Source organism: Semicossyphus pulcher, unplaced genomic scaffold (assembly GCF_022749685.1).
Source record: "Semicossyphus pulcher isolate SPU_LCO1_2020_fin unplaced genomic scaffold, fSemPul1.0.p SCAF_23, whole genome shotgun sequence".
Classification (NCBI taxonomy): Eukaryota; Metazoa; Chordata; class Actinopteri; order Labriformes; family Labridae; genus Semicossyphus; species Semicossyphus pulcher.
The window spans coordinates 13,494,734-13,555,681 of record NW_027211697.1 but is presented as its reverse complement, the minus strand read 5'-3'; the positions used below and the strand labels follow the sequence as shown (position 1 = coordinate 13,555,681).

The following is a 60,948-nucleotide window of genomic DNA, read 5'->3' as shown; positions in this document are numbered from 1 at the left end:
ACATGAATGTTTCATGTTGTCCATGGTTCATGCCTGCATCAGAGCGCACCACAGCCTCCTGCACCTCTCTGGACGGTTATTTCTTTACTCTCATGACAGCAAGGTTGCCAATCTAAACGCCTCTGATATCACACAGGCCTCAATAAATTAGATTGTCGAAATTTAATGTGAAAATAATTAACAGCATATAGCTTCCGCCGTCAGGCGTTCAACTAAGCATTTTAAAAACGGCCGTGTTTCCGAGGACTTGAAAGGCATTGAAAATGGAAAAAGCTTCGCTTAATTATTTATTTTAGAAACATCCGCAATGTTTGGCACAGTGTGTGGCAATAATGTGGCTCCTGCCACCTTACAGTTGTTTCAGCAGTCAGCCTGAAGAGCCTTGAGAGCAGGAAAATGGTGACATTTGTTGTTAAAGCTTCTTATTTTAGGAGTGCAGCATCACGAGTAGAAAGGAGAAGGAAAAATACCGTTTTTCTTTGAAATGATGGTGTCATTGTTGTCGAGCGCTGTAGATTCAATTATTTTCTCATACGAATTCAATAGAATCATCCCTCTCTGCAACCATCATCTTCTCTCCGTCACCTGCGCGGCCATCCAGGAGCTGAGCAGGGGACACACGGACGGCGTCGTCAAAGACACGGGTACGACGGCCGCTCCTCCGCCGTCTAACACCCTCTCCTGATCTTGGTTCGGCTGGTCGAGGTGCAGCAGTGCCGAGAAAGACCCTCACCATCCCCGCCCCGAAAAGTCTACCTTGGTCGGCACTGATAAGCCCAAATGTCCTGGCAGAGCGTCCTTCCTCTCTCTCTCATTGGAGTAGGGTAGAGCGCTCCTCGCAGCCTCCTCTCTTCGTCCAGCGGCCCCAAGGGGAGGAGGAGAGGGACAGACGGACGGACGGATGGACGGATGTGCCAGTGAATGGATGGAGACAAAAATAAAAGGGAGGGGACAGACTATTTCTTTGGTGTCTGCCTATAAATCATATCGATCGCACCGCGCGAGAAATCGTTGTCTTTCAGTGAGTGAGAGCTATAATGAGAGCCTGACGGGTTCTGCAGCAGCAGCACATGACGCACGCAGCTCGTCCAACTTCCAGACGTATGTCACGGACAGAGGCTCCGTCTATCGCCTGGTTATTTTAAGGTGCCACAGGCTGTAGCACAGTAGGACCGGACCTTTCAAACTGTCCAACTCCACATACGTTCTAAATCATGCGTAAACAACATGTTGGCGTACAGGTGACATCAGAAACTGTGAGACTGTGTCTCTCATTTCTCTGCATCTCTGTATGAGTGTGTATTTCAAAACCTCGTAAGTAGCTTATTACAGCCAGATGCGCGTGCGTGTAACTGTGTGTATGGCAGAAAGGAGGGGTGTTGGCATCATGCAGCATGTGCAAAGATACAGCTGCAACCCAAGCTGACAATGACTGCGCGCACAAGGGCGCGTGAGAAGAGAAAATGCGCGTCAAAGTGCGCGCGCGAGTCTGTGTGTGTTTGTTAGGGAAGGTGGATGGGGGAGGCTATTCTTAGCAACAGACATTTGGAAATTAATGGACGAAGAGAGCTCTCTCCTCCCTCCCTCCCTTCCTCCCGAAACCGAGTCGAGGATCCTTTTCCCTGGCTCCCTCTCCATCTCCCCCTCCTCCTCCTCCTCTCCTCCTCCTGCTCCTCCTTCTCTTCCTCTCCACCAAAACACAGGTGCCTCTTAAAGGTGCGACCATATGTTTTACGCTAAAGCCCGGGCACAACAGAGATTTTCAATGACATAACACATCTGCCGTAAGGGCGAAGTGGATGCACAATACCGAGAGAAGAACTGCGGTCTTTTTCTTGTGACAACATTCCTTTAAAATACAATAGCTCTATTCGAGATGGCAAAGAGTTATGAGTATACTCATATTCATCCAGTGTCATGAGTCACAACTACATCGTGAGCAAAGTCCCGGAGAAGGGGAGAGGGAAGCTGTTTCCCATCAACGTAACATCACAGGACAACATTCTCTTCATCTATTATGAGACCTAATTGATTGACTCCAGAAATAGCCGCCTCTTTGAATGGGAAATGATTGTACAAATACAGATTTAAGGGTGACTGGGGGAATTAATTCACCTCACCAAGAGATTGAATCAGGAGAGAAGCCTGGCACGTGCGCACAGCAATCGATAACAGCACGACCTTAAACGTCTATCCGATATGTCAGAGAGGGATCGGTTTGCTTTGCGTTCACTTAAGAGAGACTTCCGGCTGTAAGAGGCGAGACTGACCCCAGCACAAGGGCATGCGAGAAAAACACTTTTAAATATAAAACCATGGATGGATGGATGGATGGATAGATGGATAGATATTCAACTCAATTTCTTGATCATGTGTGTCATCGTGCAGCTGCATGGAAAAGTGCCACTCTGCTAACCTTATTAGCACCAGTTCAGGACCATGGATAGCACCACGACATGACCACTTACAATTAAATCAGGTCCACGGACAGCGTCTCAACAAAACATATCAGCATATTGACATTACAATAAGCATCAAAACAGGGAGAAAAAAGTGCAGCAGGTCGAGGAACTTTATATTATGTGTAGTGCAGAGGATGGGAAACACGAAGGAGGAAGTTTTTGGGAAGATTCTGGAAAGGTTCAACACATGAAGGATTGTGTGGTTGAGAGGGAGGTTAAATTTGTCCCGAAATGTCAGTCTATGTTGACTGAACGTGGATACAACATTTGTCTTTGTCTATTCAACTTTGAATTTCACTAAAGTGGACAAAACTTTTTTATTTATCAGACTGAATATGTGAAATGCTCACTTACAAAAATGTGTGAATTCAACTTTAAACTGCTTTTGTTCCACTCCTCTCATGTGATTGTTTGGTTTTGCATGTCCGCCGAATGACATTTCTTTGACTAGCTTACTAAATTTAACAAATCAAAACTTGATTTTATAAAAAATAAGCCTTCCTGGCTTTTGAATGAATTCTGGAATAAGCGCTTTGAGTGGTTTAGAATTAAGTCAAACATCAAACGACAAGAGGAACACGTCCACATTAAAACCAAAGTCCAAGGACAGAGAGAACAACACACCAGGTTGAACCATCAGGGCGACTTTCCTAAAGAGGACAGGCAAACAAAATGATCAAATGACAGGGAGTGCAGCAAGAGAGACAAGTACAGTTTAAAGTTGAACCCAGCCAGTTTTTCAGGTGAGAAATACACATAGTAAATGACAAAATAATATTGTCCCAATTTAAACTTGACTCGACATAAAGAAATGTTGTCACACGTTCAGTCACATACAGGCTGTGCATTAGACATCATTGCAGCACGAATCGTTGTCGTTTCTTTACCTTCTGAAAAAACCTGCATGACTGACCTATCCAGTTCTTCCCTCCACACAGTGTTCCCAGCTCTGCTACACACTGATGAGCTTTGTTTTAATTTAGGATACACACACCTAAAATGTATTAAAAGCTAACAAATTATAAATCCTTAAAAAGGAGAAAAATGGTTTGCAAAAGAATGAACACTCTGCACGGTTGCACAGATCTTACTACAGATGTCTGACACTTACGGCGACTGTATTTAACACATCCTGAGACTCAGCAGTTTCTTACACATCGTGACTTCTCGACCGTCTCAGAAAATCTTTCAATGCCAGCCAACTAAAAGAAATTCATGATAAAGTGAACACGTGAAATTATGCTATTCTTCCTTTTAAAAATGTCTTCCTGAAATGGAACGCTTAACACACTTATGGAGGCTTAAAAAATTCACCGTGGGCAGGGATCCATCCTCATCTTTTCTTTCCTTCCTTCTTTTTCATTTTAATTTGAGGTGTTTTATTTTTGATTATCTTCACACTTCCTGGTCTGTAATGAATACTTGGACATTAATGGACAGTAATAACTGTGGACTTGGACAATGTGATCTGTGATAAATACGTACATAATATGATCTGTAATGTGTACACTGATAGCTCGATCTGTGATGAGTGGTCTGATAACCTGGACTGCGATGAGTACCTCAAGATAATACAAATATACAGTATCATAAAATCAGGCTGAACCAAAGATGAAGGCTTTCTTATTATTAGTTTATTTTATTTATATTGTTTGTACTGTGCCAAAAAATAAATAAATAAAAAATGTCTTCCTATTATAAAGTCTGTTATGTCTTGTGTGTGTGTGTGTGTGTGTGTGTGTGTGTCTAAGCCTGGGTGTGATGATCTGTGAAATTATCTGTTGCCCCTCAGAGCTGCAGCCTTCTGTCCAAACCTGCTTCTCCACACGGGCAGCACGAGGAGCACTGAAGAGGAGCAGCTCCGAGGCCACGCATGCATAAAACATTGTTACCTCACAGGAACACATACGCTGTCTCTATAGAGGACATAGAGATACATGATGAGACATGTATTTGTCTGAGAATAGTAATGCAGCATGATAGGCTATCTCTCTTCTACAGCAGCGTCTTTGACAAAGACTGAAACAACATTTTGTCTTTGAAACGGCGGCATATGAATTATAATAAATGGCCTGTATCTGAAAATACAAATTCATAATGGATACAAGCTGGGAAGAGGGGAGAGTTGTTCTTTTGGTATCTGCGACCATATAGCAACCCTGAATCCATCAAATTCCCCGTCTTTACTCTGTGTGATTCATTCTGGTTACTGTCCTCTTCGTGATAACATCGAGTCTAAAATCATACGGCAGAGGACGTAAAGGCTGTGGGCCGAGGGCATGTTTCAGGATTAACTTCAGGTAATGTTTCACATTCTGTTTGGATGCTGAGATCTATGAGGACGCAGCAGAAATGACCACATCTTCTACAATAAAGCGACTCAGCCCGACTGGATGGAGGAAGTAATTCAACTTTAAATGGCTTTAGTCAAAGGGGGATGATGCTCAGATGAACAATCCTAAATGTACTGAAAATCATTTGCTACCACACTGTAAGCACAAGTATGTTGGATTCACCTATATTTTATTCAGTATGAATAAATCACTTATCATGGCGTGCAATGCAAGTTTGTAATATGCTGTAAAGCCCTTCAGTCCGTCTCAAAGTGTGGGGATTGTTCTCTGTTGTTTGTCTTCCTCTGTCAGATGTTCTGATGGCGGGTAGCTGTGAGGCCGGAGCTCTGAGGCGAGGGCCTAAAAAGGAGTGTCGTGACTCAATGATTCATAAGGCTGAATAATTCAATGGCCGGATGCATGTAGAGCACTCCGCCCCTGCTGAACCCGGTGCTCCACAGACCCGATGCAAACGTACATGTAGACCACAGTGAGACACCGTACAAAACAACACGTGGTTAACAAGAACCAGCAGTAAACAGCATGTAGCATAGACTTTCCTATTGTCCTAGCATACATATTTACGAGGCAGGTGAAGATTTCAGTGTTCAGCCTCAGAAAAGTAGGTCACATGATGTTTTTAGTTCAGCTTTACATCCAGTTTTTCTCTTCAGTAAGGAGGGAGTGTGAAATATGGTTCATGGCCAACATGTAAGAGCTGCAATGATTAATCTATAGAAAACTGATTAATAGTCACGAGTTTTGGTGATTTTTTTCAGCTAATTTGTTAAACACGAGCTTCAGCTTCAGAAACATCAGGATCTGGTGCTTTTTGTCAATTCTTGTTTTGGGTTTTAAACTGTTTTTAAATTAAAGTCATTTGAAGACGTCACTTTGGGCTCTGGGAAATTGTGATGAGCATTGTTATTGTAGTTTGTTGCAGCCTAACATGCAATCAATGCTCCAAGCTCAGATCTCTAAAAGCAGCAGTCTAGGGACAGGCCAGGCAAACAATGAGAAGCAGGAAGAGAAGAGGAGGGGGCCATCTTATCATGAAGAAAGGGAGATTGTGCAGTGACACCTTTGGCTCCTCCTTATACGGGTGTTGGCTGTGGACGCGTGTGAGACTCACAGCAAAAACAGTTCTGTCTGATTTTCCATGACTTTATGATGGATTAAAGTCTTAGATTGTTCTATGGCGTTCTTGGTGCTTATTATTGTGAAGTAACAGCAGACAGGCTCCACGCATGTTCATCCAAACTGACCAGTGCCAAGTGTTTTTCTGCCTGTGTTCAGTCTAATTGCATGATTCAACAGAAGGCATTTGGATGCCTCCAGGACAAGCTGACCGATGACAACGCAGCGAATCGTAGAAGCTTTAAACGAGCGCACCAACTGGGAATTAGAATATGAACCCAAAACACTCATCATGGCTGGATGAGTGTATTGCTGCAGGCAGCAACATTGCATCCAACAATGAAATGGGCATCACATCAGTTGTGTGTGTGTGTTGGAGGAGGGGCTGGTGTGACTTAGTCTTATTGTGGATGCTCACTGACCGAGACCAACAGCCGGCTCACAGAAGGAGCACTAATAACGCTCGCAGTGGATGTACATGTTTTATGTATAGGTAAAAGCAAAATGTGTGTGAGAGAGTATGGTGGCGAGACAAAGGTGAATTGCACAGAGATAAACTCAAGTTTTCAGCCTGCTGATGTAAGCACTATGCATTTTTAAACACCTCGAATTTTTCACCTAGTCATAAGTAGGCTAACACAGCCGGTCCTGCACGAGCATCTGTTTCCAGATCTCCTCCTGGCTCCTCCACACTTATTCTCCTCATCGATCTGATGCATCGGTTTTAAGCTTTACAGATTTCCTAATGGGATAAAGGAGATACCTCACCTTCCTTCTTTATTGTAGTTTAGTAACGAAATGTTCTGCCTGTAAAAACAAAGCAGAAGAGGGAGCAGATGAGAGAGAGGGTGGTAACCTGTCCTTACTGGTAAATAGGCCAATGTGTTTTTCTGGGGGAATCTCTGGTGAGGATGAAGTCATCACTTTCTCTGTCTTCTCTCTTCCTGTTTTATTCATACTACAGTCCTTTTTTAGCCCTTCAGATATTTAAGATTCCTCGGCTTTCATTACAGGCCCACATATGATACACACAATAGAGACTACTGTATTTATTTCAGTTCTCATTTCATTCTGTTTCACTGGTTTCTATTTTTGTTTGTTTCTTGAATTACTTCTGGGCAGAAATATGTCTTTTTAATTATCTATTTCTTTCATACATATTTTTAAGTTTTAGTTTTAAAAAAAACATTTATCTAAACATAATTGTGGTGCTTGTCATCATAAATTCCCACACAAGGTGATGCATCAAGTATTTTATCCACCTGTATTCACACACCGCCTTCGACAAATAAGAAACATTATTCTCTTTATCTTTTACATTATAAAGATTTCACCAGATGTTGGCAAAGGTGAAGTGGACAATTGACCTGAGAGCATTTGTAATCACAAGTGTTGACCGCCCCCCAGTGGTTACAGTGAAGGCCTGCAATATCTGCATTCACTGTAGTTGTCACTTCCCTTCTCTTTGTGTGTTCATAAAGCTTTCAGTAAGCTACTGCATTCAGAATAACCAACAAATAATGGGCACTACATTATCGGGCAATAGTAGAATTAATGGTGACAGTAACTAAACATTTAGTCACTTAACACTAAATGATCATTATCATTTGAAACTACCAATATGAGACAATAAGTCTACAAGATCTTTACTACTCTTAACAAGTGTATGAAAGGGGTCGAATAAAAAAAGTTTGTTGGAAATCGGTTCTGTTTCACAGATTGTGCATTTTTGGGGAAGCTTTGAAATCATTGCTGTGCAAGATGCCCCAAATTCTTTATCGTTTCTGCAGTTAAAAAATGGCATAATAAGTAATTTAACAACAAATCTGTATGCGACCAGTGGATGGAGTTTGTCAACTTTATCTTTACGTCAGCAAACCCTTAAAAGTTAAAAGTTTTACTACACATCTTTATCCTCTCGTTATTGGTGCGTATACTGCTTGAAGACTACGCCTCCCACAATGCACCTCGTTTTCAACATGGCGTCTCACATCGCGGTGTAACTTCTGTCAACAAGACCAAAACACAGCTGAAGGAAAAGAGGACAGTGTAACGAAGCTGACTTCTATCACTTCAGACAGGAGGATGAAACTGCTGCTGACGGTGTTAAAACGAACCCACAAACCGGCTCTTTCCACCGGACACCGGCGGAGTCTGAGCGCCAGCAGCGGCCTCTTACCTCTCCGAGATGAGGCTCTAGTCGTCGGGTCAACCCGGGAGCTCGTGCAGAGACTCGGCTCACAGGTGGAGGTGAGGACAGGCTTCATCACTGAGGAGGAGGAGGGGGCCTTTCTGCGCGAGCTGGAGCCTGGCCTGAAGAAGAAACGTTATGAATACGACCATTGGGACGATGTAAGTCCTGCGGACAGAGGAGGGACAGTACACACTGTCTTTACTGAAGTATCAGTACAGATACAGCCTCAGTTTGGCTAGCCTGAGGACACACAGCTACTTGGTTTGGTTTAGTTAGATCTGGATTGAAAGTTAACATTAAGTTTAACACGGGACTTTAACAGCAGTCTCCTGGGTTGAAATGTTTGACCTTTTGGCTTTCCCAGCATTCAGCACTGTAGTACTGACCAATCACAGCACAGGAAGAAGTGATCATAGTTCTACTTTACTGTGATATGTGCCTCAACCTAACCAAACTATGAATGTTTCATAACCATTAAAGTAAAACCACATGTGTAAAAATAACACGTTCATGCAGAAAAGCATGTGAAACACATGTATTTTATGTGTGAGGCTTCACACCTCGCATGTGCAATTTTCATACATTTTTGACCAGTTTCGAAGATGGCAGAGGCCAGCGGCACACTCAGAGGGGGAATGAACAGGCTTTCCCTTGGCCCAGTTTGCACACACAAAAAAAAGCCAATCTCCCAGACAGGGAAACTCTGGAGATTGACGGCGGCTCAACCTGTTCTCCTCTGAGGTGTGTTAGTATTGCTGGCTTCTTCCCATCTAAGGGAGCCGGTCGACAGCAGCCCAATTTTTACTCTGTTTTCAAGGTCTATTTATAACCTTCCATTTCTGAACCATGTAGCAAACCAGTGTAGCATTGCTACTACTGATGATGTCACAGTTCATATATAAGGAGCTTCTTTGCAGACCTCACACACTTCAGAGAACAGGTTGAGTCGCAGACAATCTCCAGTTTCCCCCTCTGGGATTGGCATATTCTTTTCAGCTGTGCTTAACTTAACTTAGATATGAGTATCACAGATGTTGTTACTCACACGAGTAGTTCACATAAAGCACAACTTCGCCAGTTTGCAGCCTTCTCTCTAAGCCAGGGGTCTCCAACAGGTAGCTCAGCTAGAGAAAACATACTATTTCCACAGGGGGTGGGAAAGCAAGTTTTTATGCACAAATGTGAAGGACAAGAGTGTGTGCTTCATCTGTGGTACCAACGTTTCAGTCGACAACAGAATCAACATGGGGCAACACCAGTAATTACAGCGATGTAATGCAAGTAGCCCTCAGATGAAAAAAGGTTGGAGGATGCTGCTCGAAGCAATCCATAGATGTTACTTCTTGTCAGCACTATTCATCCCCCGTGGTTCCGTCCAAGATATGCAGCAATAACAATTTGTAACAAACATCAACTGTCACAAAGTCAGTTATTAAGCAAGAATCCACAACATGCATGCAACAGACTGAAAAATGTATTCTGAATACGATTTCACAAAACGTTGGAAGGCTAAAGCTGGAGAAAGATGCAACACACACAACACAAACTTAAACTGCCTAATAAGGCAGCTTGAGAAAATGTTGGCATGTAGATAAAGACTGCATGAAAGCACGAGTCTGCACCATTTCTTTTTAAGATCATGTGACGCTCACCTTGTGCTGTGTTCACTTCCTCACTTTCAGGCGATTCACGGGTACAGAGAGACTGAGCGAGCGAGGTGGGGGGCCGCGTGTGAGGAGGTCCTGAACCGCGTCCGATCCGTCGCATTTCCTGAGGGCAGTCCGCTCCTCGGGCCGGTGCACATTCTAGATCTGGACAAGAGCGGCTTCATCAAACCTCACGTCGACAGTGTCAAGGTAGGTTTCCTTCTTTCCTCTGTGAGTGCTCTCTTCTTTACACAGCTGCTTTTTGAGTCTTTGTATTTGTCTGCTTTGAATTGTTCAGTTCTGTGGCAGCACCATCGCCGGGCTGAGTCTTCTGTCGGACAGTATCATGCGCTTGGTGAAGGAGGATGCCACCAGTGAATGGCTGGACCTGCTGCTGCCCCGACGCTCCCTCTACATACTGAGGTTCGCTGTGTGCTGCACTTGGCTCTAAAATATATTTAGGTTTTCTTTCAATATGAACTATTTCTGCCACCGATTACCACACAGAGATGATTGTAACAATAAAAAATCATTTTTCAACCTGTAGTTTTTCACTGATCATGCTGTGGTTGTACTTTGGAGGATACTAAAGTCTAATTTTAAGAAGCGCAGTAATGTGACTTTTTCCTTTTCGCTTTACATTCTTTCAGGGACGAGGCCAGATATAAGTTCACTCACGAGATCCTGAAAGATGAAGAGTCTGTGTTTAATGGACAGAGAGTGCCCCGACTGCGCCGAATCTCCGTCATGTGTCGAAACCTTCCGAGCTAACTCCCACAGCTCGGACACTAAAGGAAGAAAACCTGTCTAAGACATGCATTGCTGCAGAGAGTCCCTGCACTGTGCTTCTGTGTTGTTGGCTCGCACCTGTCACAGTGAAGAGTACTGAGTCTTTAAAAGAAGAGGTTGGCAGTAAAATGTATCACAGTGCTGATGCTTTCAGGGATCATAATCCAGCTCGTTATTATCAACATTTTCACTGCAGCACCTTTAAAAAGGTTGCACAGGCTGCACCATCATAGCAGCAGGTTAAACAACATTTCGGTAAGCACTCACTTGGAGAATGTCGGCTTTAATTGTATAAAATACTTGTTTCATATGTGCTTTAACAAAAAAGGGCAGGAAGAGTCTTTGATTTAATGTATGACACTTTGGTGTGTTCGTGTACTTCTGTATAACAGAGACTTTATGTGCATAATTTCCAAATAATATTTAAGTGAACCTGACTGCATTAAACGCTCTGCTTGTTTTAACATGTCAAGTTGCATTGTGGGAATTTTTCTGATTTTGTATTTTATGAAAATAGGGAGGCGAGACATAATTACATTCAGGTTTAGTCTGAGATATACTGATACGTTATGACCGGCAGATGGTAGCAGCTCACCTTCTTTATGTATCGGCACAGAGATGCTGTAGGAGGTGTCAGAAGTGACCTCACACACCTAAACCCTGCTCATCAGTCTTAAGTGAAGGGGGAACAAGACGAAACAATCCCAGGATTACAGAAGATTGATGCACTTGTTAGACAGGAAGGTAAAGCCCAGGTTAGTCAAACACTCTGAGGGTGTCCACAGTCAGTTCAGCCCCCGAGCACAAAGGTAAGGAAGGTCATTTAAACCTAATAAGCTTTAAAGAGAGCTCCAATGTAATGTTCGAAGTTAGTAGTTTTATGTATTTATAAGCCTGCAGAGAGGAACAGAAGCATTTTAATCAGGAATCATTTCACTCTGTCGCCGTAAAGAGAAATAGAAGCAGGGTGCAGAGATGGAAGCGCGGGCCATGCGTGTCCTGGTGACTGGTGGGTCTGGGTTGGTGGGTAAAGCCATTGAACATGTGGTGCAGCAGGAAGGAGGCAAACTGGAGGGAGAGGAGTGGATCTTTCTCTCTTCTAAGGATGCTAATCTTATGTAAGTTGCTTCAGTCACATGTACACTGATGTGTTCGCCTTCATTCTGTCTCCTAGGCAGATATAAGTCTTGCAACGTTTAGTCCCAGAAATGTATGTAGGTTCCTCCTGTCCTAAAGTAATACTGAGCTTACTTTTTTATCATGGCGAAATGAACAGACGCCTTCCTCAGAACATTTTTAATATTTAAGTACAGTATGAGGCACATGTAAACGACTAATCAACATGCTGCTCTGCTTTGCAAGCTGACTTTCTGGGCTGAAATAAAGTCCCCGGGACTTGTTTGGAGTCTCTGGGGAAACTTCCTGAGGTGGCCGAGCAGAGAAATTCAAACAAGCACCCTAAAATGTCCTTTAACAACCCTGCATGTTTCCAACATATATCCAGCTTAACAAGTGTGGTGTTAAATCATGAACAGAGATGTGGGTCAGACCAGGGCTGTTTTTGAGAAGTATCGTCCCACGCATGTCGTCCACCTGGCTGCCAAAGTCGGAGGACTGTATCTGCACATGAGGGAGAACCTGCACTTTTTGGTGAGACTGTGCTGCATTTTACCTCAGCTATAAAAAATGTAACTGTAAACTTCAGCAGGGAGATTTATATTAACAGCACAGCAGAAGAGGGGTCTATATTGTCTTTTAACTGTAATGATCAGTCGGTGACAGTCTGACCTCTTCACAGAGGGACAACATCAAAATCAACGACAACGTCCTGCAAACAGCCCACGAGATGGCCGTCACCAAGGTCGTGTCCTGTCTGTCCAGTTGTATCTTCCCTGACAAAACCACATACCCCATAGATGAGACCATGGTGAGCTTCACTTTAGATATATCTTTTAAACCTTTTGATCATGAATGCTCTTTTGAAGCAACGTCGTGTCTATTTTCAGTTTGATTGTAAGGTTGTGTCACGTTTATTTTCAGGGGGATTTGTGCTTTTATCTGTTGGAAAGAAGTTTAAAAATGTGCTGGGTTGTATTAAGTAAATTATCAAGTGTTGTATTGCCCAAATTTCCAAGAGGGGCAATCACAATTCTTAATTCTTGCTCCGCTTAATGTGGCAAAATATTCAGCAAAATGGTTCAAATGTATTCTTACTTTGATTCCTCCGTCTCTTAGATACACAACGGATCCCCTCATGACTCCAACTTTGGATACTCTCATGCTAAAAGGATGATTGATGTTCAGAACAGGTGAGCAGCTGTGCACTGCAAACAGGGGTGTGGTGTGGAGGCATGAGTGAATCTGACATACAGCCATGCTAAACAAAGGGCTGTGGAGGCAGCACCTGATCAGGCAAATAGTCCACTCCTGTGACTGAGAACATCAGTAACTGCCTGTAATGCATCGAGCCTGTTTTTAAACCCGTTTGTTCCTCTTTGTGTGTGTGTGTGTGTGTGTGTGTGTGTGACAGGGCCTACTTCCAGCAGTACGGTCATCGTTACACAGCAGTCATCCCCACCAATGTGTTCGGCCCCTTCGACAACTTCAGCATAGAGAACGGTCATGTGCTGTCGGCCCTCATTAACAAGACGTACAAAGCCAAAAGTAATTAGCGCACACACGCAAATCCAACACACAAACCTCGAGCAGTGAGTGAGTGTGTTTTCTCGTGTCTCGTAGAGGAGGGAGCGGCTGTGACTGTGTGCGGCTCTGGAGCTCCTAGAAGACAGTTTGTGTATTCTCTGGTATGGTGCCTGCCTCGCTCTAACCTACAGTGCCCTTTGGACTTGTCTATATTTAACAGTGTCACAGCCTCAAACTCTGATACACTCATTTGGGCTTTTTACTGTTTGAATAACAAACAATCTGTTGGATACAGAAGTATTGTGTGTTTGTTCTCAGGACTTAGGCCGTCTAATCATTTGGGTCCTGAGAGGATATGAAGAAACTGACCCCATAATCCTCTCTGGTGAGAAGAGCTTTCTCTTTAGCGAGCATTATAATACACATCTGAGAGACTTTGTGATATACCAGTAACACAGTAACGACATGTACAGTCACTAATTTAGTGTTGATTTCTTTTCAGTGGGGGAGGAGGACGAGGTCTCGATCAAAGAGGCGGTGGACATGATCGCGGAGGCTCTGGACTTTAAAGGCGAAATACATGTATCCCTGCTACGTTCCCCGCTGATCCTACGTCAATAGACCATAAATACTGACATGTATATGCATGTGCTGTACATGGTTTTACTCCTGAGATGTTTCTATCTACCTGGGTTACACAGTGCATGCTGCAGATGAAAAGTTGCCAGCTTGGAAGCAGGACGTAATGTAATCTGATATTGCCATAATTATGTGTAATTTCAGTTTCCACAGCTAAAAACAAAAAGCCACTCGAGGGCTCTTTTGTCCACATAAGGGCCCGTGTCCACATAAGGGCCTGTGTCCACTAACGCCGTTTTTTGTGCAAAACCAATGCAGTTCCCTGTTTTCAGCGCTCAGCTTCATCAGCGCAAAAACGCCCTCACAGCGCTCTCTTTTTGAACACTGCTGTGCTCGTCAGTGTCACTTCTCCCTCACCGACCAATCAGAATCAAGAAGGGGCTATATCAACTTTGTCAACAACAATGGCGGAGGAGAAGCGGATTGTTTCGTTTTTTCGAGGGTACAGTTTCCAGGACACGATTCCTTTCATTGTTTTTTATGTTTTCTTTGTAAAATATTCTTGAATAAAAGCAAATATTAAGCGTTCAACAGACTCGATGACTACAGAGTGAAGTCAGTGGAAGTGCCGCCAGACAACTTTCGTAACCTAGCAACAGTAAGCGTTGGCGAGAAGCACTTTGAAATTGAGGTTGTGGGTGCTGCCTGCGCACAAAGCGGCGTTAGTGGACACAGGCCCTAAATGTCTTGTTTTTGTATCACTATAAATGACACTGTGCTGTAAAATCCCCTTGACCCCCAACACCAGTTTGACACCACCATGTCTGACGGCCAGATGAAGAAGACAGCCAGCAATGCTAAGCTAAGACGCTACCTCCCCGACTTCACCTTTACACCTCTGAAAGAAGGTCAGAGTTCAGTGTACTGAACAGTTTAGTGATGAATGAGTAACCTGCTGCTGCAGTTTCAGCTCTCCTCCTTTATCTCAACTCTGGAGCAGAAAAATGAAACACTTTTATCCAAACATGTTCTATTTATGGGATTTCACATTTATAACTTACGCACAAGTGTATTGAGGTACAATGATGTTGAGCCTCGAAGCGAGGCATGTCTGTGCTTCTCAACAAACAGATGAGAGATTAGAATGAATATTTGCATCCTCAGTCGGTCAAAGTGTTTTATCCTCCTTGTTTTTCTGTTCTTCTAGCTGTAAAGACGACCTGTGACTGGTTTACGGCCAACTACGACCACGCCCGGACATGAAGTGACTGAACACGGAGCTGCTAGAGAACACTGCTCTTTGGTTGAGGGATCTTGTAAGCCGTTTTCACTGTGCTACATTAAACAATTGTGTATTTTCAGTGTCACTTTTCTTTAAAGTCTTTGTCTCCTCCGTGAACGTTTGTGTAAAATGGTAAATGGACTTAAACAGCGCTTTTCTAGTCTTCTGACCACTCAAAGCTGCTTTTACACTACATGTGACATTCACTCATTCACACACTGATGGCAATGACCGAAGCGCTTTTATGCATTCATACCCGATGGCTACGCCACTTGTCACTTATAAGCCACCTCGTGTAACGGCGCTGCTGCTGTCACAGAAAATGTCTGCATTGATCTGATAAAGAAACGTGTCGCTCGCGCTGAACTCTCTCTACTTTTTCATGTGGGTGTCCATGTTATATGGACATAAGGAGAAGCTACGTTTATCTGGGATCATTTCTTGTGTTTTGGAATCGCAGAACAAAAAGTTATCACAACATCGCGCGGCCGTGGTTTGGGATAGTTTAAATCATTACAACAAACTGACGGACGGGATGAAAAGAGAAAACTTACCCAGCTACAGAGTTTACATTTTATTAGAAAAGTTTCTACCTAAGAAAAACAAGTGAAAGATTTTTTTTATTCATCAAGCTCTAAGTTAAACTGTTCACACATGGAGAGAAGCCAAACAGACACCGAGCATCCGAAAGCTTTCTGTTATTTCATGTGAGATCTCTGACGATGAGAAACAAACTCAAGATACTAAACAAAATACTTTTTGATAATTGCCACCTGGGCGGGCAGTTTCCACCTCTGATCCTGTGATCGTGACGTAAACAAAAGCTCTCTTCCAGGGGAAAAGTTATGGAAAAAAAACACCCAAAATTCAGTTTCATTTCCTGCTTCATCCCATCACTCGTTACTCAGTGAGGTAGAAGTGCATTTTGTCGTTGACATTCTTGCGCTCTGGATTGAGGCGCTTCAGGATCTGTGCCAGCACGTTCACAGTCTGCTCACTGCTCAAACCTGTACGCTTTGTCTGGAACTTCTTCAGCAGGTCTTTGGTGGTCATCGGTTTACGGATCAGGTAGCGCCGGACCGCTTCCTCAGTTAGCTGCACGTCACTGAAGAGCAGATGAATAGAAAACAAATGAATCCTGTTCACAAACACCCGGTCACACCGATTCTTTTTAGGCATTTAGAACACGTATTTGTATTCTGAGGTTGTGACATATTTTGCAGTTTCACAGTAAGTTAATATTTATAAGCACCTGGAGCTCGGAGTGGATTTTCCTGATGGGGGTTGAGGCGTACTCTTCCCAGAGGGAACAGGACTCTGACTGCTGGGCTCCATCTTCAGCCTTTTGGCAGCTGGTGAGTCGGTAGCAGGACCCGGAGTCTGCCTCTTACCTGTGGGACAGAGAGGGTCAGATGAAGAAGACAACTGAAGGAAGGGGTCACATTTACAAGTTTTACATAAACACATTAAAACATCGGTCAGAACTGTTGTTTGATAAGAACTTTGCATGGATACGTTCAGCTGTGTTGGGGTGTAATCACCTTGCTCCAGCTTGCTGGCAGCAGCTCGGAGTGTGTTGGAGGTTGTGGCAGAGTCGATGGACGGTGTCCCAGGGCGACTGCCAGTCCTGGAGCTGCCCGCGGAGCCACGCCCACCTCGTTTAGGAGGCGTGCGCTTCTTCTGCGAGAGGCAAAGAAGAAACTTTTGTGATGAAACACTACGACAACAAGTCCATTCACACATTCGCTCTAATCATTAGTGAGCCACATTATTATATCAGTAATAGTACAGTTGACAACTAATGACTGCATATCCTGTAAAATGTAAAACATATGCATTAATTATTAATTAATTAATTTAATTCAGCCACACAAACACATTAAGTACCATGAACAAAGCAGAGGCTGTCTCCCCTTCGATGTCACTGTCGTCTGAGCTGTCCGACTCCCCGCTGCTGTCTGCGACACACAAATACACACAACACTCATTAAGGAGGAAGGAGCATTCTCCTCGTTTCTTTAAAGATCTTGTTCTTGTATGTTTTTTTAAACTATGGAGGTCTATACCTTTTTTCTTCTTCTTCTCCGTTTGGACCGGGGTTTTCTTTCCTTCCTCTTCTTCTTCCTCCTCTTTCGTCTCCTCCTCATTCTGTTTCTCCTCCTCACTCTCTTCCTCACTTTCAGACGCCTCGTCGATGCCTACGAAAAGAGATGGGAAAGACAGTGATGTGTGTAATGAGGCCAAAACGGCAAAAATGTTGAAACGATAACATTCAGTGAGGTTTCTCCTTGTGCTTGTTGAAGAACATTCTTGGCAGACACACTCTAATGTAATGATCATAGATGAGTAATGTTGCACCTTTAGGGAGGTCCTCTCCTTTGCTGGGCTTTCCCTTTTCTGGCTCCTCATCTGAACTGTTTGTGGACAACAAAAGGACAGTGTAGTTAAAGAAGAAAGAACAACAAATACAAATAGTCGTTGTGTGCATCAACGCTGTGGATCTGACCTGCTTTCATCTGACATGTAATCCACCTCTAGACCCTCGTAGTCACCGTCGTCACTGTCCTCCAACGCCTCATGGTCGCTGCTCTTCTTCTTCTTCTTCTTTCCTTTTCCCTTCCCTGTGTCCTTCTTCTTCGGCTTGCTCTCTCCGTCTATACAATAACAAGGGTGGTGGGAAAAAGAAAATCCCATCATGACAGAAGATGACTAAGCAGTGCTCCATTTTTTTTATAAATCCCTGTGACGCACGGAGGGAAAACTTTTCCTCTCTGTCTCTTCCGTCCTGTTTCTGTCTCCTTACCGTCCCCCATGCTGCCGTCACTGTCGTCACTGCTCATCTCCAAGTCTTCTTCCAGGTCGTGTATGCGCAGTTCACCCCCTCTGCCACCCTTCTTCTTCTTCTTCCCAGACTTCTCGCCCTCATCTTCATCATCATCACCACGCTCCTGCTCCCGGAAACGTCTCTGAAGCATGATGCTGAAGTGATTCACGACCTTGTTCCTCCTGTAAAAAGAAGTAGGTTGCTGGTACTAAGTTTTGAAATCACAGATGGGTAAAGCGAACGCTCCTCTTTTTCTTCTGTTCACGACAAAAACAACTTCCTCCTCCTCTCTCACCTGCCCCACTCCTCCTCAGCCTCCTCTGCGGTGAGAGTTCGGTGCTTGGCCAGAGGTGTGAAGTTGTACCAGCCGTGGACGGGGAATGCCTCAAAAGCTCCATCAGGACACTGTGTGAAGATGTAGTAGGATGCATTTTCTGTGACACCGCCCTTCTTCTGACCTTTGAACCTGACAAAAACATGCACACACGCAGGGGGAGAGTGTAGCTGTATTAAAAAGGAAGGGATGATCCTAATCAGGCCTGCAGATGACAGAGATGATTTCACTAAAGAATAATAATAATAAGTGCTATATAAAACATGTCTGTGATGTATGAATTGGATCATATAGTTCAAAGACGGATGTATGGGTGAATATGAGAGTTAATCAGGGTACAGACGAGTGTCTCTCTCCCCACCTCTTGCCTGCCTTGCCGTTGACCTTGAGGATCCAGGGCTGGTCCTCCACTTTGAACTCCCGTGTCACAATACCAAACTTCTTCCTCCGTGCTTCCTCTCGCTGCTTTTTACCAAATTCACTGCCAGCCGCTCCTTCCTGCGTCTCTTCCTCCCCGTATATCCGCCGAGCACTCATGTCTCTTTCCATGCGAGCCTTGGAAAGGAGAGGTGAGGAGATTTTAAGAGACGTAGAACTGGCATCTAATCTTTGTTTTTCCTTTTAGGGGTGATCACATTGTTGGTTATATCTCTTTCAGTACAGATTTTTAATCTCTTCACTACAACATGAAGAGCAGCTCTAACTAACTTTCAACTAACTAACCTGTGTCCAGGTGGAACAGTTGACTCGGTCTCCACCATTAAAAGCCATGATGTTGTACTTCTTGCTGGTATTTCTAGGAGACAGACAAACAGAAAGTCAATCACACAGCAAAGCGGTGACCTGTCACAAGGCTTGTCCAGACTGTGGATATTTGCATGTCAGTGCGTGTTACTCACTTGGGGACTCGCACAGTGTACTCTGTGGCCGAGGAGCTGCTGCTCCCCTGCAGGACAAACACACAAAGAGAAGTTCCTTCAGATGACTTTCTCTGAACACTTTATTTATGTTCCCATTTATGTTTTAATTTGGAAGACATGCAGAACCAAACCACAGCCTCTTTTAAACTTCATCACAGTACTGTGCATAGAAATGAGTAAGGTCAATTATTAAACAATGCTGTGTGCATGATATGCATCGTGATATTATCGTTAGCCACATATCACATCGTGAGTTACCCTGCGATTCCCACCCCTAGTACACACGTAACATTCAACCAGCTAGCATAAACACACAGACAGAGCAACAATGATCTTTGTGTGTCTGCTTCTTTCTTGATTTTATAAATTATATATTTGTTTGTTTTCCCCCTTTTTGATGATTTGGCAAAATTCTATCGATTAAATTCATATGAAAATTAAATTGTGGGGTTTCTGGTTGAGAGTAAAAACTTACCAGGGAAGTCATGTTGGCCGTCTCTCTGGATTCAACAGTGCATCAACAGTGACTTCAGGCTGAAAAAAATGTTGCATTAATAAAAAGCTTCACAAGGTTAAAATAGTAAGTTTGCCGGAGGCTAATTCATTAGCATGTGTGTGGAAAGTGGAAGTTTATCCATCGCCAGCAGCTCATTCAGTGTTTATTAAGCTGAAGTTGTAACCGTTAGCACATCATGCGAGAGAAGAACGCCGCTGTCTGTTTCGCGTTAAATTAATGATACATCAAATTATAACAGTGAGTAAACAAAACACAACACTAGATTTTACAGTAAATAATGCCTTACACTGGGCTGTTTATATCCACAGGATGTTTGTACCGTTAATGTTAGCACGCGATGCTAACACGCTTAGCAAGTCTTTATAGCTGCAGTCTGCGGCTCGTGCGAGCCGTTACTGAGATAACCCAGGTTAAATAGAGGACAATACAATTTAAACGTTCTGCATTCAAAGAAGAAAACTAGATTATCAAGACATAGGACTAAAACATTCTGTATGTTTAAAACATCCTCGCTGATTTACCGGTGAAATCGCTCTACTGGTTGCTACCCCAACTGGTTTCCGAAAGCCAGCTGTTTCTGTGTTTACTTAACAGCAGCAGAGGTTTTCTGCCTCAGTCGCCGGATTCGCCACACATTCATAACACATCACTGACGATGTTCAGCTATCCTCTCATATCAACTGCGGTAAAAATGATCCGTGATATGAGGGCGTCTTCGGAGTATTATATTATTGCTCAGGTGAGATCGAAACCAGGTTGACACATACTTGTAAATACTTTATTTTCGGACATTTAATTTTTGTGATGTGTTATGAATGTGTGGCGAATCCGGCGACTGAGGCAGAAAACCACTGCTGCTGTTAAGTAAACACAGAAACAGCTGGCTTACGGAAACCAGTTGGTAGCAACCAGTAGGGCGATATCACCGGTGCGCAGACTCCCAAGTCCCAACGTTTATATTCCGTTTGTTTATGTAGTCGGCAGGAAACTTAGATTAGAAGTAATGGTTCCTATCAGCCTATTCCACCCCCTTTTTTGTTTATCGTTAGCCAACTCATTCAAGGCATGGGTGAATTACCTTTCAAGCACCTCTCTGTGAAAATGCCACTACAACAGGTAGAGGCAGGAACCGTTTTATTTTCACAATAACTTTTTTCGTTTTGTATTTCGTTTGTAATTGCGCCAATCATGCTGTTTTATTGTAAAAGCATTAACCGGAAGTTTCACTATGCTATAATGTCAGCCTTAACACTGATATGAACAAACCATAGCCACTAAACCATTGCAATGACATCGTTTAAACGGTAATCATACACTGCCACCTCGGGGTCAAAATGCGTTCGTATGTCTGCCAGTTACAAATCTCCATTTGTAATACTACTGCAGTAAGTATTAAATTGCAATTATTCCTGTGATTATAATTTAGGGGGGTTGCAGTTACCTACTACGACCACAAGATGGCAGTGCTCATTGATATACGTAGGTTGATTATTCAAAACTAGATGACGAGCTGTAAGAAGCATACAGTCATTGGTAAGGAGTAGAGCGCTGTTATGTTATTAGCGCTTGTATGATTGTTTTGGTTTGCTAATACTGTTATTAATATCCTGTCATGTCTCCACTGAGGCTGCTTTTATGGATTTAACATGTTGCAAGTCTGTGGCAACAGGACTGATTTAAAACATTACAGCAGATTTATTTATCATGAATCCTTTGGGGCTTTTACTGCCCTCTAGTGGCCGTGGTATGGAACTACAAACAACTGAACTGGTCAAGTTAGCACGGAGACAAGCAGTCACTTCCGGTGAATACTTTCAAAATAAAACATAAATTTGCGCGATTAAAAAATAAATAATAAAATTAATCTAGCGATCTTATCCATAAACTTTATGATTATACAGTGGGTAACATAATTAGAATTATGAACTGGGGATCCTTTTTAGAATAAAAAATTAAACAAGTGACCCCTACCCTGCATGTCTAAGATACCGTCAACAGTCTCCTTTTATAGGTTCCACTTTATTCTTTCAAAGTTGTATTACTTTATTTATATGACGGTTCTATTTAGTTTAGTTCATCACCTTCTAACTGCAAGAATTAATATTAACTTATGTCCACTCCAAAACGGCAGCAAGAGAGCAACGCATGTATGTAAGAGGAGGGTAAACTCTCTTTATAATACAATAACAATAATAACAAAAAATATCGTAGTTTTAGATTGCGTTACCATGACTATACTGCCTAGCTTATATGATTAGACTAATAACACTGTATTAACGCTGTACAGTTGTAATTATTCACAGTGACCACTGGAGGGCGGTGCACACCCACTTGCATCAGTGGTTCACAGCATGCATCCTTAAAATATGAAAAAGAAGAGTTTTTTAAGACTTCAAATCGTAAAATCCACCTTGCACCAAGGTAATGTTCAATAAATCAACGTTATAACGGGAAAACTAGCTTTGTTATCTCGAGATAAGGAGATAAATAAGTTGAGATCTCAAGAAAACAACCCAAAATTATTTGTTATCATGGGAAAACCGATTAAATAAAATGTATTGATGCATGTCTGTTTAGGGCTTCAATATAATACATTCACAGATGTTTGGAACACCAAACAAGTTTATTTATAGAGCACCACTAATTATATTATATACACAAACAGTTCAATGTGCTTTACCTGTTAAAAACAGAGCACTAAGATCATTAAAAGAAATGTGACACAAAGCAACAACAAAAAAACAAAATATATGAATAAGTTCAGGTCCAGTCAGAACCTTACAGCAGTATATGTTCACTTCCCCATGGACGCTTTCTAACACCTAAAGAATCAGAAACGCCTTTTAACTCTTAACTTGTCAGTTAAACTCATTATTCGTGTTTCCAGAGCACTTTTTATCTGCGGGTTCCAAACCCTGAAAAGGTGTTTCTAGAACTACCTTTTCTCCTGTGAGGTTCCAAACCCTTGTTGGTTGTTACAATCATGCAGTTTGTACTAAATGCAAACAGTATAATATTATAATTTTCCTTAGTGTTTAGAATTCCCAGAATTATCTTGGGTCCCAGACCCTGGATTCCCAGAATCCTACTGTTACAATATTTGACCTTTCCCATTGTTTTAAAATAGTTTAAAATAAGTTATTAAATATTGGTTGAGCTAAAAGAATTAAGTAATAGATTAAGACAAAAGATCAATTAGACCAATGAAGACCACATTTAATTGGCATAGTTGGTGTGAGTTCAAAGGTCACAGATTTTTTCTTCTGCAGCAGTAAAAAAAAAAACAGTCTCAGAATGTTACTGGTGTTTATGCAAATGTCCAGCCAAAGTCATGTAACGCAAAACCAAGGTCAGACAGTCAGACAGTTCCTGCCCGTTTTATATGACCGGCATGCAAATAAGTCATCCTCTGTTTAATGTGGAGTCCGATCAAAATACAGATATTCAAAACAGTACAGGTGATAAGAAAAGATAATCCTTTATTCGACCCACAATGAGGAAATGTACAGGGTTACAGCAGCAAAGTGGATAGTGACACATCACAATGAAGGACATTATAGCCACACATGGTCTCATCTATTTTTGTCTGTTTTTAGGGATTTGTTATTTAAATACGCCCTTGATGTTTCATGTCACAGCTTAACAAGGCAAAGTGCCTGACAGGTGAAACATGCACCCTCTCTACTGAGGTGTTTCTGTATCACAGAAACTATAACAGAACACGTGACTCCTCAAAACACACATTTTTTAAGTTGTATTTTTCAACACCTTTGTAAGTGCTCAGTCCATAAAGACCCTTCAACAGCCACTGAGAAAATGTGATCGCACAGACGCACTTTAAAACTTTTTGTTGTTTCCAAAAAATCCAATCTGTGATCATTTCATCTGAAACACAAACAGTGTTTCTACTTTGCCAAATAAGGTTGATTATTTCCCCAACAAACACTTCAGGTGTGTGTTTAAGATTCGTATGACAGAAACAAAAGCTCAAAGCAGAATTAACGCCTTCCGCCAACCAGTCCCGTTGAAGTTACATTTCTGTCTGTGTAGACTCCGGATGTTGGAGTTATTAAACAGAAGGTATTAAGTGTACGTTTTGGCCAAATGGAAGTTAATACTATCGCGACATGTATGACTCCAGTGAATAGTTTCCAGTGAGAAATATGCTGCCCTCAACCAGAGGAGGAGAGCGTACTGATGAAGAGCTTTGACACACGAGGCAGTTATCATCATTTAAGTTCAGTGTTACCAGGATCAAAGAGCTTGTTGTGGATTGCCAGAGGAACAAGAGGCCCTCTGTCCTGGGTGTTATCCAGTGAGAGGAAGTGAAAAGTTTCATACAAGTACCTTGGGCTCTAAATCAATCAGACTGGAGCGACTATATGAAGCATTATGCCACAGGTACTCCATCAAACTTGAAAGAGGTCCAGTTAGAGAACATCATCAGGTCTGACCCGCGCTATGATTCGGTACCAAACATTTATACACATTCAAATAAACAAAGAAAACACAATTAGGCAAAATAGTTTTTACAACAATGCTTATTATAACTTTCACACAGAACTCTCATAATGGAACAATAATAATAATAATAATGAATACTTCAATATTGGTAAGGAAATTTTAAATGTCAAAACCTTTGTTTCCTGTATTCTGGTTTATTTTAATGCCCCAGTTTGTGATGGAAGTCTTTATTTCTGTAAATGAAAACAAATGAATTCAAATAATAAATGTCAGGAGAGAGAGAGAGAGAGAGAGAGAGGGAGAGAGAGAGAGAGAGAGAGCTTTACCTCTTCCCTGAAGCTGCTCTCTCTCTCTCTGCCTCCTGACACGTAACAGGAGGATTCACTTTATATTTTATTTTATGTCCGCCAAATTTTGTTTTATGTTTTGCCGAAAAGCAGTTGCAGTTCGACTCTTTCTCATGGTGAGTTTTAAAACAGGCAATGACTATGAAATAAATCATATTCAAACCCACTGTACACGGACGGACTGCCGGAGAGAGCGAGGGGAAAGAATGATGAAGCCTGATGTGGCTCTGTGTAACTCTCAGGTTTATCAGTGAACTGACCTGCAGCCTGGAGTCTCTGCTAACAAACGGAGTGACAGTGTCAGACAGTGTCTGCGTTTAATAATTGCCATGTACACGGAACGTACACGAGTCTGTCCAGTCTGAAAAGCTCGGTTTTCTCATGTTAGAGCAGCCATGTCTACTTTCCCCGACTCACTTATGTCCTCCGTCTCTGTAACTCTCCTGTCGGCTCTTCAGCCTGTATCTGTACTCTCAAACACCCACTGGGTCAGTCGAGATGTTATTTATGTGAAATATTTCTCATAATTAGTGTTAGAATTCTTGAGCTGTGACCACAAACTTGTCACAGTGACCTTGACCTTTGACCTTTGACCACCAAAATCTACTCAGTTCATCCTTGCATCCAAGTAGACGTTTGTGCCAACTTTTGAGATATCGTGTTCACAAGAATGGGATGGATGTGAGGTCACAGTGACCTTGACCTTTGACCACCAAAATCTAATCAGATCACTCTCGAGTCCAACAGGACGTTTGTACCAACTTTTATCATAATTAGCGTAGGAATTCTGGAGTTATAACCAGAAACGTGTTTTGTGAGATCACAGTGACCTTGACCTTTGACCTTTGACCACCAAAATCAAATCAGTTCATTCTTGTGTCCAAGTGAACAGTCACATACGGGGAGCTTTTTGAGTCGTCCAATCATGATTCCCGGTTTGTGCTGCCTACAGACTTGATAGTTAGACAGAAACATTGAATTTTATCATTTTATATTTAACTGCTGACATTCAAACTTATGAACACACGCAAGTCATCCGAGTCATCGTGCCTCAAGTCAAGTCAAGCCTCAAGTCATTTATTTTTTGTCAAGTCACAAGTCATCGAAACAGTGACTCGAGTCGACTCAAGGCACCAAGTCTCAAGTACACATCTCTGGTTAGATTACTGCAGTGCTCTACATGCAGGGTTGTCCACACGATCATAGGACGCCTCCAGCTCATCCAAAATGCAGCAGCCAGAGTCCTCACACGTACAAGAACATTTGAACACATCACTCCGGTCCTCAAAACACTTCATTGGCTCCCCGTACAGCTACAAAATCCTATTATTAGTCCATAAAGCACTTAATAGTGCAGCTCCTGAGCATATTTCTGACCTGCACACAGACTACAACCCAATCTTGCAGCTAAAAGGTCTTCTAGCTGCACCCAGAATAAGATCGAAGGGCGGTCAGGCGGCCTTTAGTTACTGTGGTCCTGCTCTCTGGAACAAGCTGCCTGTTGACCTGAGGTCAACTCAAAAGCCATTTATTCTCCTGAGTGCACGAACGAGTGTGTGTGTGTGTGTGTGCGTGGCTTTGTTTATTTGTTTTTTTTATTCTCTTTCTCCTTTTTTGCTGTCTGGTTGCTATGTGGTGTGTATCTGATGTACAGTGGATGCACGCTAATCTAATTTGATTTCATATGTTGTTCATGATTGTTTTTGTTTTGTGGTATTTTTTGTGTTCTTATGTTTTTACTCCCGATGAAAAACACCCTGAGCTTACTCGTAATGAAATGTGCTTTATCAATACAATTGCTATTGCTGAAGGTTTCTCTTTATCCCTTTAAATTTGTATTGCTGTGTTTATATGACGGGTCTATTTAGTTCAGTTCATCCCCTTCTATCTGAAAGAATCGTTAATAACTTATGTCCACTCCAAAATGGCAGCAGGAGAGCGACACGTGTGTGTAAGAGGAGGGTCAACTCCCTTTACTTTAACTGATGTTTACAATAATTACTGTAGTTTTAAATTGTTTTACGGTGACTATACAGACCATATATACAGTCATTGATGCAGACTATATGACTGTACTAATAACTTTGCTATCAATGTGATGCTGCAGTTCTTCACAGGGGCCACGGGAGGGCGGTGTACACCCACTAAATGAACTTGCATCAATAGTCAACAGTGCATGCATCCTTAAAATGTGGAAAAGAAGAGTTCTTTGAATTATTATTGTTTTTAAATAAAACCCACTTAAGTTTAAATGAATGTAAATAATATCAGAGTTCTTTCCTCCTTAAATGTTTGCTGCTTGGAATTTCTATGCAAGTTATTTCAGTTCTGCCCTTTGACCACTGGAGGGCAGTGGATACTCTTGATTAGCAGCCAATGCTCTAAATTCGAAACGTAAAATCCACCTTGCATCAAGGAACTATAATTACAATAAATGAATAAATAAAATAAAACTGGCAGCATGGCATGTCCTGGTCTGTAATATCACAGTGACCAGCCTTGTTTTGTTTGTTTGATATAACAACGTTTGTTACCTCGTGACAACGAGATAAATACGTTGAAAACAATGAGAAATAAACAAGGAAACAAAGTAGGCTTAAATAAAATGTATTGATAAATGTCCACTTCGGGCTTCCATACAATACTGGCTGCCGGATGATTGGAATGTCAGATCTCTAGAAACCGTGTGCAGGCCTTTCTTTATGAAGTTCTTTTTAAAATATCCGTGTGTTTTCAGATTGGAGAGTTTCCATTGAAACAAATTGTTTAAAATATCTTTTCTCATGTTTTCTTTCCTGATGGGGAAATCGTTTTGTCCTGAATGTGAACTACAAAAACAAATCGCGTCTTTGTGTAATCTGACATCATTTACACCAAATGTTAAAACTGAAGTAAGACAGACCAAAATGTGACCGAAATCCTGTTGGCTCTTCTATTCTGTTGGAAATAATCTCTTTTTCCTCCACGTGTATTTTTAGGGATTTGTCAGTTATTTACATACAAAGCTTTACAAGACAAATAGCCTGACAGGTGACGCACACACCCTCTCTCCTGAAGATCTCTGTAGCTCAGAAACTGTAACAGATTGTTGTATGTGATTCCTTTTTTAACACCTTCATAAGTGCTCAGTCCATAAAAACACTTAAACAGCTCGCACAGACGCAGTATGAAACTTTTTGTTTTAGTAATTACAGGATTAAGTCAAAGTATCAAAGAACATCCAATCATCTCATCTGAAGTGCATGCATTGTGTCCACGTTATTCCCCGACATTATTAACATTTAATGTGTGTGTTTAAGAATTGGTTTGACAGAATTTCAACTCACAAAACACTTTCAGCTTCTTCCTGTCGTAGGGGAATTCATGAATATCTTAAATACCTCTTTCTTTAACATGCATATGAAATGATGCATATTCTGAACCATAACTCTAAAGATGTCATCATATATATAATATATATATATATATATATATACACGTGTTTCTTCTTTCTCTCTATAGACATACGTTTGTTTTCACTTTGTACAGCTCAGTATCTTGTGTTTCGATTAGCACTGCAGCTAATAGCTGAGTATTTGCCTTTAATTAAACTACAACATGTTACACAGAATACTTTTATCAAGTGGAATAATGTTCGTGATCGTCCTCTAACTTCTGAAAGGTGGTGATTGTTTTTGAGTTTTATAAAAGTATTGCAGCCTTAGAGCTCTTCCCTCTGTCACACTGAAGCTCCTCCATCACGAGTGAATTTGCATCGCTTTTTGCATAACAATACCTTGCAAAAATAGTTTTTGGCTCCTTTGCAAATGTCCAAAATGTACGTATACACAGCCTCAACAGTGATGATGCACATTTCATGAGAGCCGTCACGATGAACTGCTTTGTCTCCTCACTGCTTCTGGGTGAGTTAATTCAGTTTCCTGTTACTGATGATGATTGAAAATAAATTATTACACTAAATCAAACTGGAGATTACAAGAGAGAACTCGTTCACTTTGTATAATCAAAATTATTTAATATCTGCACCTGGAATCACTGAAATAAGAGAGTTAGGAGTCCAAAGCGCTGCTGTAAACTCTGTTGTGATTTATATGCTTTTGAAGAATACATGCTGCGTGTGTACTTCATCAATTGTAGCAGCATCCCTTCAGCATGGAGCTGTTTGAACTATTTTGTTGAATTTTGTGGAGACTGCTGAGCATGTTTCATGTATGAACTTGAGAATTATACTTTTTAGTCAACAGCGACAGTGAACAGACCCAATGACTCTCCTCTGTGTGCTTCACAGGCTCCCTCTTTGTCCTCGGTCACTGTGTTTTTCCTCCTGGTATGTTGTCCTGTAAACATCACACACAGATTCTGCTTATAGCTGGAATAACAGCAATTTGGTTAAATGTTTTTAACATCCTGTACTTTTGTTTTTCCATGCAGGTTCTTGTGATGACTACACAAACATAACTGACACATGGCGCAATTTTTTATTTAGAATACACGACTTCCCCGGCTTTCCTTTAGATGATGTTGGTCTCGTTGGGAAGTGGTGGCGGTTCACAGGGATCGGTGGAGACAGAGTTTATCCAAGCTGCCTTACTAGCCAAAGATCTGGTTTTTCATACACCACTCATGTTCCATTCTCTTATCCAACAACTGAATCTGAAACTGCAACCACAGGGACTGCATATGGAAGCATTGGAGCTTGCAATAATTATGCTTTTACAATGAGCTTGGTCCTCTGTCCTGGAGGATTCTACATATACAAACCAGGCAACCACCATGGCAATTCAGGTTACCCAACCTGTAAGGAGTGGTTTCTTGCTTCATAGTTTGCTTCATATTTTCCTACAACGTAGTTAAAAAAGATTCACTTTTATTTCCTGTTATCTCTGTTCAGATCATAGCGACTGTCAGACAGACTCCTGTGGACCACTTGCTGAGTGTTCAGGCAGCGGAGGCTGCGTCTGTGTTTCTGGCTATGAAATCCCCCCTGGACTCCTCCCCACTCCAGACTCATATGGATGTGTTGGTAAGTCCATTCAATGCATCTAAACTAGGGTAAATCCCAGTGAGATTTATAAGGACTGTAATAATTGTTTGCTGATGTTTTGCGTCTCTTTGCAGACATTCCTGAGTGTGAGAGGACGTCAGGAATTTGTGGTTCTTACTCTAACTGTGCGAACACCGTAGGATCATACCTCTGCACCTGTCATGATGGATTTGAAGCAACCGATGCAGGTTTACCAGTCAGAAAGTCCAACCCCTGCAAAGGTAACATTTAAAGGCTTTGCTTTTCTTGAGCTGCATTGAAATCACTGCATGCAGGATGACATATGATTTGATTTGTTCCTTTATAGATATTAATGAATGTCATGACAACGTCTGCGGTGATGGTGGGACCTGCTCTAACAACGTAGGAAGTTTTGTATGTGATTGCCATACAGGCTACCACCTTGTGGCTGACGCAGCTCCTCTTTGCCAAGGTCTGTTTGCACTGTTCATATCAGAAACAAGACTAACTCTTCTTCATGCTCTCTGAGCTTTTACCACATGCAGCTCTGAATTATGCTTTGGAGTTTTTGCTCAGTTTTTTTACTGAAGAAAAAAAAAACACATTTCGTGCAGATGTGAAGTCATGTCACCCGATTCTTGCTGGAATCGTACAATAAAAAGAGCACCAGGTAACTGGGATGCAAAGTTATTATGTGATGACTGGAGGCAGATTTGGCTTCATCAGCTCGACAAGCTTTACAAGAGCGACGCCAGGGAACTGTTATTAGGGGAGTTATTGGGGGCTGGGTTGTTTGTAGCAGGTGCTAATAATGTTTGATGCTACAAACAAATATCAAATGGAAAAGCAATGATCAACTCCTACTAGCTAGCAACTACTTGCCAGCTGTAGCTAATATCAGCCCAAGGCCCACAGACCATGACAGATGTAGCCTAGCTTACTTTCAGCTATTGATGCTAACTTATAAAATCAATGCAGCCCGTCCAGACAGTCCTCCTCTTCTTCTTCCTCACTATTCTCCATGTTTGTCTCACAATGTTTCCACCATGTTAGCTTCTTATTGCTGAATTAATTTTACACTTGCAGTAAGTGTTAGCTTTAGTATGTCAACATCATCCTGCAAAGCAACCAAAGTTTCAGTGACAAGAAACCAAACGATCAAATCACACAAGCGGAAAAACGTCATCCTCACTCAAGTCACTGGAACGTTATTATTTAATGAAAAATATGATTATCGTTTAGTTTGAGACAGTTCGACTTCTCTTTTTGCTTCTAGCGCCATTTTTATTCATGTGCCACAAAACATCTACAGTAGCTCCCACTCAAGAACAACAAAACCTGACTGAGTGGTGTTTTCTGTTTACTACAGAGCTTTTATTTTGGAGTAAGATTACATTTATTTCCTGCTGACTCTTCCTCAGATATCGATGAGTGTTTCAACTCCACCGTCTGTGGCCCTGACTCTGAGTGCACCAACACACCCGGAGCTTATACCTGTGCATGTAACCTGGGGTACGAACCAACTACACCGGACCAGGAGCCCAGCGAGGACAACGTCTGTATCGGTATTTGAACTGATGACATTTCAGCATCTACGAGCAGCAACCTTCACACAGATTTCTGGTTTAATCTGTGTATTTTTGGCAGATATCGATGAGTGTGAAAAAGATGCTTCCATCTGTGGTCCTTATGCCAACTGCACAAACTCAATCGGATCTTACATCTGCACCTGCTTGACTGGTTTTCGTCTGAATAACCCAGACGTGATAGCCAGCGTTGCTAACCCATGCACTGGTATGTAACCATGCTCTATGCTAATGTGACGTGATTTAACTTTCATGTTTTATGTGGGCTGAGAGGTGGAGCAGTGGTTAGCGCTGTCGCCTCACAGCTAGAAGGTTCCTGGTTCATAACCTGGTTCAGACGTAGCGGGCCTTTCTGTGTGGAGTTTGCATGTTCTCCACGTGCATGGTTCCCTCCGGGTACTCCAGCTTCCTCCCACAGTCCAAAGACATGCTCGTTAGGTTCATTGGTGACTCTAAATTGCCCGTGTGAATATGAGCGCGAAAGGTCGTCTGTCTCTGTGTGTCAGTCCTGAGATTGACTGGTGATCAGTCCAGGTGTAACCCCGCCTCTCGCCCAATGACAGCTGGGATAGGCTCCAGCCCCCCCGCGACCCTGAACAGGATAAGCGGTATAGATGATGGATGGATGTTTTATGTGTCACACCATGTGTTTTCTCTCTCTACAGATATAGATGAGTGCAGTGAGACCCCTGGTATATGTGGTTTTCAAACAGTGTGCACTAATGTACTAGGGACCTTCTTCTGTTCGTGCCCCGATGGATTCTACCCTTCGACTGGGATCTTGTGGACAGTAGGGACCTCATTTTGTCAAAGTGAGCTAACGATGGTTACAGAATATACAGCACACTTCCATATCCTGATGTGCTCATTGACCTGTACATGTTCTTCTCACTGACCCGACAGGTCTTCAGGATATTTTGGATGAGATAAAACCCATAGAGGTAAATATAATCAGTAAAATTGTTCTGTCAAGAAGAGGATCATTTAACAAACCGACCAACTTTGCAAACAATAAGATGTGTGGGCGGTATTTCCCCCAACGCTTGACAAAAGCAACAACAACAAATGTGTGTCATGGCTTTTGTTAGGATCACCTGTACAATCACCTTTGGGTTTCATTGCTTCATAATGTGGGCACCACTGCACTTGTAATGCAAGTAGGCAGAGGTGAAACTGTTGCACACGTTAATATCATTGGCAAAAAAATATGTTGGACACCGCACACTGAACACTGAACAGCTGGTAACATTAAAGATGAAGTTACATGTTTGTATTTGCTGCAGGGTCAGACGAAAGAGAGAGCTTTTCTTGGCAACATGGACAAACAACTGAAAGAAAACGAGGGCGTCATATTACCAGAGCCGGTGAGGAGAAAAAGAGTGTTGGCCTCTCAAAGAAACTTTCCAATGATAAACCATTCACTGATATTTAAAGACGGATATGTCCTAAGTTTGTTACATATTTCTTCCCCTCTGACTTTTCTTGTGCTTTCTCCACAGACTGTGACAAACAGCTTCTCAGCATCCATGGTACTTGTTGTTCCTTAAATCACCTCTGTCATTGTAACTGTGTCTATAGAGACTTTAATTCCGCATTATGGTTTGTTAATAAAATATTGTAATTACTGCAGGAGGTTTCAGGTGTAGGACCACGCGCCACAAAAAGTGGGGTGAGCAGCGAAGGTGACGGGGAGACCGGCAGTGTGATCCTCGGCATCTCAGACCGGTTAGTGTCTACAATAGTGCCACCAGGTCACAACCAAACCAAGAGAACCGTGACGAGCCCGACCGTGGGTAAGACATGTTCTTCTTAGTTTACTGTAGACATGTTTTGTATGTGCACCAGGCGATAGAATCAAGCTGCTGTAATGCTTATTTGTGTGTTAGATTTAAGTCTTGAAACCATCCGGCCTGAAGGCAACAGTACAGAGAGCTCGACTCTCTCAGCCAAAGGAAACACCATGGAGATCAACCTGGAAGCTCTGGCCAAAAACAACAATGGTGAGAAGGTTCACTATGAAAAAGAGGATGGCGATGTAACTGGGTCTGATCAGTTCTTCTATAGTCAATCACATCTGCAAAGACTGCTATCTTCTATCTACTTTTATTTGTTGAATTGATGTTATCAGTGTGTTCTCAGGGCAAACTGATTTGAAGGCCGGCCTACAAATAGTGCAGAACTGGAGAAAACCAGAACATAAGAGGAAATACAGATTCTTTGTCAGATGTTATTTAATCGTTACAATTGCTGCGTCTCAATTCAGGGGCTGCATCCTTCGAATGACGCGGTCTATGGAGGATGAGTCATTCGTAGCCTGTGTAGACGCTAAGGCTGAACTGAAACTAGATGGTCTGGGCTACGGAGGATTTCTTGTTCCCGCTCTAAACCTTGCGTCACCAAACACGGATCCTGTTGCTTAGCAACAGGGTGGCTAGTGGGCTAACTAGCTATCATAACTAGTGTCCCGTAATTTAACCTTTTATTTTAAAGTTAATTTGTATTAAGGCCCCTTTAGCTTTTTAACATTTGTATTTCTAGCTTATTGATTGAGTTGAAACCAAAAACTTTAATTCTTCTTTGTTAGAATTGGCGCACAATGAATCTTGGGATATGTTAGGCCGGAAAGGATGCACCAGATGGATCCTTCGCGGACGCATTTGTCGGCGGCATCTGAAGGAGCCTCTTAAGTGGGACAGCCTTCGATGCGCCGCTGTGACGCAATCTGCTTTCCAATATGTCCTTCGAAGGATGCAGCCACTGGATTGGGACACAGCTAATGTCGTGTTGAATACTCTGCTATGATTGGTCAAATGCAGCGCTCTAAGGTTTACTGTTTATGTGCAGCAAACGCTGCTTTGAAGAACAGGCTGATGCTAGAGGGGCAAATCTGATCACACACTCCAACCTAACTGTGATCATATAAATCTGCAGGAAGATGTCCAGTAAATTTAATTTAGTTTAAAAGACATGAAAAGCTTGATGATAAGGAAGTCGACGAAATTGGATAAATCTGATTCACAAATTGGGTGAGACAGGTTAGTGTCGTTCCTGCTTAAAGCTGCTCGTTTACATTATCCCTTACCTGTTGATAACCTTTAACGTGGATATTTCCAGGTTCTGCAGCAGCTGTCTTCATGACATTAAATGGGATGGAGAGTCTTCTTAGTCATTCATACTTTGAAACAGAAAACCAAACAGAGATGTACTCCGATGTCATCACTGCTATCTTACCCATGAACAACACCAACCTCACAGAGCCCGTCAACTTTACCATCCATCACAAGAAGGTGCTGCCCAAGATGTCGATCCTTCTACTTTTCATAGCTAACTTAGTCTTTAAAAATGAATAAAAAACATTGTTTCTTTGGTTTCATCAGATTCCTGAAAACGGTTTTGTGACGTGTGTGTACTGGGAGGACAAAGAGGAGACAGGAGTTGGACGAGGAAGTGCAAATGGAGGAGAGAGGACCCGGACGATGCGTTGGTCAGTGGAGGGCTGTTGGGTTGCGTACACCAGTCAAAACATCACAGTGTGCAGCTGCTCTCATCTCTCCACATTCGCCCTCATCATGCAGATAGGGGAGGTATATATGTTAGTGTGTGGAGGCATATTTGCAGATATTAACCTTACCTACACCGAAGCTCGTTTTGATCACAGTACATGGTTCTCCTTGTGTTGTGTCTCCTCAGCCTCCACCAGAGAATTCTTTCCTGGAGTGGCTGAACCGATTGTGTGTGATCATCGGACTCTTCTTCTTTGGTTTGGCCATCTTCACCTTCCTGCTGTGCAGCTGGAACCCAAAGATCAACAACACAGCCCGTCTGCACCTCTGCCTCAGCCTCGCCCTTTCCCACCTGCTGCTGCTGTGGAACGACAGATATACTTCAGATGAGGTACAGTGAGATAAACATGCAGCTTTAAAATACTTCATGAGATATTTCACACTCGCTCCGCCAAAGCAACACATGCTTTACTGAGAATACTTGTGTCTCCACAGCTGGCCTGCACTGTCATGGCCGGCCTTCTCCACTTCTTAGTTATTGCAAGCTTTGTGTGGATGCTGCTGGAGGCGCTGCAGCTCCACCTGTTGGTGCGAAGGCTCTCCAAGGTGCAGGTTATCCAGAGAGATGGCCTACCCAATATATTTCTCTTTCTGATTGGCTACGGCATTCCATTTGTGATTGTGGGTATTTCTGCACTGGTATATTCTGATGGATACGGTGCTACTGAGGCAGAGGTGTGAGTAAGACAGACAGTACCACAGGCACTCATTCATATTCTCCTGTGCATGTGATCTAGTTTAAAAGGGCTGTTCCTTTTTTGCTTGTGTTGTAGGTGCTGGCTCTCTAAAACACGCAACTTCAACTGGGCTTTGACGGGTCCTGTGATTGTTATCCTCGGAGTGAGTTGAATCCCATCTGTTTTTCAAACCTTCTTGAAACTTGTCCTGACCAGATTAAAGTTGAAAAAAACAAAAGCCAACGTGCACTTTAAAACCACCTTCTGACACAATATGGTTGTTGGGCATGTCAAAGGTCAAGGTTCTCTCGAGTGCGGTGCGATCCAAAGAGAAACCTATTTTCACAAAGATGAAGAATGGGGATTTTGCTCTCAAAGCAGCGCGGGGCTTACTAGAGGGGTTGAAAAGTGTTCACTAAAGGCAAATGCAGAATTTGCCGGAGTGCTGAATAATGAAACGCCTCAAAACTGAGGATTAAAATACCAGCTTTGGATTTTATCAGACTGTTAAATGACCCATTGTCACTTGTTATCACCACTGAATTGCTTTAAGTGGGCCATCAGCACCTACCATGGCACCGATTCCTAACCGGAAGTGATGGGAACAAGCGACCATCTAGTTTCTGTTTTTCTCTCCGAGGACGTGCTAACCTGCTCCGAGCGACATTTCGCTTGTTTGAAAAAAAATCTGGCCCTGGTTTTATTTCTTAGTTTGTGTACATGTGTTTAATTTGTGGAGAAAGGAGATCCAACACCAAAAAAGATACTCTCATCGTCTCTGTAGCAGCGCAGTCTGTCGCACTCTGAGCGATATTTCACGCTGTACCTGGTGACGTACGCTTGCTCGCTGTACGTTACAAAGGGTGCTACCGGAGCTTTGTTGTCATGGTAGCAATTCAAAACACCTGGTTAAGATTTAAATATGTCATTGTGGTTTGGGTTAAAATAAGGTGAAACTAGAAAGGAAGAGAATACTCGTTACATAGGTGGTGTGACTGATGTCAATTCAAACTGAACTTTGACCTTTGCTCTCACACGAGACAAGAACCCTGGTCCCCCTCATCTCATCCATCCTCTGCAAACATCTCATGCAGAGTCAACGATTCCCACAGCAATAAGGTGTCGTGTCATTAACGTGTGTGGGTTCTTGTATCATACAAGCAGATGATCTCAGTCTATTCAGCTGCCAGGGAGGTGTAGTCGGGGTGTTCCTCCTTCTCTGATAACATGCTGTTGTATCTCAGCCCGGCGTCTGTGTCTTGTCTTCCTTTAGCTGAACTGGGCTTTGTTCTGTGCGACTCTGTGGAGCCTGAGACCGACGCTGGCCAACATGAGAAGTGATGTTTCTCAATCCAAAGACACACGGTATGAGACAGAAGAATGATCAACCTGACGTCATGAAACAATACATCACAGACTCTAAATAATATTTTTTACAGGTTGATCATCTTTAAGATCCTGGCCCAGTTTGTCATACTGGGCTGTACCTGGATTCTGGGCCTGTACCAGACCAATCTCTTCTTTCAGGTCGTCTTTATAATCCTGAACTCCCAGCAGGGCACCTTCCTCTTCATCGTCCACTGTCTGCTCAATAAGGAGGTAACCTGCTCTCTGACACGCTTCCATTTCATAGAGCACTATAACTAATGATGACAGCAAAGAGAACAGCGTATTTAGTTTCAATAACAACAACATATTTCTGTCAGCAAGTTTAATTTCATTTTGTTTCTCAGGTTAGAGACGAATACATCAAATGGCTGACCTGCTCGTTCAATAAGAACAGACACGGAGGATCTGTGGTGAGTTTTACTGAGAAAACAACAATGCAGAATACAGCAGGTTGTGTTGAATTTCAGCCCCTACTTTACTTATGAATGAAACTGATAAAGTGTAAAATGTGTTTCAACAGAAAGACGTCCCTTCAGTCTCGGAGGTCTTGGACAAGGCCGAACCGACAGGCTGACGGGGACAGGAGCCAGAGCAGAGAAGAGCATCTCACTTTGAACCATCGTGACAGATTATTTCACCGTTCTCTGCGTCGTCGTGTGCGGTCTCGTGATCACGGCATCTTTATGCATAGAAGTAAATGTATGTAGCTGTTGGCACTTTGGAAATGTCTTGTCAACCCCTGATCTGCTAATAACAGCTTTTGGGTTTGTACTATAAATCTGTCTCATTGCTGTTGTGTGACATTTGCTCAGTATTTTTGTGGACTTATTTGTATATGTGTTCATGCTCTGTCTAGTCTTCATTATGTTGAGTTCTAATAAAAAGTTTTCCCAGGTGTTTATTAAGATTCTTTCAGTGTTTTTATGAAACTTTAACAGTTGTTACCCCAAAGAAGACAAATATTTACCATAAACCACAAATGTTTCACTGTGTTTCCTTCCTTACGTAATATGTAAGTAAACAGCAGCAGCATGCTGACACATGTAGACTCACGTGGCCAATGTTAATGATAAGTGAGCGCTTGATTTCACATTGATTGATAATTCACATGTATTCTTCTCACCGCCTGTTTCACAACTGAATTTTTTTTGTTAAGGAACTTAACAAGAAAGATTATCGATCACAGATTTTCACCTGTTCTTATCGGGAAGGTTTTTCCAGTGGGGTTGTGTCAGGTATTAATACACAGTGTGTTACATACAGTCGAAGGTGGTCGGCACAGCTCCTGTTTGGAGAAACTGGCTGAAGTAATGTCAGAGCTAAGCTCCTGCCCACACCCAGTCACTATGTCTGAAAACATATTTTATCCAGGTAAAAAAAAACGTACCAACTCAGCAATATCACGCTCAAGGTCGTGATGTTGTTCTGAATATCATCACGGCTGTGATTGGGCTGCAGATCATCACGACCTCGGGTGTCATATTGCTTTTATACAACAGTTACACAAGCGGTAAATAGTAGTCAGCAGTCACAATCGACCACAGATAGTTTTTTGTTCCACCAACTGAACTTGTTCCACAACTTCACTGAAACTGGACTGTTGTTGCCGAGCAACACAAACATTCTCCTGCACTCTGTGTCCACAGGTGACCACAGATCAGCTACTTTGTACGATGTACATTTATCTTGTTTAATTTATCATCAGCCAGTGAAATAAGAGTCTGCTGTGTGATTCAGAGGTACCAGCTGGATCAGCGTAGACACACACGGTCGGCTGTCACGTTTATTAACAGTATTCAGCACACCTGCCTGAGGCGGAGTGATACACAGAGTGAAAGTCCCAATGATGTCCTTCTCTATATCTCCACACATGGAATGCCTCTTATCCAATCAGATTACTTGGTCAGAACTAACCGTTAAAAATAAATAGACCTGAGTGTGCAATGCACGACATTCTAAATATTTTCACCCGTTCAAACTCCTTTCTTTGGCACTACTTTATTAAACCGTACAGCCTCAGTATTCCCACACATGCTGTGTTACTGGCTGTTGTAGAAAAGACAACAAAATGAGATATTACGACAAAAGGACAAATTGCCATTCAGGAGGAACCTTTTAAGAACCAGAGAACACAGAGGAAGAACTTTTAGAGATGAGAAGCACCGACCAGAGAGAAGGGGGGGGGATCTCCTGCATTAATGATACGTATCAAACCAACGTACATGAGGCTCTTACTGTACATCCCTCACTGATCTATTTCAAGTAGCCCCAACGCATCCTCCCATGCCACGTTCAGTGTGTAGCGCGTGAAAAGGAAGAGAAGTCCTGCAGGCAGACAGGTTCACATGGTGCAGGTTTAAATGTACAAAGGTGTGTATTAACTTCTACAACACTAGTGATCAGAAAGGTGACAGAAAAAGGCACCGATACATCAGTGTGAGGTAGAACTCATAAAGCTAAAGATTGTGACAACTTTGAGGGCCTTGCAGTTCACATCTACGAGCTTTAACTGATCTGTTGGGGTCTCACAGAAACATTTCGGGCTCACACAAAAGACAATATGTGTGTATTATATTAACATAAGATAAGATATAATTTAGTGTGTATAAAAGAGGCCCATTGCAGCAGAAGTCCTCACACACGTGAGGATTACTTGTTGAATTGTCCTCGTGTCGCCGCCTGATTCATTTGTTTGGGTGCGGAGCTTCCACAAACACAGTTTTTACAGAGAGGAAACATTCACGTCTCATGCTGTTTCTTTTTCTGTGTGTTTGTGTTACATTTACATACAGAGCTGGGACACGAGAGGTGTGTCAGACTTTACAAGACAAATACACGGAGGAAAAAACAAACAGATTCCTGTTTACATTGTTTGTATTTAAATCATATAAACCTCAAACATCATTTTTATTTAACTTGGCGATCATGTGAGTTTAGAACATTTAACACTCGCACTTGTCACTCACTGAGTTTGGTGAGGTAATCAGCTCAGTGCAGGGTCAGTTGTGTGTGTGTGTGTGTGTGTGTGTGTGTGTGTGTGTGTGTGTCTAATTGCCCCTGATTAACACCAGGTGTGAGAAGTCTACAAATATCCCTGGGTTCCAGCGCTCTGTGCTGACTCATTATCTCACCATCAGAGGCAGTGAGAGGGTCTCTTGAGCGCTTGAGTTGCCTCAAGTTGTTTGTTGGTGCTGGGCAGGTTTTGTGTTTTCTTTCAGGCAGCCACTGTGCTCAGGTTTAGAGGTGTTTCCCTGGTCACACTGAAATCAGCTGCCTGGCAGCCGTGGTTTGGTTTGTCTTTATCAAAGCATTATTTTGTGAAAGGAGTTTTGTTTGTCCTTAGCTTGCTATTATATTGGTTATCCATCTGGGATAACTTATAGACACCCCTGGTCCGCGATTGTGTCCCATCCCCCATCATCCTGACATATGGTTATTTTAAAGACAGAGAGATTGAGTCAAGGTGAATCCCAGTGTTTCCTGTTGAACCGTTCCTTTATGTGCCACGAGTGTGTGATGGCGCTACACAATCCAGTAAGTTTTGCACGAGAGGGCTGATGAACAATGACGATTACCAGTAAAAAGCCTTAAAGAGGAGGAAGTCGTTTCATCATCGACATTAGCGCCAGCATTAGAAACCATCCGGGAAAATTCACTGCTTCCTTTGAATCTGTTCTAATTGTTTTGCCATCAATCCCATGCAGACTGCTGACAGAGCACAGAGTGATCATGGGAAATCACTGGCGGCTGTAAACCCTGTATGACACCTCTCAGTCTTTCCCATTTTAAATGGTAATGAGGAGCAGAGTGAGCCACGGAGGAGCGAGGGGGGTTGCAGATTTGCAGAAGCTGCTGAAATCCCTGGTGGAAGTTTAGGCCCAGAGTGGACGTAAATAATGTTCTCGTTTTCCTCTTCTTCGCTCATCAGCTGCAACCTTGGAGCTCTTAAGCTACAGGCACTTAAACTTCCCTTACGGGTCCAGTTACAAGTCACAGACAGTGGAGTAAAAGAGATCTTGATTAAGCTGAACACAGACTATTAGACGATTAAAGGTGCACTCAATAATTCATAAGCCTTTTGTTAAAACGTAACCACACAGAATCAGAGGGAGCTCTTAAGTGTGTTGTGAGCAGTGACAATCACTTCAGCGCTCCTCAATGGTCACTAATATTTTAGGCTCTTTAAAAACCCCTTTGGGCTGCTGGGAGACCAGAAATGGTCCACAATGAACTACGTGCAAATCAATAACACTGATACAGAGCTGGCCTTTCATGTTACACAGTTAAGTAAGTATCCATCCACTATCTACAGCACTCATCCTGGGGTCGCAGGTGGGCTAGAGTCTATCCAAGCTGTTTTTGGGCGAGAGGCGGGGTACACCCTGGACAGGTTGCCAGTCAATCACAGGGCTGACACAGAGACAGACGACCTTTCACGCTCACATTCACACCTACGGGCAATTTAGAGTCGCCAATGAACCTAACGAGCATGTGTTTGGACTGAGGGAGTATGCGGAGGGAACCCACGCATGCACGTGGACAACATGCAGACTCCACACAGAAAGGCCCGCTACGTCTGAACCAGGATTCGAACGCTGGAATACTAACGTCCAACACCACTCATGCTGTTGACGCAGCTACAAAGCTCCTCAGTTTGCACATTTTATATTGTTAGCAGAAACGAATGGCATCTTTAAAGGGCCTTCTGAACACTTAAAGCTAAAAAATCATCAGTTCAACAATGAGTGGACGGGAAGTACCTCTTTATCTTACCACCGTATGCAGGAGCAGAGCTGATGTGTTTGATCTGCAACAAAAGCCTTTCAGAGGTAAAAGGATATAATGTGAAGAGACTTCAGACTTCGAACACACGCTTTGAGCAGGTTTAGTTTTTCACGAACACAAAGTTCAGTCGGAAAGCCTCCTAAAAGCAGCAGAATCCCTCCTCGTGACAGAGATTTTAACTAGTCTAAATAAATAGACTGACTATTCAAAGCGCCAACCTGCTTACATTCTAACTTTAAGGTGGTAAAATGGTTTGATCCTTTGAATATCATGGGTTTATTATAGGCAAATGAATTTAGTGTAGGAAATGAATGGGATAGTTCTTTCCGGTTCTGAACGTAGAGTAAGGAGTTCCGGTGAGATGCCAGGGTCATGAAACCAAAACGTTTTACCCTACAAACACGCCCTACAAGTTACCAATTCCAGCGCGTTCTCTTAGAAACAGCTGATGGATCACGTCACCTGAGAAACCTGCCGGCCACAGGCGTAGTGATACTGGATTGTTCAAGAGAGAAAATAGTGCCAAAAGAACGGCTCACTATATGAAATCCTAGGACGAGGATTTTGTGTTGAAATGGATGACTGGGTAAAACCTTTTTTTTTGAACTATCCCTTTAATATGAATAAAATGTTAAATGCCAGATTGTGTTCATTAAAAACAACCTTTTTTCTCTTTTTCTGAGTATAAAGGTGCATTGTTAACACATTGTGATTCTTAGCTTTACAGGTCAGACATAGAACATGTAAGTGTCCGGCCTCTTTACTGGAGCATGAGACACATTCACTGATGTTGGTGTAGTTTACTATGACTACCACTAGATGTTACCAAAGAGCTATTTTACTGATCCAACTGAGTGTGTTTCCTGCCAGCGTTGGGTTCTGTTTAAGCAATGAGCTGCATGACATTCATACAGCAGCACTCATGCATGTGCAGCCAATCAGTGCAGGAACAAGAGTTTAGCCCTAAAGTTTATGCAAAATATTTATGATGCAATTAGCTTGAAAAAACAGTGTCGTGTGTTGTATACTTCCTGTCACAATGCTTCCTTGTTAAGGCTTCAGCTGGTGCACAGTTTATCACAGTGAAAATGTTTCTAACTGTGACATATTAGACGCAGGGTGCACCCAAATGTGTGTGAGAGCATGAACTGTATTCAAACAGTAGCATTGGTCTCTTCTTTATAATACAAACGATGATGTGTGTGTGTGTGTGTGTGTGTATGTGTGTGTGTGTGTAAGAACTGTATGGGAAAGTTTGTGCATTCAAATAGCTGCTTAATGAAGTGTGTGGTCTGTAAGGATCAGCTGGAGCTCTGAGTTCTGTCTGCTTGAGCGCTGATTACGTCCCTGTAGAGTCCCGTGATGATGTCCTCTGTCCAGGCATGAGGCCACTGACGAAACAGCCGTCATTCACACGCTCAAACTCACAACCGTTTGTACACAGAGCCTTAAACACTGGATATAAATGATGACAGTTTTACAAGCAGGCCCCTCACCTGGGGTTTGCTGGTTCAGGCGTTTGCAGGCTCTCAAACACAGCACAGCTCTTTTCTCAGTGTAAATCATTCCGTTTGTCTTTTTACTGTTTTGTATTTCTGCATTTGATTCAAATATCTCTGGTCCTTCAAGCTGTTTGTGAATCACTTATAACTTTGAAAGAAAAGATAAGAAGAAGAAGATAAGAAAAGTGCTCTATAAATAAAGTTATATCAGATCATCTAGATCTATTTCACTAGGTCACTTCTGTCCACTAAATGTTTATTAACGAGGAAACACATCTTCATTCTTGGATATTCTAACATTTAACCCTTCAGCTTATAACTGATTGGTACTGGCTCTCTGCATAAGCAGTTTCTGTGTCCATTAACGAGGTGACAGGTGGAGTCAAAGCATTTCTAACAGCCTACAGAGCAGCTCATTTTAGATCTGAATTTACAAGCTGTAACAGACACATTTTAACGTCCTGCAGACAACAAAGCTACCAAGGCTCTGACGTGATATCCAAGCTCCAGCCGCCTCACAGAGACACAAAGCACAGGGAGAGGAGTGGGAAAAAACGTGAGAGAGCAGCGCTCAGGGTTAGCTTCAGTGTCTCTCCCTCGCTCACTCTTTGCTCCTCTTCTCAATACTATACTTGGTTACCATGGAAACACACTTGCAGCACTCGAGTCGTGAGGCCATTCGGCTGAGATACCTCGACGGGTAAACAATCCTGCAATCTGAACTGAATACGTGTTAATGAAATAATGCAGACGGCAGACAGAAGTAGCGGATCCCAGAAAGGTGGCAGGTCGAGGGTGGAGCTGAGGGTGGAGCTGAGACTTTCCCTCGTCCAAGTTTGGATGTTTTATTTGACCTTTAAGCACCAGTTACTGTAAGAGCTTGTTTAACTGACTATAGTAGGAACAACAGTAAGTAAGTGCAGCCATAGCGTATATTACCACAGTCATTAAGGGAATCAGTAGGCAGTGTTGAACATCGCTCTTCATATTTCATGGTGTACGATGCCTCCCACATCTTAACTTTACAGTCACATTTCATGCCTATGATTATCATTATCCTCATGGGAACCTTTAATGAGACTCTATTTATACAATAGAGCTCATGATCCTTATGTTCTAAAGAGACAACCAGACGTAATGTGTAAAACAATACTACCTGTGACATGCAGACCAGGCCTGCAAGGGTAGCTGAGTGCATGAGCCAAGATACACACACATAGTCTCCGCAGACACACATCATACATGTTTTGGTTATCATATAGAGGGCTGAAAACACAATGCCAGTGCCTCACAGTGCTTTCTTGTGGTGCTTTCTTGTGCTGTGAATATACTGTACTCAGCCATGTGTTCAGGGAAACAAGATTCTGAGGACGACCTCTTAAAGGGAACGGGTCCTGCACCTGGCTTTTCAAAAGAGGAGTAGCACTCAAACTTGGTTTAAATGTTTGGTAAGTGAGCAACGTCTTGTAAACCTTGACCCACTTAGAATCAGGCCTGCACGGACCAAGGAAACACCACCGAAGAAGAGAGAGTCCAACTGAAATCAAATACCATTTTTACTTCTGCTGCAAACACGTGTTCTGCCAACGATTTGTTCTGACTTCTCCTGTGAGAAAAAAGTTAAAAGGATGAAACTGTTCATGGATTGGTACCTCATATCGACACAGGCAATCAAATCTGGCAGTGACCTCAGTGTGCTTTAAAAGTCACAGCCAAGCAGGTTGTTCAGGTTTCATCCTTATCTATCTGACAAACATAAACATGGGACTCGTCCTGCACTGTAGCTTGTTAAACGAGCAACAAAAGAAACATTTGGGAAAGTGCACTAATAGTGTCAGTTTGCAGGTCAGCTAGTTAGCTGCTCTGCAGAATGTAAACTTAGGGCCTGATCAGACAGGACGTGTTTTAGCAGCTTGGGGCGTTTTTTTTGTCATTGTTTTCAATGAGACGCTTTTTGTGCGCTGCTTTTGCTTTGCAGAGCGCCTTGTTTTTTTCCGCTCTGTGCGCCTCGCGTTGAAAAAACTTCAACTCAAAGCAGAAAAGCGCCCGACGTCATGGGCGTTTTTTCTCATTGTCCAATCGGACATCGGAGAGGCGGGCCTTCTGTCAGTTTACAATGTAACGGTTAGGTTAATGACAGCTAATGATTCGGTGGTTGCCTTAACAACAGTAGGGAAAAAAAGCCGCCCCCAGCTGCTAAAACTCGCTCTGTCTGATCGGGTGTTTACTTCCACGTTTTACAGCCTGCAAAGCGCGTCCTGTCTGATCGGTCCCTTAGTTCTGTTAGATGCTGCTGTGGTCCTTACTTTTTTAATCCCACTAACATGCTGTTTGCCCAACACGGAGATAAGAGTGAAGATTAGTTTCTTTCTTTCTCCTGCTTTTAACAACACTAAAGGGATGGCTCGGTGTGATTTCTGTTGGACTGTAATTGAAGGAAACACGTGAGAAGATGGAGTTGACAAGGTGCACCGAAGCAGGTTCCCAGGAAAAGTACCAAAATAAATCAAGTAGAAGAGTGTAGAGAGGAATGCACCCAGCTGGGGTGAATGGGAAGTTAGAATCATTAAAGGAGCAGCCAAAGTCATAGACTCCAAACCGTAAGTAGAGGCACGATGGCAAAGCTCTCTTCACATTCAAATGAAAGATCCAAAATAAAGTTTGTGGCAGTACCTCAAGTATATACGAGCAATTACTAATTGTTTGGCCGTCATGAAAAGAGCCTCTTGCTTCAGAACGGCTTTGGACATGAGTGTTAGGAAAGTTAGGAAAGAGTTATTTATAACCAGACAGCTGGCGCGGGCTATTCAGAAATGCATGCAGAGGCCCAGTATCTCTGCATTTCATAAGACGATCAACACTTTAAATCTGCAAGTGGAGAGAGAGAGGAAGAGATAGGAGCATGGTGTATCAAGTTCCTCTGCACTCTAAGCCTATAGCCGGCCCTAACTGTAAGCTTTATCAACGAGGAAAGTTTGCCTGCTCTTAAAAGTAGAGAGGGTGTCTGCGTCCCGGAGCCTGACTGGTAGATGATTCCAGAGGAGGGGGGTCTGACAATCAAAGGCTCCACCTCCCATACTACTCTTAGAGACTTAAAGGGATAGTTCAGATTTTTGGACACCAAGTTGTATGAAATACTTGCTAGTAGTGTGGTGGATGCAAAGCTATTAGGAGTAGTTCCGGTGAGATGCCAGGGTCATGAAACCCACAAGTTTTACCCCACAAACACAACACGCAGGCGACGGTGATCCTGTTTCAACACAAAATCCTCATCCTAGGATTTCATACACTGCGCCTTTTTTGGCACTATTTTCTCTCTTGACAAATCCCCGTGCAGAGGATGATGTCCCTTCACATCCAGGACAGAAGAAAATGCATGCTTTGAAGAGCATGGCTGTGCCCGTACCCCAGGTAAGAGCAACTAGGTAATACTAACTAAGTATCTCACACAACCCCGATTCAAACAAACCGAACTATCCCTTTGAGAGCTTTGTAAGTGAGGAGAAGGATTTTCTTTTACTTAAGCTTTAATCCATTTTAGGCAAATCATAATTTTATTTTACATCATTGCGCGCAGCCTCCCCAACATAGAGCATAACACTTAGAGCAGATGTTTCCTCGGTGCATCCTAATCATTCTATAGTTTTTTTAAAACTATAAAAACTCATCCCACGTATCATGCCTAGACAAGCCGTTGTGCAGTTCTGTTAACACTACAGACACTGATAATGAGAAAATATTAATGAGAGCCGAAGAACCTCATCAGTCTCTGGAGCAAACAGTCCTCCACTGACAGAATGAGACAGAGATAGAGAGAGAGAGCGAGGTAATGAGAGGTTGTACCCACGTGTGTTAGCATGTGGCTGTGTGCGCTTATTGTGGTGAGTCAAAAAGACATGGAGGCAAAAAAGGAAGTGTGAAATGGGCAAGGGAAGAGTGTTAATTGAGTATGATCACACCTCCAACATATTCCTTCATGGGAAACCGACAGAATCAACCTGCCTGCCGCTCACACACTCGTGCACAGCATCATCAGGGCTTTCTCAGCTCTGGATTTTCACTGTTTTTCACGCAGCTTGATTCACAAACTGTTGGACACTAAATCAACCAAAGCCCACCCCATCTCTCATTCTGCCTTTAACTTGAATGTGTGTGCAGACAGAGCAGGGAATGAAGTAAAGCAGGTCTGCAGCTGACTATAAAATATGTATAAATGACCCCCCTGATGTTGATATGACCATATCAGTAAAAATAGATATATTCAGAAAACACCTCCCTGTTTTCATCCTATCCACCCCCTCCCTCCTTTATAGTTCATTTCTGTACTTTGGTCGGTTAAATGATATTTTAAAGGTCGATGTGTGTTTATGCATCTCTCCCTTTGCCTTCTAATTGTTTATTTCTTTTGCAGACTAAGTAATTTATTCAACATTATGTAACAACCAGTTTGTCCACAGTCATTTATGAAGCTAATCTGCCACTAAGTGTATCTGCAGGTATTTAGTTCAATAAACCAGCTGTAGAGGCAGAAGCCCACTGCAGTTCAACTATATCACTCTATACGCAGAGGTCTGTGCATCCACCGCCTCTCTCTCTCTCTCTCTCGCTCTCTCTCTCCCTCCCTCCCTCTCTCTCTCAGTCATCCTCTCCCGCCGTGCAGCCGAGCCTGCGACGTTAGCGTTGGATGGGAAAAAAAATCTCTTTGCTTCAGCCAACGGACGCATTATTTGGAAGGGAAATAAGTGAAGGTACTGTACAAAAATGCTAATTTCCGTCTGGATATTTATATATCATTTCGAAAATACATTTGGTGTAGCCCTTGTGAGTGAAATTATATGCGATGGATGCAAGCGAGCAGAGCGAGCATGCACCTGCACTCCAACGCTCTGCTGGGCTGAGTCCTGTTGGTGCAACAGAAGCCCATATGGTTGATTTTACGAGGGGCTGAAACGCTGTTTTTCTCTTTGGGGTTTGGTTTGCACTAACTGTAATTTTAAGCAGAGTTGTCTTGAGTGATGATGTAGCTGTATGGAATAAGATGTGATTGCTGGGTATTAGTCTACGTTTCCCCCGTTTGCTACAGTTGTTGTTGCAAACAACAAGGCGCTATTTGTGCATGGTTGTGTTTAAATGCAGAACAGATGTGATTAAAATGTGCGGACATAGATTTAAAGTGTCTCCTGAAGCCAGGCTGGTATTTATGCTGGCTTCTGCGGGGATAGGATAGACGGGTAGAGTACGCGCCATGGACAGATGTGCGAGAAGGGATTTAGTATCGAGGGAGGAATCACGCAGGGGATAAAACTGGCGATGCACGCGCGCGCTAAATGTGTGTGTGTGTGTGCGCGCGCGCGCGCGCGCGCGTGTGTGTTCTAGCTTGTGGTTCTGTGGGTGAATGGCCCAGCTTTCCAGCAGTGTTGGCTACTCTCTGGCACGGGGGCGCAACACTTTACCTGCAATGAGGGCTTCAGTGTCAGCTGTCTTTGGCTCGTGCGCGTGTGTGAGTCAGTGGGTGAGTGAGAGACAGAGAGAAAGAGAGAGAGAGAGAGAGAGAGAGAGAGAGATTTCCTGCCAGAAGCAGCAACAGTGTTCGACTACTGACCGATGGACCACACAGATTCCCTCGCCCACACGTTGTGGACTGCCAGGCACGAGATAAAACGCACCAACTGTGAACAACATGTTAAAATTATCCATCACTACGATGCTTTCATTAATCGCTAGTGTCTGAACACGGATTATGTGTCAATCAACAGTATTTGTGTCCTGAACAGCAGAGCACGGCGGACTGAGTGCAGCGTTTCAGCACCATGGACAGCGCATAGTGCTGACCCAGCGCTAAACGGCCCATGTTGTTTCGACAGAAGATAAAAATGTTCGTGATGAGAAAGACGTGATGAGTGTGCTTGAACATGATGTGCATGCAGAATATAAAAGTAGGCACCATTTCCTTGTTCACTTGAGTTACAAAGAACAGGATGATTTTTTTTTACTCTCAGGCCATCAAGTGTTTCATTTTCATCATGAACATGTTGATGGCCTGTTTCCCATACCCATCGATAACTGATGGAGGTTTTATGACGGTTTAAAGGCCTCCCTTTAGTCTCTGAGTCTGTGTGGCTGTGTCTCTTTATGATTTTACAGCTCTGAGACAAATTTCCTCTCGGGGACAATAGTTTAAGTTTAAGTTAAACAATATCAGGTAATATTAACAGCTGGTGGATTAAATATGTCTTGTGTTATTTCACTCATAAAAGTTAAAACAAATGCGCCCTATAAAATCATGTATTTAAGATTTAATATGTCCGCAGCTCAGTCCAAATGAATATAAAAGAGTCATTAATTTATTTCTACAGCTTGTGAAAAGATTTATTTGAATCCAATACAGGTGCCAAGGAACCTGCTGTAGTCAAGTGATGTTGGTCTTAAACTAAGGATGTGAATGTCAATAAGACAGCACTGTTTCTTTAGTCACTGCGGATCAATAGGTAATAAGTGCTCCATCAGGTCCTGCTCAAAATGACAGAGGGGTGTGTCGGCGTGTTAAGACGGTGGATTCCTTTTTATACAGTGTTGTAAATTTGAGTTCATGAGGAAAACCTCCCTTAGTGCCCTAACGTCAGCGTGTAAGCCTGGCCTCATTCATCATTGGCCACACCCACTGGAATTAAGGGGAAATACACATGAACACATGTGTAGCGCCCTTCTGTTATCACTCCCCCCTTGGTTTCAGCATTTTGCTTCATTCTCTCTCCACCTGCTCCATTCATTTGTCCCACCGTGCTTATCTCCCTATACCCATTTCCCCCTGATGTCGTCCTGATGTTGCCCTGAGAGGAATGATGAGCAGTCTCCAATCAATTGCAATCACAGATCAGTGGTGTTCCAGGAAAAAGGGTAGAGGAAATCAGTAGGGAAGGCAGGCCTGGGAGACCTGAATAATGACCACCCACCTACCAAACCTGCTGCTTTGTTGCTATGTAATCTTCAGTTCATCAGTAAACTATTGAACTACGTTAGCCATAATTCAGGGAATCCATAGCGCTGTCTGTTGGCTCTGCTCTCAAGAGGTGATGGATGCTACACAGGGAGAAACCTGAAGTGTAATTTTCTTCCTGCTTGCTTCCCTTGTGTGAAATCCAAGACATGCAAACAGATTCTGTGGAATGCACCCGGTGGATGGTAAAGAAGAAAACAGCAGAGCCACTGAAATGCTGGATTACTGCAGCATCATAAAAGCAGGATACAGCAAAGAAAACACGAGGATTAATCACATGGAGAGGGAGTCGAAAACATAATGCCACCAAAAAATTACAATTTCAAATATCTTTGTACAAAAGAAAAAAACAATAATCCACATATGTTGGTGTGCTCTAGATAAACTCTCATTTAGCCAGACGGGTGACTGAAATAACCATGTGAGCTCAGACTAGCAGCAGCTTCTCTCTTTAAAGCCTCGATGTTAGCTGGAGTATATTTGAGTCGTCCGTGCCAATTGGGAGCAAATGGGCAGGAACCTGAGTAGTTATTGAAGAGTTAATAACAAGAGCCATTAGTGGCTTTAAATCTGCCTGACCTCAGAGCACCGAGAGGCCAAGACACTTAGGGCTCTGCTGTCTAATTAATTCACCTTGCACTTGGATGCAGGTCAAACAGATGATGGTGCTGATGTGGAGGTTTACAAGCAGTGATGTAATGCCACAGCACATGCTGCTCAGGGATGTTTAACCCACGCCTATACATATATTTATGCATCTTTCCTGTTTGGCAGGAGGCACCTTTTGAGTAATGTTGACTTGATAAAATATGCAGAATGTATTAGTCATGCAATAGTAATGTGTAGTGTGTGTCCCTGTTAGGTTGATGATAACTGATGGACTCCAAACCACATGCTGTCTCACTATCAGCACCTGGCTTTGTTGAGTTGTTGCCATTAGCGCTTCAGTGCTGTAGATTCAACCTGAAAGGGACAGTCTGTGTTAGTGGAGACCCAAGTGTCGCCACGACACCCAAACTGAAACATTTGATTTTAACCTGCTCCAACAGGTAAACAGGATGATTGACAAGTCATTTCACGGATAATACGAAGTTACTGCCACCAGTGCTCAGACGTGAAAACACTGCTGTGGAATATTATAAAAAACTAAAGTCTCAATATGTTTCCTTTAATCGTCTTTAAATAGCTTTGCACATGCACTTCGCTCTGGTCATAAAGCTGCAGATTGGCCCTTTAACCTCATGGATTATTCATTTTCTTCTTTTAGGGTTTTTCATGCTTACATTCCGTCTATCTAAGGACGGCACTGGTTATCAGTTACCAGAAATATATAAGCCTCTGTACGATTTAGCATAAAAAATGCAAATTTCAGTCTCATGCCTAAAAGCAGGGCTGTTGTATTGTGCAGCGGTACACTGTGTGCTCATATGCTTCTGATCCGTTGAGCATATTTCAGGAAATCAGGACTGTCAGCTCTCTGGCCCACATTTAGCACTCTCAAATCTTTGGCCTCCCGAGCAGCTCCACCTCCCCTGGCCTCCCTCTCCCGGCCACGCCCCCCTAATCGATCAGAATCCATCAGGGAGGATTATGCAAAGATCCTGAGAGGGATAACCCTTTGGGAGACATTCACACTAGCTCACTCCTCCACATCACAATCTTGGCCGTAGCAAGCTCTGCTCTCTTTGAGCCTACCAGCTGTTGCAGTGCACTTTGCAATCAATACAGCAGTCATGTTTCACAACAGCCGTCAGTCGTTCACTGCCAGGAACCTGTGGGAGGTCCCCTCGGGCAACAGACCGAGAGACATGGCAGACAGAGATTTGCTGATGAGGTTTCAGAAATGCAACAGGAACGACAGGTTGGAGACATTCGGATGCAGTTTAATTAGCTCTACTTTTGTGGGGCGTGAAAGTGTTGATAGGGGAAACCGCTGTTTTTACAGCCACTCCACGGGGGGTGGAGACGTGTGAGGAGAGCAGAGTGTTGACAGAAAGAGGCTGAGAAGCCGGAGAAATCAGGGAAGACGAAACATGAAATGAATACAAATGGAAAACAAGAATTTTAGAGACTAATGAGCTCGAGTAGAACTTCACTAAACCTTCATCACCAGGATAACCCCTGAAATGAAAGGGACTCTTATGTGCATGTTAGATACCTGTCCAACTAACTGTTAGATTTTTAAACAGAGAGCGGTGATATAAACCGCCATCCAGCTGGGACTTTACAAATGATGGTTCATCATGTTAACAGAGTCAGCTGGCTGCTGACGCATAACATTTCACATCACCTCTGCAGCCACATGTAGATCCATGGAGAACAAGGTAAACAAACTAACTTGAGGAAACGACTGGAATCCAAATGTTCAATGAACCCACAGCGGTCTTTATGTAGAGGCCAATCATCCGATGATATTGTTTTGCTTCGCTCACGTTAATAGATTCACAGCTCAGCGCTTTATGGCTGTAATTGGAATGACAAAGTGCAGCAATACGAGCTGACACTGACAAAATGTTTTTGACGGGGAAAAGCTGTTGAGCAGAAAGAGGAGGGTGCAGCGACGCGTGTCAGTCTGAGGGGAAGGTGTTGGTTCTCATGTGGTGATATTCTGAAGCGTCTGTGCTGCTGCTGCTGCTGCGTGTGTGTGTGTGTGTGTGTGTGTGTGTGTGTGTGTGTGTGTTTATTGGTGTGTGGACAGCCATATTGATTATAAACATTTTAATATGAGTACAAATACAGAAGCTCCGTATGAATGAGAGTGTATGAATGAATTACTGAATTTCCCACAGAGATAAATAAAGTATTTCTGATTCTGTTTCTGAATCACAAACTGAACTGATGTATATCTGAGACTTTTTGATGCTTACACCAAAATCCTTAAAACCACGATCACAGTCTTTAAACTGCATCAACACGACATCAGATGGAAGTACTGGTACACCAGTTTGTATATGAGACCAAAATGTACAGTACAAAGAATCAGGTGCTGAACTTCTGCACTTCATGATCAAAGTTATAATCTCCAAGATCTCAGTGTCGTTCTCTTTGGCGGCACCTATGGCGATAAACAGTAATTGCTGGAGCACACTTCCCAGATATCCAGACAGTGCTGCATGTGTGACGTCCACGGTTGGCTCCGATTGTAACTCTTGATTTTCCTGGCTGACGGTCGCTTTCCTTTTCAGACTGTTTGCTTCATCTGAGCGTCGAGTTTGTTTCTTTGTCTTTGGATTTTCACTTATTGTTGAAGTTGTATCTGTAGTCATCCATCTTTTCTTTGTTTGTTCTGCCATAGTAGATTACTGTTTACTCGCAACACTTGCAGAGAGCGGAAAAGCAGCCGCTTAGCTCCGCCTACCCTCTCTGGCAGACCAACCACTGCTGGCTGAGGGAAAACGCGTCACTAACTGGGCGTCTGTAATACTGCAAATGCAAAGGCTTCCATCAGTGGGCCATCGGCTCAATCAGCATTGTGTTACCTCAATCGGCGATAGTGACTTAACAGACATTTATTTACATGAAAATCTGTTACATTAATCATGTTTTTGTTTGATCTCTAATAAACTAATGTTGAATACGTTCTACAGAACATGGAGCTCTGTGCAGCGATCACAAAGTGCAGTGACGAGCTCCCGTGACGCTCCAAAAAAGGAAACACGTTCAGCTTCTCTGATCTTCAGAGAAATCCAGCGTTTGGATGCATCTTTGTTTTAATCATCTCCGGAGGAAGAAAAGATCATGACATGACTCACACAATATGCAGCTGTTACTGTTAGCGCTGCTATTTTCAGGCTCTTACTGCAGTGCACTGTGTGTTTCTACAGAACTATGTGTCTGAAACTGTTTAACAAAAAATCAATGAACGTCACCGTTTGAGTATTACAATGGACAAACGAAGCTGAGGTAAATGTGTGGGAACAAAGAGCTGTTGAATTAACTGCAGTGATTCAAAATATAAGACTGCTCGTAATCAGCACAGTTTGATCCTGAACGGGAACATTTCTGCTGAAAGTGATCAACGAGGCCGCGGCTTCTTTCATTTAAAACGTGGAAACAACCAAATACTAACAATTGAATCATGAAATATTCACTGACATGACATCATCTTTGGAAACAAATATCGACTACACGCGTGCACGCCAGGTCTTTGAGGATCGTTTCACTGGAGGCTCAGCAGTGCTGGCGAAGATCGTCCTGAAGCCTGCATGTGTGCAGATATTATGAGCCCTGCGTGATATGCATGAAGTAATTTCTCTGTCTATGAGGGCGTATCTGTTGAGACAGTGTTTGTGTGTGTGTGTTTACTGTATGTGTGTTAACTAAGGACACCATCTGCCATCATCTTTGCTTTGTGCCAATCCCCCACCCTTGTTAACCCACACCCATGCTCACATACACACAATCCTTCAGTGTCTGAGTTTGATGAGGAGGATAAAAATGTTACTGTGTGTGTAAGAGAGAGACAGAGAGAGATAGAGAGGCAGAACAGGCAGGAGGAAGAGTGGGAGTGATGAAGAGAGCACTGTAATTGTTAAAGGGTGATGAAGAAGCTGGAAGGACGAGGGGGGAAAAGTTGCGGTATTTCTACTTGCATTCGAGCCGTCGGCATGTTGCATTCACATCAGACAGATGCTTTCATATGCGCTCATACACCCCCTGCACACACACACACACACACACACACAAGCACAAATATAGAAATACAATTACAACACAAAGTTGCACACACGTTCAAAGTGGATTTTGGAATAATGCCTTGTTTTTTTCAGAACTGCCCTAGATTCATTTGGCATCTGTGCTGCACACTCATCTCTCTCTATCTCTCTGCTTTCCCTCTTACTCACACTCACAAACTATCACACACACACACACACACACACAGACAGACACACACACACAAACACACACACACTTTCCTTCCATCGCCCTCTTTCTTCTTCTCTTCTTCTCTTCATCCATCTTTCCCTCGATCTCTCGGAGTACAGGCTGCTGAGATCTGGTTATAAATATTTTAGCTTTGTCACCCACTCTGCATCTGCAGTTTCACAGGGAGACAGTGTTCTCCCTGTGTGTGTGTGTGTGTGTGTGTGTGTGTGTGTGTGTGTGTGAGCATGTGTGTGCTTGTCTGTACGTCTCGGCACAGTTTAGTCGGACGAGTACGAGGCAATATGTCCGACTGAAGCGTCTGTTTGCATTCTGCTTACAGGCTGAATGTTTCAGTGTGCTGGCCTGCAAAATGTGTCCACCATTAACAGTAACAATGTCATTGTATTGTTGTTTGTATTACATATAAAACAGAGGGTTTTTTGATTGTAGAAGAAGCCTAAAAGGGGCGCCGTTTAGCTCAGCAGGCGCTGCCTATTCAGTGGCCACAGTCCTCGACGCAGCTGCCCAGGCTCGACTCCCACCCTCGGCCCCTTGCTGCATGCCATCCCCCTCTCTCTTCTGCCAGTACTTCCTGTCTGTCTTCAGCTGTCCTTTCAATAAAGGCAAAAATGGCCCAAGGAAAAAGCCATAAAAACTGTTCACACCCTCCTGCCCTTATCTTTGCCTTAGTGTAGCCAAAATTAATCACCCTAAACTGAAACAATAAAAAAAAGATGATTCAGGAAGGTGTCTTCGAGTAACGACCCCTTGAGTGTGAAGGCTTATCAGAGGAAGCACTGCATTGTGGGTCATTATACTAGGGGAAAGGATTTAACCACTATGAAAAGTCACGACAATACAAGTAGAAATACAGCCTCACATTTTGTTGTGGTAAAACTTCAGAAACTTCAGACCGTATAGACTTTATACCGGAGATACATCCGACTGCTGAGCTGACAGCTGGGCCCCGTTCATGTGACGGAGACGGCTGCTTTCCTCACACACACGATGCTCGATACTCATACTCGTCATCCTCAAAGTCACGGCCGTCTTTGCCAGATTTAACTTCATCTTCAGCAGATGCTCAGTGAGAACGCCTACACGTTTAAGCCTGTGTGAGAGGGCTCGGATCAACCGGTGCTTTCGAGGAGCACAAAAATTATCATTCTGACAAGTGCTGTTGGCCTTCAATGCAAACACAGACCTACACACACACACACACACACACACACACACACACACACCAAACACACTGGAAATACTCCTGATACAATTAAAAAGTTCATATCAAGAGGTTTTGTATCTTCATTCAGCTTTTAGCATCAACGTGTGCGAGGCTACGTGTTGGCGAGTTGCTTTGCTGCCATGGCAACGTCTCAGCATCAGGTTGTAAATAATAAATCGGTTCAGTTTGTTTTGTTGTGCAGAGAGATCACCTTGTGTGACACTGAAACCTCCTTCCACTATAAGACTGTACTATCCCACATCCATCCTGTTTGGAGCGCAGAGAAATTAAAGTTGATTCTCGGGGATTAGAGAGAAGAGACGTGACGAGCCTGCAGCCTGCAGACACACATCTGCACTCAGGAGCTGCTTGTATCCCACAGACTGTTTGACTTCACACTGACTGAACCTGGAGTGGGTCTGTGTGTATACCTTACAAACATAGTTGGCTGTTTGGTTTCCTTCAGATGCTCCGCGAGGCTCAGCCAGCTCCTCCGGCGGAGAGTCTCGAGTCATGGAGGCTAAAACGCAGAAATAAACTGTTGAAGGAATCGATAGTCAAACAGATGCCACCTCTCCCCTCAGTCAATAACAAAATTGATCGCTGCACATCTTCTGTTAAAACAAGCCAAGGGAGTTTGATTTGTTCTACTTTTCTATTTTCCAGTACTTTCTACTGGAAAAACTTTTTATTGCACTTTCACAGGCGTGTGGTCCCAGCAGAGCTGAATCACACAGACGCGCTGCAGGACCCAAACGCAACATACGCTGTACAATGTGCACAAAGCTCAGCAGAATGCACACATAGACACGGTGACATGCACACACCGGCCACACTCCTCTCTGCACCCTCGGGGGGTTCCAATGATTTCACAAATGCTCACACTTAATCCACCAGCCAGGCGACAAACGCTCAGACGAGTGTGTGTGAGGATGTGTGTGTGGTTCTGTGCTGTGTGGATGTTTGTGAGCAGAAAGGAGAACACTTATTTTATTATTGGTGAAATGTTGTTCTCATACATTTCCTGTATGAGAAGCGTCACTTCTGACAGCCCGCTCACAGTGGATGCTCACTGAAATGTTAATGAGTTGTACTTTGTAGTTGATGGAAATGTTCTGAGAGATTATTTTACAGCTTTACAGAGTTATTCACTGCTGACTGTTCTCGTCATCTCGTGGGTTATGATGAGGACATAAGCACACTTCTGCCTATGAATAATCACCTTGTCTTTACAGTAATATCAAACATCACAACCTCAGCACACCTCAACAAATGACTGATGTGTCAGCAGACACCCCACTCCTGCAAGAGCACGCCATCAGTGCAAAGCAGATCATCTGAGCTGTAAAGCTGAAGGAGAAATAACTCTGAGATCCCAGCTGGCATAAATGACACAAAGTTATTTTTAGGATGGAAGTTGGGCCACTGTTTCCTTTCTTATCTAATCGATGCAGCTCGATTATGTTTCTGGTTCCCAATAATCACGACAAGTGGAGATTATCCTCCTGTTGAAGGTCCTGTTTGTGCATTTGTTTAAAAAGCCAGGACTTAAAAATGTACTTTAAAGTGAACGTCTGTTAAGTCTTTATCTATCGCTGAATGAGGTAACACAATGGTGACTGAGCCTATGGACCTCTGATTCAAGCCTTTACATTTGCAGTATTACAGACGCCCAGTTAGTGACGCGTTCTCCATCAGCCAGCAGTGGTTGGTCTGCCAGAGAGGGTAGGCGGAGCTAAGCGGCTGCTTTTCCGCTCTCTGCAAGTGTTGCGAGTAAACAGTAATCTACTATGGCTGAACAAACAAAGAAAAGATGGATGACTACAGATACAACTTCAACAAGAAGTGAAAATCCAAAGAAATAGAAACAAACTCGACGCTCAGATGAAGCAAACAGTCTGAAAAGGAAAGCGACCGTCAGCCAGGAAAATCAAGAGTTACAACCGGAGCCAACCGTGGACGTCACACATGCAGCACTGTCTGGATATCTGGGAAGTGTGCTCCTGTAATTAGAACTTTTGAGATTACAACTTTAAGTATTATTCTATAACGGTGTGGACACAGAGTCAAACATCTTCTTTTGATGACCACAGTGTATGGAGTATATTCCTTTAGGTACAGCTGACGTTAAGTCAACACATATAAAGGAACATTAAGAAGTGACAGATCTCAAAGATGTTTGGCTGCATAATCATTAATGTTAGGCAGCAACATAATAAAGAATTACAGTAAAGTAGAATGTGCTTATAGGACTGTTTGACATTCAGTTATCACAGTGAAGCTCTGAGGGTCGGCTTGTTCGCCTGCTGGTTTGACATCAGTTTGCTCTCTCTGCGTTCAGCGGACAGATTGATCTGTGTCCTGTTAGCTCTGCAAAGCTGAACATGGAAATGTGAGATGGCAGTTGGCTTTAAACAAAGAAACATGACAACTCCAGCTTTGTGTCTGCTTGCTAGCTTGTTACTGAGAGCCACTGTTAAGACTGCATCGAAGAAAATCTGGAGGCCTTCAAGTGTTTCAGAGTAACTGCACTTACCTAACCCGTACCGTCCTAACCCAGGGTCACTGGGACCTCTGCAGTGCTGTGTGCAAACACCCTGGCTAACACTAAGCTAACTCAAGCAGCAGATCGGCTGTTTCTTAAACTATAATATCTTGTTTTTGATGTCTAAAGGTGTTAAGTAAAAAAATACTTTACATGGTTGTGGAGGATTTCTGGTTGTCTGAGTCGGTTGAGAGTCAAAGGATAATGAATTACTAATTACTATCACTTTAGAGGAACTAGTAAAGTAAACAGTCACTTTACCATTTGTCCAACACCAACACTGATAATCAAACTTATATTTTACACAGACATCTACTTTAGAAGCCAACATGGGACCCATGTGAATCCTTGCTTCTGTTTTTGGGAGGAAAATTCAATGACGCCTCGTCCTCAAAGAAATCTGACATTATCTTGACATTATTCTGACAGCGTCCCGGTCCTGGACAGATTTGTCGCTCACCCCCGAGAGAGGTTGAGTCAGAGACAGGCTGAAAGAGAGAGGAGGAGGGAGGATGATCAAAGTCTCCATTCTCCCTGGAGTGTGGCAACACCAGCACTCGGTCCAAAACCTGAATCCTTCCTCCAAAGGTTTGGTTAAAACACAGGCCTGCTTTGTGGCTGCTGGCAGCCAGAGAAGCTTTGGTTTATGTTCACAGGCGTAGCTGACAGCATGAATGGTTACTGCTCATTTATGCACCTCGGGGTGCCGAGGAGGGCCGCTGATGAAAGTGAAACATTCAGCTCGGCTGCTGAAAGGACCAATTTGCTGCCTAAATGTAAACATGCCACCGTCAACACAAAAAAAACGCTTAAGTGTCAAAGCAAGACAAAAGCAAAGAGCTGACATGGACATCTCTGGAGGTAAAATACTTTATGTATGCCAGAGGGGATTAGTCATGTGTGTGTGTGCGTGTGTGTGTGCGTGTGTAGCCCTGCTGCCCACTTTCAGAGGCGGTACGGTGGCCTTGATACATCTCAGACATATTCCAGCATGCATTAACATCTACACCGACACAATTTATGTTTCATGCACAAACAACCACACACACAAACACACACACACACACACACACACACACACACACACACACACGCACACACACCTTGAAAGATTTAATCATGAATCACACTCATGACTCATGGTTCAGCAGATTACCTCGAGGAAGGACAGGCTGGTGCAAAGAGACATATACAGTAAACACACACAAACACACAAACACACACACACACACACACGCATTTAAAAGCTGCAGCAGTTTTTATGTAAAGATTTATATTGTTTGTCGCTGTTTTATTTAATACTGACGCCTCTCTTGTCTCCCTGTTCTCTCTCTCTCTCTCTCTCTCTCTCCGTCTCTCTCTCTCACTCTTTCCGTCTCACCCGCCTGAAGCTCTGCAGTCAGGAGCCTCAGTGGCAGATTTTGCCTGGCAGTACTAAGGACACATGCGCCTTGAAGGAAAGACAGAAAGACAGATGGATGAGCGATGGCGATAGACACTTTTCAGTGGAGGCTCATTTTCAGTGCTGCCTCCTCTCCACCCTGTCTCAACAAAGAAGAGGTGGGCATGCATTTAATTTGCCCCCTACTCCTGAATTATAATAAAATGGAGGAACCTCTTCAGGGGGTGAGCTAATCTAGTGATGCTGAATTATGCTCAGGTTTTTTGGTAGTCTGATCTCCTGTTTCTGCAGACTGTCTGAGTGTTTGATGCACGAACAGGACAGAAAGGTCTCCAAAATATCTCGTTCATGCTTAATGAAACGTTTGGCATCGTTATGTAACAGACAGAGACACTTTTAACAGACGCAGGCACCTTCTTAACCGTTAGCTCATTTGGCGCACCTGCCTCCCTGACATGACACCACCTTGTTCTCGACTCACACACCTGCTCTCCTCTGATTGTAAAACCGTCGCTTTGTTTGCAGTTTCTTGCCCTTCAGGGTGTTTTAAGAAAACATGTCAGTGTTTCTTAAAGGAGCAGTTCGCCCCTGGAAAAAGCAGCTGTCAGTCAAAGCTGGTGTTCTCTGTAATCGATAGAAGCATGAATATTTGAAATTAGCGCCATAGCTGTGGAGAAAGTTGTACAAACAGCTTGTGATTTCACCCATTCTAAAGTCCTACAACACCCAGCATGCATTGCGCCCCTCCCACTGAAAGGAACGGCCCAGCGAGAGACGCTGGAGTGAAATACTACCGTTTAGCTGCAGGCAATGGCTCAGAGCGGGACAGAATCTGAAATACGACGAGAATATACCGGTGGGTCGTCTAAAACATCTTCAGGTCTGCAGTCGACATTTCAAACCTGACGATTTTGAACGAGACATGACGTATGAGG

At 43.0% G+C, this 60,948-nt stretch overlaps 4 protein-coding genes across 5 annotated transcripts; 3 read left to right on the top strand and 1 right to left on the bottom strand.

Annotated features, from left to right (window-relative positions):
• Positions 1-7,910: 7,910 nt before the first annotated feature.
• Positions 7,911-11,020, top strand: alkbh7 (alkB homolog 7). Its single transcript, XM_069674680.1, has 4 exons — positions 7,911-8,284; positions 9,809-9,982; positions 10,071-10,195; positions 10,423-11,020. The coding sequence occupies exons 1-4, from the start codon at positions 8,018-8,020 to the stop codon at positions 10,541-10,543; spliced, it is 687 nt and encodes a 228-aa protein (XP_069530781.1). The 5' UTR covers positions 7,911-8,017; the 3' UTR covers positions 10,544-11,020.
• A 516-nt stretch (positions 11,021-11,536) lies between these two features.
• LOC138602921 (GDP-L-fucose synthase-like) lies at positions 11,537-15,046 on the top strand. The gene is made up of 10 exons (XM_069674549.1): positions 11,537-11,679; positions 12,097-12,211; positions 12,360-12,488; positions 12,797-12,870; positions 13,092-13,225; positions 13,301-13,365; positions 13,523-13,589; positions 13,707-13,786; positions 14,592-14,691; positions 14,991-15,046. The coding sequence occupies exons 1-10, from the start codon at positions 11,537-11,539 to the stop codon at positions 15,044-15,046; spliced, it is 963 nt and encodes a 320-aa protein (XP_069530650.1).
• A 587-nt stretch (positions 15,047-15,633) lies between these two features.
• Positions 15,634-20,243, bottom strand: gtf2f1 (general transcription factor IIF, polypeptide 1). 2 transcript variants are annotated; one of them, XM_069674777.1, is made up of 14 exons: positions 20,182-20,243; positions 19,619-19,677; positions 19,123-19,169; positions 18,947-19,019; positions 18,585-18,778; positions 18,185-18,355; positions 17,869-18,071; positions 17,572-17,719; positions 17,424-17,479; positions 17,132-17,263; positions 16,953-17,023; positions 16,607-16,745; positions 16,318-16,456; positions 15,634-16,170 (listed from the first exon to the last, which is right to left on the bottom strand). In XM_069674777.1, exons 2-14 carry the CDS (start codon positions 19,628-19,630, stop codon positions 15,966-15,968), a joined length of 1,590 nt encoding a protein of 529 aa, XP_069530878.1. In that variant the 5' UTR covers positions 19,631-19,677; positions 20,182-20,243; the 3' UTR covers positions 15,634-15,965. The 2 variants fall into 2 exon arrangements, with proteins under 2 accessions (XP_069530878.1, XP_069530879.1); XM_069674778.1 differs by lacking the exon at positions 20,182-20,243 and adding an exon at positions 19,947-20,154.
• Positions 20,244-28,342: 8,099 nt separating this feature from the next.
• Positions 28,343-37,294, top strand: LOC138603120 (adhesion G protein-coupled receptor E1-like). The gene is made up of 23 exons (XM_069674795.1): positions 28,343-28,373; positions 28,760-28,798; positions 28,903-29,268; positions 29,363-29,494; positions 29,590-29,736; positions 29,823-29,948; positions 30,898-31,041; positions 31,124-31,270; positions 31,728-31,874; positions 31,966-32,003; positions 32,346-32,426; positions 32,562-32,591; positions 32,693-32,855; positions 32,949-33,062; positions 34,177-34,349; positions 34,440-34,646; positions 34,753-34,956; positions 35,061-35,302; positions 35,399-35,465; positions 36,576-36,667; positions 36,742-36,901; positions 37,036-37,101; positions 37,212-37,294. Exons 1-23 carry the CDS (start codon positions 28,343-28,345, stop codon positions 37,263-37,265), a joined length of 2,970 nt encoding a protein of 989 aa, XP_069530896.1. The 3' UTR covers positions 37,266-37,294.
• Positions 37,295-60,948: the final 23,654 nt, after the last annotated feature.

What these genes read in the sequence shown, in the direction of transcription:
- alkbh7 (XM_069674680.1), top strand. Translation starts at nt 8,018, where the DNA reads ATGAAACTGCTGCTGACGGTGTTAAAACGAACCCACAAACCGGCTCTT. An exon ending in CTCACGTCGACAGTGTCAAG is followed by an intron (nt 9,983 to 10,070) that starts GTAGGTTTCCTT and finishes TGAATTGTTCAG; the next exon opens with TTCTGTGGCAGCACCATCGC. An exon ending in CGCTCCCTCTACATACTGAG is followed by an intron (nt 10,196 to 10,422) that starts GTTCGCTGTGTG and finishes ACATTCTTTCAG; the next exon opens with GGACGAGGCCAGATATAAGT.
- LOC138602921 (XM_069674549.1), top strand. Translation starts at nt 11,537, where the DNA reads ATGGAAGCGCGGGCCATGCGTGTCCTGGTGACTGGTGGGTCTGGGTTG. An exon ending in ACCCCATAGATGAGACCATG is followed by an intron (nt 12,489 to 12,796) that starts GTGAGCTTCACT and finishes TCCGTCTCTTAG; the next exon opens with ATACACAACGGATCCCCTCA. An exon ending in TGACCCCATAATCCTCTCTG is followed by an intron (nt 13,590 to 13,706) that starts GTGAGAAGAGCT and finishes ATTTCTTTTCAG; the next exon opens with TGGGGGAGGAGGACGAGGTC.
- gtf2f1 (XM_069674777.1), bottom strand. An exon ending in GCTGAGGAGGAGTGGGGCAG is followed by an intron (nt 18,072 to 18,184) that starts GTGAGAGAGGAG and finishes TTCTTTTTACAG; the next exon opens with GAGGAACAAGGTCGTGAATC. An exon ending in GGAGAAGAAGAAGAAAAAAG is followed by an intron (nt 17,024 to 17,131) that starts GTATAGACCTCC and finishes TGTGTGTCGCAG; the next exon opens with ACAGCAGCGGGGAGTCGGAC.
- LOC138603120 (XM_069674795.1), top strand. Translation starts at nt 28,343, where the DNA reads ATGAACTGCTTTGTCTCCTCACTGCTTCTGG. An exon ending in AGGGACCTCATTTTGTCAAA is followed by an intron (nt 31,875 to 31,965) that starts GTGAGCTAACGA and finishes CTGACCCGACAG; the next exon opens with GTCTTCAGGATATTTTGGAT. An exon ending in ACAGCTTCTCAGCATCCATG is followed by an intron (nt 32,592 to 32,692) that starts GTACTTGTTGTT and finishes TAATTACTGCAG; the next exon opens with GAGGTTTCAGGTGTAGGACC.